The following is a 69,262-nucleotide window of genomic DNA, read 5'->3' as shown; positions in this document are numbered from 1 at the left end:
TCTCCTGAGAGGGAGTTTGAAAACGAACGGGCGTCTGTCCGATACGGCCAGTGAGACTGTCAGGGCAGATCACTCTGGGCCAGGGTGAGTGAGGGTTTGGGGACAGCCATTTCTAAAGAACTGCACCTGGGCCCTAACATACATTTGGTTGAGGTCAAAGGCTGAACAAGAGATCATCTCTTACCCACTTCCAGGACAGCTTCACCTGCCTTTGACCTTGTCATCTACCCCTACAAATTTTTTAAAAAGAGTTTATTGATTTTACCGAGAGGGGGTGGGAGAAGGAAGCAAGAAGTATCGACTTACAGTTGCTTCACTCTAGCTGTTCATTGATTGCTTCTTGTATGTGCCTTGACCGGGCAAGCCCAGGATTTTGAACCAGTGACATCTGTTCCAAGTTGATGATCTGACCACTGCGCCACCACAGGCTAGGCTAATCCTACAAATTCGTACAAATTATTCAGCAAACCAGTTGCCCCCCTCCCATCCCCAGCGTGTGCCGCTAGTGGCTGTTACAAGCTCCATATCTGTTTCCAGCTTTGTACAGTTCCTGGCTCTTGTCCCCAGAGCAGGTGACTTTAGGGAACAGATGGAGGTCAGTGGGTGTGGCTTCCCCTGATCTTACTCATCCTCTATTCTGATGAGAAGTTTAATTCTACATCTGAAGTTTCCTTCTCGCCAGTATTAGAGGGCTGGTCCTTCTCTCTGCTGCTTCCTCCTCCTCCTCTCTTGTTACCCTTCACCAGTTTTTTTCCCACTTGTTACCTCAGTCCATGAAATACACAGATTCTCTCTCCTGGTTAAACACATACCCTCTCATGAATGTTTCAGTTTTGAAATCAAGTTTTAGTCGTGAGAATAATGTGAAGAATTCCCCTTTGCCCAGATTGACCAACTGGGACCATTTTGCCCCATTTGCATATGCTTGTTGAACCATTTGAGAATAAATTACATTGAGCCCCTTAAATGCTCAAGTATGTATTTCCTAACAGCAGGGACCTTCTCTCTTTTTTCTTTTTCTTACTGACTTTATTGGGGTGACATTGGTCAATAAAATGATACAGGTTTCAGGTGTACAATTCTACAGAACATCGTCTGTGTGTTTTATTGTGTTTACCACCACAAGTCAGGTCTCCTTCCATCACCATTGATCCCCTTTCCCTCTGGCTCCTCACTCCCCTCCCTCTGTAATCTCTGGACCGTAGTCTGTGTCTGTGAGTTTTGTTTTTGTTTTTTTGCTTATTTTTTTTAATTTATTCATTTTAGAAAGAGAGAGGAGGGAGAGACAGAGAGAGAAAAGGGGGGAGGAGCAGGAAGCATCAACTCCCATATGTGCCTTGACCAGACAAGCCCAGGGTTTCGAACCGGCGACCTCAGCATTTCCAGGTCGACGCTTTATCCACTGCGCCACCACCGGTCAGGCTGTTTTTTTGCTTAAACCATTCATCTTTTTCACTCAGCCCCCCACCCCCTCTGACAGCTGCCAGCCTGTTCTCTGTAAGTCTGTTTCTATTTTATTAATTTTGTTCATTAGGTTCCACATATGAATGAAATCATATGGTATTTGTCTATCTCTGACTGGCTTTTTTTTTTTTTTTTTTTTTTTTTTTTTTATTTTTCTGAAGCTGGAAACAGGGAGAGACAGTCAGACAGACTCCCGCATGCGCCCGACCGGGATCCACCCGGCACGCCCACCAGGGGCGGTGCTCTGCCCCCCAGGGGGCGATGCTCTGCCCATCCTGGGCGTCGCCATATTGCGACCAGAGCCACTCTAGCGCCTGAGGCAGAGGCCACAGAGCCATGCCCAGCGCCCGGGCCATCTCTGCTCCAATGGAGCCTTGGCTGCGGGAGGGGAAGAGAGAGACAGAGAGGAAAGCGCGGTGGAGGGGTGGAGAAGCAAATGGGCGCTTCTCCTGTGTGCCCTGGCCGGGAATCGAACCCGGGTCCTCCGCACGCTAGGCCGACGCTCTACCGCTGAGCCAACCAGCCAGGGCTGACTGGCTATTTCACTGAGCATAATACTCTCCAGGTCCATCCATGCTGTCACAAAAGATAAGACTTCCTTCTTTTTACGGCCGAGTAGTATTCTTTTTTTTTTTTTTTTTTTAAGACTTTATTCCATTTTTAGAGAGGAGAGAGAGAGAGAGAGAGAGGAGGAGGAGCAGGAAGTATCAACTCCCATATGTGCCTTGACCAGGCAAGCCCAGGGTTTTGAACCGGCAACCTCAGCATTCCAGTTTGATGCTTTATTCTATTGCGCCACCACAGGTCAGGCCGAGTAGTATTCTGTTATATAAATGTATCACAGCTTTTTTATCTACTCATCTATTGATGCACATTTGGGCTGCTTCCAAATTTTTTTTTTTTTTTTTACAGAGGCAGAGATAGACAGGGACAGACAGACAGGAACGGAGAGAGATGAGAAGCATCAATCATTAGTTTCTCGTTGCACGTTGCGACTTCTTAGTTGATCGTTGATTGCTTTCTCATATGTGCCTTGACCGCGGGCCTTCAGCAGACCGAGTAACCCCCTGCTGGAGCCAGCGACCTTGGGTCCAAGCTGGTGAGCTTTATTTTTTTGCTCAAGCCAGATGAGCCCACGCTCAAGCTGGCGACCTCGGGGTCTCGAACCTGGGTCCTTCCACATCCCAGTCCGACGCTCTATCCACTGCGCCACCACCCAAATTTTGACCATTGTCAATAACCCTGCAGTGAACATAGGGGTGCATATAGTCTTTCGAGGTAAGTGTTTCAGGTTCAGGGACATTCTCTTACAACCGCAGTCCAGTGGTCTGAAGCAGGTAGTGTTGATATTATCTTAGAATGTAGAGTTCGTGTCATCAATGGTCCTAATGGCCCTTGGGGTGTTTCTCTTTACCCCAGCCTGGGATCAGGATCATGCGGGTGAACAGACAGTACAGTGTACAGAGGTGTGTTGTAGAATTGGGCACCTGAGACCTGGATGATCACATTAACCAGTGTCAGCCCAGGAAATTCCATTAAAACAGAATCCTGCATTGCCTTTAGTTCACTCTCCTTGGTCACCTTTACCCTGGAGCAGTTTCTTAGCTGTTTCTTGTTTCTCACAACACTGACAGTTTTAGAGTAAAACCCAGTGGTTTTGTGGAGCGCCCTGCCGTTTGGGTTGGTCTCATTTCTCCTGACTGGGTTTAGGTTAACACATGTTTGTCAGTAACACCACCGAAGTGATCAGTCCTGAGTGTGGCACACCAGGAGGTGTGCATTGGCCTTTGGCTCCCTCATTGATGATGTTACTTCAATTGTCAAGACTTTAAAGCAAAACAAGGCTCTGGGCAGTTGGCTCAGTGGTAGAGTATTGGCCTGGTGTGTAGAGGTCCCGGGTTTGATTCCTGGTCAGGACACATAGCAGAAGTGCCCATCTTCTCCACCCCTCCACCTCTCGCTTCTCTCTCTTTTTCTCTCTCTTCTCTTCTCCTGCAGCCATGGCTCTATTGGAGTGAGTTGTCCCTGGGCACTGAGGATGGCTCCATGGCCTCTGCCTCTGGTGCTAAGGAAGAGCTTGGTTGCTGAGCAATGGAACAACACCCCAGATGGGCAGAGCATCGCCCCCTAGTGGGCTTGCTGGGTAGATCCTGGTTGGGGTGCACGCGGGAGTCTGTCTCTGCCTCCTATCCTCTCACTGAATAAAAAAATAAAAAATAAAGCAAAACAGCCTGATCAGGCGGTTGCGCAGTGGATGGAGCGTCAGACTGGTATTCAGAGGACCCAGGTTCGAGACCCCGAGGTCGCCAGCTTGAGCGCGGGCTCATCTGGTTTGAGCAAAGAGCCTACCAGCTTGAACCCAAGGTCGCTGGGTCCAACAAAGGGTTACTCGGTCTGCTGAAGGCCCACGGTCAAGGCACATATGAGAAAGCAATCAATGAACAACTAAGGTGTTGCAACGCGCAATGAAAAACTGATGATTGATGCTTCTCATCTCTCTCCGTTCCTGTCTGTCCCTGTCTATCCCTCTCTCTGACTCACTCTCTGTCTCTGTAAAAAAAAAAAAAAAAAAAGGCAAAACAAAACATGCTCATTTTATTTATTGATTGGTTGATTTTAGCGAGAAGGAGGGCGAGGGACAGACTGCACCCCTGTACATCAGGATGTTCTAACCACTAAGCTGTCTGGCCACAGCGCTCCTTTTCTTTAACACACCCGTGCTCTTCCACGTTATGTGAGTGTGGCGGCACACGCACCTTGGGCTGGCGCAGACTTTGGTATTGATTCTTGGCCCTCTTGTTGCCACCTTCACCCTGTAACCCCATCAACACCCTAGTGCCTTGGTTGGCAAACCGTGGCTCACAAGCCACATGCGGCTCTTTGGCCCCTTGAGTGCGGCTCTTCCACAAAATACCACGTGCGGGCACTACCTCGATAAGGGATGTACCTACCTATATAGTTTAAGTCTAAAAAACTTGGCTCTCAGAAGAAATTTCCATCGTTGTACTGTTGATATTTGTCTCTGTTGACTAATGAGTTTGCCCACCACTGCCCTAGTGTGTACCCTTTTGTATTTTCCTGTGTCCTGGGTACTTATGACTTTGTATTTGCTGACAGTACAGCCCCTTCCTTAGACTCAGGCAAGAAGTCTGTGGCCCCTGAGCTTGAGGATTTCCCACTCTGTCCCTCCTCTCGCCATGTTCCTTACCTGGTAAGGAGTCCATGGGGCTAGGAGGACATGTTCATCCAGAGGCTCGCCTCCCCCACTCTCCTAAGTCCTGGAATTTCCTACCCAAATGGCTTTGGACCTGGTTCCACGGTCTGTGGGGGTCTCTCTCCCATCACTTTGAGGCAGCCCACCCTGGGCTTTGGACCTGGTTCCACAGTCTGTGGGGGTCTCTCTCTCCCATCACTTTGAGGCAGCCCACCCTGGGCTTTGGACCTGGTTCCACGGTCTGTGGGGGTCTCTCTCTCCCATCACTTTGAGGCAGCCCACCCTGGGCTTTGGACCTGGTTCCACGGTCTGTGGGGGTCTCTCTCTCCCATCACTTTGAGGCAGCCCACCCTGGGCTTTGGACCTGGTTCCACGGTCTGTGGGGGTCTCTCTCTCCCATCACTTTGAGGCAGCCCACCCTGGGCTTTGGACCTGGTTCCATGGTCTGTGGGGGTCTCTCTCTCCCATCACTTTGAGGCAGCCCACCCTGGGCTTTGGACCTGGTTCCACGGTCTGTGGGGGTCTCTCTCCCATCACTTTGAGGCAGCCCACCCTGGGCTTCAGGTGGCTGAGGAACAGTGCAGGTGCGGGGGAGGTGTGGCCTGGTGTGTGGGCCAGGGTGCCCATGGACATGCCACCGTCCGTAAGCCCCTTGAGCAGGACAGAGAGGGCACGGGGGTAGGCAGAGGGCTCAGCGGCTGGCTCTCCCTCTCTGTCAGCTTATGGCACTGAGCTGAGGCATTCCCAGAATGCTGCATTTGAAACTGGTCTTCCAGGTTGTTTTGAAAGTGGAGACCAGAGCATCTTATTCACCAGTGTACTAAGATGGACAGATAGGGACAGACAGGAAGGGGGAGAGATGAGAAGCATCAATTCTTCATTGTGGCTTCTTAGTTCATTGATTGCTTTCTCATATGTGTCTTGACTGGGGGGCTGCAGCAGACCAAGTAACCCCTTGCTCAAGCCAATGACCTTGGGCTTCAAGCCAGCGACCTTTGGACTCAAGCCAGTGACTGTGGTTCATGTCTATGATCCCATGCTCAAGCCAGCAACCCCGTGCTCAAGCTGGTGAGCCCGCACTCAAGCTGGTGACCTCGGGATTTCGAACTGGGTCCTCTGCGTCCCAGTCCAATGCTCTATCCACTGTGCCACCTTCTGGTCAGGCTGATCTGTAGACATTTAAAGTAATGAGACTTGCTCTGCGGACCTGTATTCTCTTTCCTTGGTCCCACAATTATTAAGGGACCACGTTCATATGTGTACGTGTACACAGTGTTCTTAAATGTATAGCTTGTCATTCTTTTATAAAAAATGAGCATCATACACGCACTCGTTAGCATAATTTCTTAGTTGTCCTCATCTCACAGAAGTCCCTCCTCGTCACCCACTGAAGGTCAAGCCCATCCTTGTGAGCGCCGGGTCGTGTTCTGAGTCCAGGTGTGCTGACCCTTCTCCGGTAGCCGTGCTCTGTATTTCTGCCACTATGAACAACGCTGCAGTCTGTGAGTCACTTAAATCGCTACCCACGACTCTCCCTGCGCCAGGGAGATAAACTTTATAAAGATTGCCAATAAAGACCTTGATTGAATATTTTTTTTAAAAAAAGAAGAATTAGAGAGGTAGCAATCCTGCATAACCTCTCTGGCCAGAAAGAGCTACAACCATTACATCCGGAGTATAATTTCTCAAGCTCTGTGCTCGCGCCAGCGTAGCCTCGCAGACGTTGTTCGCAGAAATGGACTTAGACAAATCCACTTCTGGGGCCTTTTGTCACCGGGGACTTTGAGCGGCCACCATGCTCAGAGGCTTTTCCTTTTCTTCCCGTCTTGGCCCATCCCCAGCTGACTGGTCCTGCCTTTTCTGTGTCCTGCTGTCCTCCTGTTTCCCACCTGTGGCCGCTGCTCTGGCTTCAGTGCCCTTGTTTTCCGGTAGGAGTTGGTTTCTACTTCGAATCGGGCCGTTCAGCGCCACGTGCGTTAGACCGCTTCCCCTTGCCGCTCCCTTTTCTTTAGAGACGTTTCCGGCGTTTTCCATGGTTACCCCGGTTCTTGGCTTCCCGATCCCCTTTCCTCCTGGCTCAGCTCTCTCCGTTGGAGCTGACATCGGAGCTGCGGCCCTGACGCTGCTCGGGTAGGACGCTGTCCGGTCTTCATCTTCCTCCCCCTCATCTCCTGCGTCTTACGCTGCGTCTTACGTTCCTGACTGCCCTTCATCCTGTTCCGCCTCCCAGGCGAGGTGATTGAAAAGTCTACATTCTACTTCCATTTTTCTTCTCTCTCCTCCCTTCCACTATTCCTTTCCTCTCCTCCTCTCCCTGCTCCTACCCCAGGGGCCCTTGGCCAAGCCAGGCCGGCTCATTTGCTCTGTCCACTGAGCAAGTGTGAGGCCTGGTTCTTTCCTGGCCGTTCCCCTGCCGTCCCGGGAGCCCTCTCTGCTCCTGCTGGTGGGACTGGTTGATGAGGCAGACTCGCTGTCTCCCATCTTCTACAGAGGTGCCCCTGACCCCGTGCCAATGCGCCTGTCAGATTCTCAGAGCAGAGCTCCAGGGAACAGACCTCTCCCACATACCCCCCCACCCCACCCCATGCTCCTGTGAGGACGGACAGGAAGTCCTGTCTCCAAGGCATCAGAGGGCAGGGTGTGGGGGGCAATGTATGACGTGGAGAGTCAGGGGCCCGTCCTGTTCCACCTCTGATGCAGGTCTTGGACCCTCTGGACACAGGCCTGCCCCTGGACCTTATTTCCCTAATCTGTGAATCGGTAGCTGGGCCTCTGGCATTCAGCCAGTAGAGTAACTTGAGAAGCCCCAGGGCTTCAGTAGGACAACTGTCCTCCATCAGGGGAGAGAGAACTCCCAGGTGCACGCTTGGAAAAGCCCGGTCCTGGAGGAGCCCCTGTGGGGGAAGGGCTGCTCATCAAACGGGTGCCGGGCGTCCATGGGCACGGGGCGCCTCCCCTACCTTCACCCTGACTACCTCCGAGTTCAATGACTATGATGCCCTGTTCTAGGTCAAGACTACCATCTTCTGAGCACTTAAGAGAGAGTTCTCTGCGTCCAGAGGTAAGAACACCATCGGAGTTGATTCCGGAGGAAGGGGGGACAGTGTCCCAGCGTCACCCAACATCACTTGTCAGCACGGGGAGGTCTATGTCGGTCATCCGTCTCTCACCAGGGGCTGCAAACTCAGCCACTGACCAGCCAGATAGGCAGCTGAAGTGTGTGCTGAGGCGGGCTGGTTCTTCCTCGGAAAACCCCGTGTGGGCCCCAAGCAGTCAGTGGGAGGATAACCTGAGGGTGGTCTCTGTGGACCATTCGTGGGAATGGTGTGATGGGCTGTACAAATGATCACAAAGCCTGATGAGTATGGAGTGTCTATTATGTACTCGGGGCTGGGGAGTTATAGAGATAATTAGTGTAAATTAAATGAAGATTTCAATTAAGATAAGTCTGCCCTTGCTTTCAAAGAGCTCACTCACTAGGAGGGAAGTGACAACAGGGGCTGTCACGGGTTGTGTGACTGCAGCAGCTTGCTGGGGCCCCGCACGTGTTCAGGTGCCATTTAGATCTCACCATAACCCTGCAAGGGGGGTGTCATGGGTCTCTCTGTGGCCAGTGAAGACCCTGTGGTTCAGGGAAGTGACGTGAGATGCCCACGACAATTAGCTCGGAAGGAGGGAGCCGGGCAGAATTGCACCCCGGAGCTCTGGGATGCGAGGGCTGTGTGTTTCCCATCACGCACCTTCCGTCCACGTGGACGGACGGACGCACAGGTGTCATGGACGGACGGACGCACAGGTGTCACGGACGGATGGACGCACAGGTGTCACGGACGGACGGACGCACAGGTGTCACGGACGGACGGACGCACAGGTGTCACGCACTCACGGCAGATGTGAACACAGAGTTTGGAAGCACAGAGGTGGTGGTGATGGCTCTTACCTGAAAGTTACAGAAAGGCTCCTCAGAGAAGGTGGCGTTTGAGGCAGACTCGGAAGAATGGGTAGGAATTCCCTGTTGGGCGAGATGGTGGTCGGGATTACGCAGAGGGAACAGTGTGAGTGGGCGTGGTACGCTCGCCATGTCAGGGGAGGCTGGGGAGACCCCGGTGTGCTGGGACCATGGCGTGTGCATCGCCAAGGGCTCTGGATGCCACCCTCAGTCGCTGGCGGTGGTGGAGATAGCCTGAAGGTGTCGGACACGATCGGATCTGCCTTCCAGAGAAATGCTTGGTGCCCGGGTTGGGAGGTGGATTAAGAGGGAAGGCTAAACTCTGGTCCGAAGTTAGGGGGCGCTATTTTGTCCCAGCCAAAGGCGAGGGTTCGGGGTGGGGCAGGGACGTGAGAGGGGGGTGTAGACTTAGGAGATGGATGAGAGTAAGAGCGAATCGGAGGGACAGGAGGAAAGCCTGGGAGGAAGAGGGCAGAGCCAGGGGCGGTGCTTAGCTTTCTCAGCCGAGGGCCCGCGTGGCCGGTGAGAACATCAACTAGCTCGTCTGCCTGGCTCCACGAAGACCGGTCTGCTCTGCTCTGTCCACTTGCGTGTTCCTGGCACTCAACAAACGTCTGCAGAGCACGAGTGTGTGGATGGCAGTTGGCAGATGAGCATGGTGTTTGTTCGGTGGGCCTGCTGCTGGGAGAGTGAATAGTCCCCCCTCCACCAGAGACCCTCTTGACCTCCCAGAGCCCAAGGCAGCGTGTCTCTGTGAGCAGGAGAGTGAATAGTCCCCCCTCCACCAGAGACCCTCTTGACCTCCCAGAGCCCAAGGCAGCGTGTCTCTGTGAGCAGGAGAGTGAATAGTCCCCCCTCCACCAGAGACCCTCTTGACCTCCCAGAGCCCAAGGCAGCGTGTCTCTGTGAGCAGGAGAGTGAATAGTCCCCCCTCCACCAGAGACCCTCTTGACCTCCCAGAGCCCAAGGCAGCATGTCTCTGCCAGCGGGAGAGTGAATAGTCCCCCCTCCACCAGAGACTCTCTTGACCACCCAGAGCCCAAGGCAGCGTGTCTCTGCGAGCAGGAGAGTGAATAGTCCCCCCTCCACCAGAGACTCTCTTGACCGCCCAGAGCCCAAGGCAGCGTCTCTGTGAGCAGGAGAGTGAATAGGCCCCCTCCACCAGAGACTCTTGACCACCCAGAGCCCAAGGCAGCGTGTCTCTGCCAGCGGGAGAGTGAATAGTCCCCCCTCCACCAGAGACCCTCTTGACCGCCCGGAGCCCAAGGCAGTGTGTCTCTGTGAGCAGGAGAGTGAATAGTCCCCCCTCCACCAGAGACCCTCTTGACCGCCCGGAGCCCAAGGCAGCGTCTCTGTGAGCAGGAGAGTGAATAGTACTCCCTCCACCAGAGACCCTCTTGACCACCCGGAGCCCAAGGCAGCGTCTCTGTGAGCAGGAGAGTGAATAGTCCCCCCTCCACCAGAGACTCTCTTGACCGCCCGGAGCCCAAGGCAGCATGTCTCTGTGAGCAGGAGAGTGAATAGTCCCCCCTCCACCAGAGACCCTCTTGACCTCCCAGAACCCAAGGCAGCGTGTCTCTGCCAGCGGGAGAGTGAATAGTCCCCCCTCCACCAGAGACTCTCTTGACCGCCCGGAGCCCAAGGCAGTGTGTCTCTGCGAGCAGGAGAGTGAATAGGCCCCCTCCACCAGAGACTCTTGACCACCCAGAGCCCAAGGCAGCGTGTCTCTGTGAGCGGGAGAGTGAATAGTCCCCCCTCCACCAGAGACTCTCTTGACCACCCAGAGCCCAAGGCAGCGTGTCTCTGTGAGCGGGAGAGTGAATAGTCCCCCCTCCACCAGAGACTCTCTTGACCGCCCAGAGCCGAAGGCAGCGTGTCTCTGTGAGCGGGAGAGTGAATAGTCCCCCCTCCACCAGAGACTCTTGACCACCCGGAGCCGAAGGCAGCGTGTCTCTGTGAGCGGGAGAGTGAATAGTCCCCCTCCACCAGAGACTCTTGACCTCCCGGAGCCCAAGGCAGCGTCTCTGTGAGCAGGAGAGTGAATAGTCCCCCCTCCACCAGAGACTCTCTTGACCGCCCAGAGCCCAAGGCAGCGTGTCTCTGTGAGCAGGAGAGTGAATAGTCCCCCCTCCACCAGAGACCCTCTTGACCGCCCAGAGCCCAAGGCAGCGTGTCTCTGTGAGCAGCACTCAGTGGTTACCATGTCATAGTCCACACCCGCGGTCTTTGGGGACCTGAGCCTTTGGTGACCTGAAGCATTGTGCCAAGTGTCAGAATGAATCACGTGTGGGAGCTAAAGAGAGGAAGCATTGTTGATTGTTGAGGGATGGAGGGGTGGGGAAGTCTTTGGGGGGAGGGACGTGAAGAGGTGAAGAGGAGGAGGAGGAGTAGGCTGTGAGCCCCCAATGGGGGGGGTCTACATGTGCTTTGGTGAGTGTGCAAATGACCTAATCTTTCCCGGGGGTGTGTCTGGGCTGCGTAGAACCACATCAAATTGTCTGGGATTCACATCATGCAGCTGGATTTCTTGGGGTCTTGAATTCTGACCTCTGAAGACTTGAAACAATATAGTTACTGAAATGAAGCGCCTTGTAAATTCGAGTCCTGTTATGTGTGAGGTGGGAACTTGGCCGTGTCCGCTGACCTCCCCGAGCCTCAGTGGTGGTCTCTGTAAAAAAGAAACTTGCCGAAGGCCGGAGAAGCTGTCTAGATCTTCCTTGGTGGTCTTCGGTTGGGAGAGTGGTCAAGATGTGTCTGCATTAGTCCGTGACTCACCAAAACGACTGTATACCCCGTCCTTCCCCCCAAGGGCCTCTCTTTCGATAAGAGGTGCTTAACAACGTTCGGGGCAGAAAATCAACATTCTCAGTCCCTGCGTGTCGTGCTCACGTTTGTTCCAGCCATCCGCCTCAGGTGGATTCCAGAAGAGGAAGGAGAGTCTTAGAACTCAATCATCTGTCACCCTTGGCCCAACGCTCGAATTCCAGCATGAGTCTCAGCTGCTTACGGAGCTGCACCTGGCCAAGATGGAGAAGCTGTTTAAGGCCAATGTGACTCGCGGTAAAGCTGCGCTGTGGGCTTAGCCTCTTGGCCTTTGCACAGGGTGGAACCCAGGAAGGGCGGCGCATATGGACGGTTCAGACTTGACCAACATTTTTTGCATCCAGTGTCTCCTTTAAAACGTTTTATTGGCCCTGGCTGGTTGGCTCAGTGGTAGAGCATCAGCCTAGTGTGTGGATATCTCGGGTTTGATTCTTGGCCAGGGCACACAGGAGAAGCAACTATCTGCTTCTCCACCCTTCCCCCTCTTGCTTCTCTCTCTCTTTCTTTCCCTCCCATAGCCATGGCTCGATTGGAGTGAGTTGGCCCTGGGTGCTAAGGACGGCTCTGTGGCCTCTGCCTCAGGTGCTAAGAAAAGCTTGGTTGCCGAGCAACAGAGCAATGGCCCCAGATGGGCAGAACGCCACCCATAGGGGGCTTGTTGGGTGGATCCCCTGTCAGAGCACATGTGGGAGTCTGTCTCTCTGCCTCCCTGCCTCTCACTTAATAAAAAAAAAAACACAAAAAAACGATAAAACGTTTTATTGTTATGTAAGTATTGTAACCACTTGGGGCTGAGAAAAATAATACCCCTAATCCAAGCACCCAAATGTAACCACTGGTCCGCCTTTTGGTATATTTTCTTCCAACAGTTTCATATGTTTGGTTTATTATCTATTACTGTGCAAAGGTAGGTCGTCCCACACACTTACTCACTGAACGGACCAGGAGTGGGTGGGAGGTCTTTTTTTTTTTGTATTTTTCTGAAGCTGGAAACGGGGAGAGACAGTCAGACAGACTCCCACATGCGCCCGACCGGGATCCACCCAGCACACCCACCAGGGGCGATGCTCTGCCCACCAGGGGGCGATGCTCTGCCCCTCAGGGCGTCGCTCTATTGTGACCAGAGCCACTTTAGCGCCTGGGGCAGAGGCCAAGGAGCCATCCCCAGCGCCCGGGCTCAATGGAGCCTCAGCTGCGGGAGGGGAAGAGAGAGACAGAGAGGAAGGACGGGGGGGGGGGGGGGGGGGTGTGGAGAAGCAGATGGGTGCTTCTCCTATGTGCCCTGGCCGGGAATCGAACCCGGGTTCCCCGCACGCCAGGCTGACGCTCTACCGCTGAGCCAACCGGCCAGGACCTGGAGGGAGGTCTTTTAATCCTGCCCTCTCCTCCGCTGCCCTCCCCTCCCTGCCCTCTCCAGCTTTCCCTCCAGCCTTTAAAAAGATGAGCCTCACCTCTCCCTCTCTGTTTGAATTTACATCTCTTTGTTTCCATTATTCACTTTTTTTTAATTTAAATTTTTTAGTTTTAGTCAGTTTTCTTTGTCTCCATGACTGGTCTGTCTTATCTGTGGAGAAATGGGAACTGAGCTTGTTGGGGACACCTGCCCCTCGCCCTGGCAGAGTGCTACCGCGGGGAGGGCGTGCAGCCAGAGTTCAGAGTTCGCGGGGTGGACGTGTGAACAAACAGGTGGTGCAACAGAGAACCCAGCCACTGTGACCTCTGTGGTTCCCCGGCCGCCAGCATGCAGGCGCCTGAGGCCGCTGTGCCAGTGACGGCTTGTGACACAGCGGACGCTGTTCCCCCCTCTCTCTCTCCAAGGCCTGGACAGGGAGGCCTTCACCAGGGCCATGAAGAAGAGCCTCAGCGACGTGTCCGACGAGATGCTGGAGGCACTGTTTCTGAAGGTGGACGTAGAGGGTAACGGCTCCGTCACCTGGGTGAGGAGGGCACCCCTGCGGCCACAGGGAGCTGAGGGGGGGCTGGGGGCACAGGCCTCAGCAGGTCAGGGGGGCACGTGGAGGATGGAGGGCAGGGGGCAGGCACAACCCCCCAGCCTCCCTCCCGCGGATTCTGGGGCACGTGTTGGATGGAGGGCACCCTCGGAGCCTTGGAGGGGCCCTCCCGAGACATTGGTGGGCTCACCACAGTTCAGTCCCCTCCTGGGATTCAGGAGAGCGTATGACTAACAGTGGTGGCCTCTGCATGGGCCAGACTGAGCGCACAGCAGTGAGCTGCTCACCAGCCTCCCGTCGGCTTAGGGGACTTTAGCTGGTGCCACAGCCTTCTCACGGCCCATACGGGCACTCAGGAGCAGGCCAGTCGGTGGCTGTTAAATCCAGAGTGTCAGGGTTTTAGAGCATATTAATAATAACGCCTTTGTTTGTTTTTTTCTGATTCTAAATGTTCTATAGGGAGCATATACTGTATAGCATTTATGAGTACAGATTCCAGCCTGACCTGTGGGAGTGCAGTGGATAGAGCGTCGACCTGGAATGCTGAGGTCGCTGGTTCGAAACCCTGGGCTTGCCTGGTCAAGGCACATACGAGAAGCAATTATGAGTTGATGCTTCCCACTCCTCCCCCTCTCCGCCTTTCTCTCTCTTTCAAGTCAATAAATAAAATCTTAAAAAAAAAAAAAAGAGGCCAAACCTATTTTTTTTTTTTTTTCTTTTCATTTTTCTGAAGCTGGAAACAGGGAGAGACAGTCAGACAGACTCCCGCATGCGCCCGACCGGGATCCACCCGGCACGCCCACCAGGGGCGAAGCTCTGCCCACCAGGGGGCGATGCTCTGCCCATCCTGGGCATCGCCATGTTGCGACCAGAGCCACTCCAGCGCCTGGGGCAGAGGCCACAGAGCCATCCCCAGCGCCCGGGCCATCTTTGCTCCAATGGAGCCTTGGCTGCGGGAGGGGACGAGAGAGACAGAGAGGAAAGCGCGGCGGAGGGGTGGAGAAGCAATTGGGCGCTTCTCCTGTGTGCCCTGGCCGGGAATCGAACCCGGGTCCTCCGCACGCTAGGCTGACGCTCTACCGCTGAGCCAACCGGCCAGGGCAAGAGGCCAAACCTATTTAAAAAAAAATGAATACAGAAAAGTACAAAAACATAGTCTGTCATATGTCACGATGAGGACAGTGACAGCTAGCATTTCCACCAGGCATTGTGCTATGCACTTTCTGTATTATTTTACTTAGACCTCACAGGAATGGGTGCTATTGTTGACCTCCCTTGACAGGTTGGGAAACTGAGGCACAGAGATGTTAAGCACCTTGCCCCGGTTCACAGAGCTAGTTAGCAGGAGAGATGGTCTCAGAACCAGGGAGTTCATTCACCTCAAGAACCCACACGTTAAGCATTCTGTGTATCTCCCCCTTGGTTTAGGGATACGTTCTGAGGGTTTTTTTGCTTTTATTTCCCTTAGTATTCTATAATAAACGTATTTGCAGCATTCTCTGCGATTGACACAGTGCTACACTGCTCACAAAAATTAGGAGATCAGGAACCGTGCAGATACTCCGGTACTCTCAGCCTTTTGTAGAGTACATTTTCACCAATGAAATAAAAGTTGGTTTTGCATCTCATTTGCATAATCGAACAACTTTCCTTGATTTGCCGTTTGCTTTTCTGATGTTCTTGTTTAATAAAAATAGTCAGCCCTGGCCGGTTGGCTCAGCGGTAGAGCGTCGGCCTAGCGTGCGGAGGACCCGGGTTCGATTCCGGCCAGGGCACACAGGAGAAGCGCCCATTTGCTTCTCCACCCCTCCGCCGCGCTTTCCCTCTCTGTCTCTCTCTTCCCCTCCCGCAGCCAAGGCTCCATTGGAGCAAAGATGGCCCGGGCGCTGGGGATGGCTCTGTGGCCTCTGCCCCAGGCGCTAGAGTGGCTCTGGTCGCAACATGGCGATGCCCAGGATGGGCAGAGCATCGCCCCCTGGTGGGCAGAGCGTCGCCCCTGGTGGGCGTGCCGGGTGGATCCCGGTCGGGCGCATGCGGGAGTCTGTCTAGCTGTCTCTCCATGTTTCCAGCTTCAGAAAAATGAAAAAAAAAAAATAGTCAAATGCTTCTTTTTTTTATATCGCTTCATCTTCATTTTGAAATATCCCCTAATTTTTGTGAGCAGTATATTTCTTAATAAATTTCTATTATTTTGGTCATAGCTCCACCTGGTGGCCAGTCTGTTTCGGCCATGGCCATATATTCCTGAGGTTGACCAGTAAGAGTTTAGAGTTGCCCAAGTGGCCTGGCCGATGGGTCCTCCGCTGCGGTTAACATGACAGATGATCTGGAGCAACTCCTCTCTCCTTACACGGGCACAGTTTTATTATCCATAAAATGGGGTGAATAAACAGACACAGATGAGACGCCCAGATGTGGACGTGAGGCGAAGACAGACCCAGCACAGCGATGTTCAACCTTCGTGCCGCGAGAATTAAAAAACAACAACAACCAGGCAGCACCTGTTTAGTCAGGGGCACTGGCTTCTTTTCCCTCAGACTGTCAAGTTAAAAAAGAGGACAACAGCCAGCACAACAATAGCCACCCAGTATGAGTGACTCAAAATGATACATATATACATATATATATCTTTTTTGGTCAGATTGGCAAAAAATACATTCTTTGGTGTGCCACGGAGTTTTAGTAACTAGCCTATGCGTACCGCGAGAGGAAGAAGGCTGAGAGTGGCCCAGCCAGCATTGCAGAAAGGCTCGAAGGAGGCAGGCTCGGCTGGGCTGCCTCCATAAACCCCTGCCAGTAGGCCAGGGGTCCCCAAACTTTTTACACAGGGGGCCAGTTCACTGTCCCTCAGACTGTTGGAGGGCCGGACTATAAAAAAAACTATGGACAAATCCCTATGCACACTGCACACATCTTATTTTAAAGTAAAAAAACAAAACGGGAACAAATACAATATTTAAAATAAAGAACAAGTAAATTTAAATCAACAAACTGACCAGTATTTCAATGGGAACTATGCTCCTCTCACTGACCACCAATGAAAGAAGTGCCCCTTCTGGAAGCACAGGGGGGGGGGCCGGATAAATGGCCTCAGGGGGCCGCATGCGGCCCGCGGGCCATAGTTTGGGGACCCCTGCAGTAGGCCCTTTGCCCAGTTCAGATCCAAGAACAGCTCAGTTGCTAGGCTGCCTCCCTTGGCCTCCTCAGGGGTGGGGTGGGTGGGGGGCCCCCCAAAGCCTGTTGGGAGGGGCTGGGAGAGACGGGGGAGAACCCTTGGGTTCCCCAAGTCCAGTGCTCAGACCTCGGGGCCAACACGCTCCCCGCCTTGCGTGTCTCCCGAGGCAGTCGAACTACGTGGACTACATGATGCGTGAGTTCCAGGGGCAGGAGCTGATGTGGAAGAACCAGTACCACCTGCGCTTCCTCCTGCCCATGAAGGTCATCCCCCTGTAAGGAGCCTCTCCCGGGCTGGAAGGGGGCGGTCCCTGCAGCTCTGCCCTTCCCCCATCCCTGAGCCGCCCCCTGTGGGGACCACCCAGGGTCTGGCCCGGGCCTGGGGCTTGGTGTCCCTACACTCCTTTTGGCCTCACAGTTGGGTAGGTGGGCATGAGCAGGAGGAGGTGATTTGTCTCCATTTTACAGATGAGGAAACGGAGGCCAGGCCTGCCCCAGAAGCTTGTTTGCTGTGCTCTGCTTGGGGTGTGTCCTTGTGTGCATGGGGCCGAGGCCCGATAACTCACGGCCTCCTTGCCCGCTTTCCTCTCGCTCCCATGTTCTGTGCCCCCTCCTCCCTGGAGCCCAGCGCGGCTGCTGGCATCAGTGATGTCACAGTTTGCGGCCACAAGCCCCACTCTGCTTGCCTTCCCTGCAGCCCTTTTTTCCAATGAAAGGTTTTCAAAAGCCTTTGTTCTTGGTCTCCTCCACCCGGTCCGGCTCTGAGGACGCTGACGGGCTGTTTCCCGGGATGGGCTTACCGCTCCGGGAGCCCCGTTTCACCCCGGCATTGCCGTGGCTGGGTCTCTCTTCCTTTTGGCCACTGTGGATCACGGTCGCCACCTGCCCGGAGGAGGGGCAGGGTCCCACGTCTCAGGGAACCTGCTCAAGGTTCTCGAGAGTGTGCCCGTGTGCCCTTGTGCACGCGTGCGTGTGAGCAGCGCCCCTCCTGCTGGCTTCCTCTCTCCCCCCACCCCGTGTCTTCATGCCGTGTGTGTTTCAGTTCTTCCCTCCCACAGGAATCACGGCTGCGAGATCGTGAAGGTGGAGTTTTTCATGAAGCGGTTCAAGAAGGTCGGGCACTTCCTGACGGTCACCAAGGATGGGGTCCTGCAGTTCTGGTCGGAGTCCTTCTCTCCGCTCAGCTCCTTTCGGGTGAGCGGGGTGGTCAGAGGGCCTCGACTTTCGAACCCTAGGCCCAGCCTGGGCTCCGTCTCGGAGCTCGTGGACTAGGCTGCCCACACTTGCAGCCCCAGCTCCTGGGGCCCAGGTTCGAGCTTCACTGTGGGACCCTGGGACTCCCATTTCTTCTTTGTCAGCAAGATTCCACCTGGCTGTTCGTCCCACGTGGATGTCCAACAGGCACCCTGAACCCAGGTGCCCAACCTGAACGTCAGTGTAGCGTTGCCTGCTCACCGGGCTTCTCCTGTGCCCCCACCTCAGGGAATGGCATCACCTCACCACCCACCAAGGTCCCCATGCTGGGCATCAGCCTCCTCCCCTGTCTTTGTTACCCCCACTCTGTCACCTGTGGATTCAAGCCCTTTGCCTGGACCAGGCGGGACGTCACTGGGGTCGTGACCCGGGCCACTGGAAGCTGACCGCCTGGCTCACACCCCCCAGGCACACCCTTCCAGCCCTGTGACCTTGGGCCACTGCTGCAGAGCTCCCTGTGTCTCATTCTCCTCATCTGTCAAGCGGGGCAGTAACAGTAGTACCCCCCTCATGGGGCAGTGGAGAGGATCGAATGACATAGAACATGCACGGAGCGTGGAGCAGGGCAGGGCACCCAGCAAACTCCTGATGAACGTGGCCTTCGTGCCGCCGGTTCCAAGCGCAGGGAGTGATCACACGCTCAGGCAGACTCACTGCGTACCTGTGTTGCCAGACCTGTCTCGAATCCCCCGGCGAATGACGTTAATGTCCGTGGGTATCGTGGACGCATCCATAGTTGTGTCCCGGAGATGGATCCCGGGGTCACAAACTGGGCACATTTAAATCTTTGATGAGCTTGTCAAACTGCTCTAAAAGGGGGCTGTAAAGAGCACAGTTCCCTATCAGCCCATTTTATAGATGCGGTTAGGGAGTTTATTCAAGCCTCCGTCCTTAGTAGTTGGTGGTCACGCTGGGCTCCGGGGCCTCGGATGGCCGGGGAGAGTTCACAGGGACTCCGTGCTCCTGGTGTGTGCTCCTGGGGAAGCCTCCCCAGCCCGGGTCTCCTCTGCTCTTCCTCTGGCTAGCTTAACCAGATCCAGCCGCTCCACAACCCGCAGATGTGGGTCATCGACATGGTGTGTCTCCACAACATGAACCTAGTTGCAGTGACCTCTACCGACCAGAAGATCCGTGAGTCCCTGGCAGCTGCCCCGGCCGCTCGCGGCCACTGGGAGTCATGCGTTTGTATTTGGAGAGATCTGTCGCTGAGCCAGTTCTGAGCATGGATCCAAACCCTCGCGGTGGGGGGGGGCATTGCTAGGTGGTGAACGGTGACTGCTCATTGTCACCAGAGACCCCCCCCCCGCCCCGCAAGGCCTGGGAGGTGCTTTGGGGGGTCTATGCGTGCCTCTCCTCTGTCTCTTCCCAGAGTTCTTTGACATCAGTAACCGTAAATGTATCCGGGCCTTCACCTTTGTTGACCTGGACAGCTGCGCCCTGGTCATGGACTATTGGTGAGTCTCATGGGAGGCTGTGGCCACCTCACTTGGTGGAGCTGGGACCCTCTCTGGATACGGCCCTGGAGAGATGACCTTCCTGTGCGCCTGTGTCCTCTTCCCCGCACGCTGTCCCTCTCCCAGGGTCACCTGTCACGGTCACTCCGACCTCAGAGCCATCGTCGGATCCTCTTCCTTTCCGTCGCCCACCAGGTCAGCCTGCTGCACCCCGGCAGGGCTTGTCCCGGGGTCAGGCGGACTGGAAGCGTCAGTCCACTGGGAGGGGCGACTTGACAAAGAGCAGCCGGAGGACCAGGCCCTCACTTATTTTGGCTTAAAAAAAAAAATACTGATTTCTTTTGGACCTGGTTCCTGGGTGGCCTGGATCTGGGCGTTGGGCCTACGTCCGTCCGTCCGTCAGCCCGAGAGAGCGAGAGCTGCCCTTGCTCCCCAGACAGACGAAGGCATTGGGGCGCACAGGGCGGGTGGAGACTGTGGCTGGGCGCGCCCAGCTGGCCCCACGGCCTCTTCTGTCTCCGTCTCTCCAGGTCGGACTATCGCAGAGCTGTGTTCTGCTTCGGGGACAGCAGGGGCAACGTCATCATCTTCACCTCCGACAACGTGGCCAATGGGCTGTTCAACCCCCGCATCCTCCCCAGGACCTCCAAGTGGGGTAGCTAGCTCGTTGAGGGACTGGGGGTGGGGGAGGCGGCTCAGCCCTGGGAGGCTCTCCCCTCTCCCTGCCTCCCGGCTCACAGCCCCTGGCTCCTCCGGAAGCCCAGGCCACAGCAGCACAGGCTCAGCTCAGAGCAGCCCGCAGGGGGTGGGGGAGGCGGCTCAGCCCTGGGATGATGCTCTCCCCTCTCCCTGCCTCCCGGCCGCACAGCCCCTGGCTCCTTCCGAAGCCCAGGCCACAGCAGCACAGGCTCAGCTCAGAGCAGCCCGCAGGGGGAGGGGGGCAGGGGGGGGGAGGCTGAGGAAACGGCACTCTCTGAAGGGAGGATGTTGTGAAGGTAATGGCCAAGGGAGGGGGGCTTTAGAACCCCCTCATCCCAGAAGAAAACAACCTGTGCCCACTGTGTGACCTGGAGAAAGCCACTCCCCTGCTCTGGGCCTTGGAATAATGGTGCTAACTGCCTCCAGCGAACCTGGAGCCACCTCACAGAATCAGCCCATTTAGACTGTAGCAGCCGGGGAGAGTGGGGCGCCCCGAACTTGTTCCAGCTCTGCTGTGAGCTGGTGGGGGGCTCTGGGCAGCGGGGTTCCCCTGCTGGGTCTGTTTTCTGGGTGCCCGGTTCCCCCCGCTGACCTCACCGGGACACAGCGAGGCTCCGGCAAGAGAGCGGATGGCAGAGGCTTTGGAGAGGCGTGGGGGACTGCAGACAGACTCCAGGTGTCCCCTGAGGCCCCGCTGGTCCAGGCGTCGGGGCAGCGTGGTGACACGGCTCGGGTTTCTCCCCACCCAGATCACTGGACCAGTGTGTCCATGCAGAAGCTCTTAAACGAGAAGTCCACTTTGTACAGAAGTTACCGACTGAAGGTGAGTGGTAGCTTTTCCTTGGCCTGTTACCATGGTAACTATTTGAGCACACACCCATCACAATAAATTCAGAGAGTGGATTTGCCCCCTGGGTCCGGTCTCAGGCCGTGGGGCTTGGTCTCGTCTCTAGGAATGGGGTAGAGGCAGTTGTGGGGTCCCACCAGCTCTCTGTGCCCCAGGCACGCCGTCTCTCTCATCGCCTTCACGGCTCAGCTCCGGTCCCCGCAGACACAACCTTCCCCCTGGGTGGCTGCAGTGGCTGCGAGCTGTTCCCCCACGCCCTCTGTCCACTCAGTGCTTTCTCCAGCCGCCAGAAGAATCGTGAGATGGGAGCCCAGTCACGTCCCTCCTTTGCTCAGGATCCCCCCGTGGCTGCTCTCTGAAACACGCTAAGCCCTTTCCCACCTCAGGGCCTTGTCACATGCTGTCCCTTCAGGAGGGCACGCCTCTCGGTTTCCACTCAGTGCCGCGCAGTCGGTGCCTTCGCTGTGATAGACACTTGGAGAGACGGTCATGCAGAACCTCGCTCAGGGCCGGATGACCCTCCGGCTCGCACCCCCCTTCCTGTCCCTGGAAGGATGGGCTCTGGATTGGGAGGCCATGCACTGGGTCAGACCACAGGGCTGGAGCTACAGAGTTTGGAGCCTGTCCGGCCAGGCCACCCCCTTATAACTGGTGGTGCAGCCCGCACTGCCCCAGACAGTGTTCTCTCGTATTTCACAGCCTGTCCTGACAAGCGTGTCAGGCTGCGGTGGGGCCAGGAGCACAGGGTCGTCCGAGGTGGGGCTCCTGCAGCCTCGAACGCGCCCTCCCTCCCCCTGAGGGCGGGACGACAGTGTCCACATGGCAGAGGGATGACCACACCCGCGGGCCACAGGGCCCTGGTTAGGGCTGCAGGCCCCATCACTTCGTCAGGGCTGCGGTCACTAGAAGGGCGCTGGACCCGGCGGTCTCTGGGCCTGGGCCTGTGCGGGCCGTCCTGGCTTGGCTGTCCCAGCCCTGTCCCTCTGTCCCCAGGCTCTTCACCGCAACTGGTGCCAGCAGATCAGGTTCATTCCCCACATTAACCTGGTGGCCTCCTGTTCAATCACTGCCAAGTCCTCCCTGGTGCTGACGGTCCTGCCGGCCAAAGCCTCCGAGAACCCCAGGTGAGGGGCCTTTCCCGGGCCACGGCGGTGGGGCCGGGAGGGGCCGGCGGAGGCGTCTGGCCTCCCTGTGGGAGGGGCCGCCCCTGCTGAGGCGAGGCCCACCTCCGGACAGCGGCCGTCCCCTGGTCAGCCAGCGCACTGTGTGTCCTCTGAGCCACGGCGGTGGGGCCGGCAGGGGCCGGCGGAGGCGTCTGGCCTCCCTGTGGGAAGGGGCCGCCCCTGCTGAGGTGAGGCCCACCTCCGGACAGCGGCCGTCCCCTGGTCAGCCAGCGCACTGCGTGTCCTCTGAGCCACGGCGGTGGGGCCGGCAGGGGCTGGCGGAGGCGTCTGGCCTCCCTGTGGGAAGGGGCCGCCCCTGCTGAGGCGAGGCCCACCTCCGGACAGCGGCCGTCCCCTGGTCAGCCAGCGCACTGCGTGTCCTCTGAGCCACGGCGGTGGGGCCGGCAGGGGCTGGCGGAGGCGTCTGGCCTCCCTGTGGGAAGGGGCCGCCCCTGCTGAGGCGAGGCCCACCTCCGGACAGCGGCCGTCCCCTGGTCAGCCAGCGCACTGCGTGTCCTCTGAGCCACGGTGGTGGGGCCGGCAGGGGCTGGTGGAGGCGTCTGGTCTCCCTGTGGGAAGGGGCCGCCCCTGCTGAGGCGAGGCCCACCTCCGGACAGCGGCCGTCCCCTGGTCAGCCAGCGCACTGCGTGTCCTCTGAGCCACGGTGGTGGGGCCGGCAGGGGCTGGTGGAGGCGTCTGGTCTCCCTGTGGGAAGGGGCCGCCCCTGCTGAGGCGAGGCCCACCTCCGGACAGCGGCCGTCCCCTGGTCAGCCAGCGCACTGCGTGTCCTCTGGGCAACGGCGGGCTGTGGCGGTTCGAGCCCGGCTCTGGAGTCTGGGTCTTGTTTTTTTCTTTAACTGAGACATAATTGACACGACGTTATATTTCAAGCGTACAACTTGATGATTCGATACCTATAAATATTGCAAAACGATCACCACCACATGTCTAATGAACATCCATCACCACAGAGAGTTACACATTCTTTTTCTCGTGAGGAGAACTTTCATGCAGTCTGCTCTGAAACACCATCCCAGCGCCGCCACCAGCAGCAAGATGGAAATAGGTCTCTTGTCTACCAGTCTGGGTGCAAATCTCAGCCTGGAAGCCCGCACGGGGTAAGCAGGCAGCGGAGAAACACTGCCGCTGAAGGAAGGAATCCGCTGCTGCCTCTGTGAGCCTCAGTCGCCTCGTCTGAGGGAGGGGGGTCACCCCACGCACTTGACTGACCTCAAGGGTCATTCTACTGAGCACAGGCTGCGGCATGTGCACGGGACTGGCAGCGCTTATTTTTTTGGAGGGAATTCTCATCTATTTCCTTTATTCTAGATTCTTCCCTCCCTCCCTCCCTCTCTCCCTCTCTCCCTCACTCTCTCCCTCCCTCTCTCCCTCCCTCCCTCTCTCCCTCCCTCCCTCCCTTTCTCCCTCCCTCTCTCCCTTTCTCCCTCCCTTTCTCCCTGCCTCCCTCCCTTCCTCCCTTCCACCTTCCTTCCTTCCTTCCTCCCTTCCACCTTCCTTCCTTCCTTCCTTCCTTCCTTCCTTCCTTCCTTCCTTCCTTCCTTCCTCCCTCCCTCCCTCCCTCCCTCCCTTCCTCCCTTCCTTCTAACTTCCTTCCTTCCTTCCTTCCTTCCTTCCTTCCTTCCTTCCTTCCTCCCTCCCTTCCTTCCTTCCTTCCTTCCTTCCAAATCTGCTGTTTTACAGACAAGTATAGGTACATACATTGTCCTTGGAACAAATTTAAACATTATATATAAAGCTGGAGTCCTGGAAGCCCGCTCCCCTTATCTGACTCCCCCATCTGACCCCACTGTGGCAAGTGCCTGCTCTAGGGCTGCAGTGCCTTCACTCCCCCGGGGGCTCTTTCAGCTGCCCCCCCCTGCAGTGCCCTCGTTGCCCCAGGTCTCCATACCCTGGAGCCTGTGGGTCTGACCTTTCCTTCTTAGGGCTGAGGCCGTCTTGCCTTGGGGGCACAGCAGGAGATTTGAGGCTTGGGTTGGGGCCACAGCTGGGTGAGAGGTGCAGTGGGGAGACTGAGGGCCAGCTAGGTCCCACCTCTGTCTGTCCCTTCCTGTCCTGCCTGCTTTCCAAAGGGGAATTGGAGCTTGGGGTGGCAGGGTTCATTCAGGGGTAGCTCCTCATTTTCCAGATTGAAAATTTGAGGCTTACGGTGGAGAGGTGACCCGTTTGGAGCGGACCTTTGAGCTGGGGTTGTGTCCCAGGCCTCGTCACACGTCCGGTGTCTTGTTAACCAGAGTATTCCATGCACATTCCCTCCCGAGTCCTGGAGCTGACTGAGGTTGGAGGAGGGGCCTCGGAGAATGTCCGATGCGGTGGGGAAGCTTCGGTCTTTGCCTCGGTACTTGCGGTGGGGCAGGGTGGTGGGATTTTGCTGGGAGCTGGTGTGCTGAGGTTATCTCTCTGCCTTGGTGCTAGCATTGTCTTGTGTCTCTGATGCCTTTCATTCAGTTTCTCATTTTATTGGGTATCAGCAGCAGGGGGGCTATGAGGGGGATCATCTCACTGTGGCCCTGAGGCCCTCTGTGGTCTGGCTCTGCTGCCTTCCTGATCACACCCCTTCTACCATTTTCACTCCAGCCCCCCTGGCCCACCTATGGTTTAGGAATGCTCCTGCCCCAGGGCCTTTGCATCACTCCTCTCTACTTGGTATACTCTTATTTATTTTATAGTATTTATTTTTTAAACTTTTTTTTTATTATGAAAACTTCCAAACACACAAAAGTAGAGACAGTAGTATAACACTTACACATCACTAGTATAAGTTAATCTTTATTTAGAATCAGCTATAAACAGGGTTCTCGAGTGCTTTTGAGCAGAGGAATGGTGTGGTCTGATGTGTAGGAGCATCCTTCTAGCAGTTTTGTTGCAAGTAGAGCACACGTGGGCAGGAGTGGAGGTGGGGACATCGGTTAGGACACCATTGTAATAATTCAGGATACATAGGATGGTGGCCTGCAGGCAACCAGTCAGATGGAGATGGAGGGATTTGGGATATGTTCTGGGGGGGTGGTTGGAGAATAGAATAACACACCCGCTTCCTTCCTGTCTGGATGCAGTACACATAATGTCCAGCAGGTGGCACCACTGACTGCTTGCTCGTTTCCCATTCCTGGTGATGGCCTCTTAGGCCGAGACCTTTGCAGCTGGGACCTGGCATTGCCAACCCAAACTCTGCCTCTGGAGTGGGCCTCAGCCTCCCAGGCAGTGTGGGCACGAGGTGTGACTTCCCAGCAGCCGGCCGAGGTGGTCGGAGCCAGGGGCGGGGGGGAGGGACCCGGGCCCAGTATGTGGACTGACCTGCAGCGTCTCCCCCTCTTCTCTCACCTCCGCCCCCACCACCCAGCTGGAGCCACTGTGATCTCACATCCACAGCGGCCTTGCTCGCTGTGTCCCCTCTGACTTCTCAGGCCCTTCCCTATGCTGCAGCCGCCGGCAGACCCGTCTCCTTCAGCTGTCCTGCCAAAGCCACCTGCTTGCTCCTCTGCGGGACTTGCCACAATCTGGCCAGGGCTTGAGTTGAGTTTGAAGGTCGAGTTCAAATAGAAGGAGCTGGCAGGGCAGGCTGTGGGGATAAGCGGGAACAGCATGTGCAAAGGCACTGAGTTTCTAGGGCAGTTGGGTCTGTGAGGACCACTGGGCCGAACCTGCCTGGGTCACCCTGGCCCTTCCGGGACCCCTGCATCTCCTGGGTCACCCTGGCCCTTCCAGGACCCCTGCATCTCCTCCTTTCCTGGGCTGAGCCTCCGGCCTCTTCCTGCCATGCCTGCCCTGGTTCTGAACCTGACTTCCTACCTTATCAGCCATATGACCTCGGGCAAATGCCCTAACTTCTTTCCGCGACCTCATTGTGGCACAGGGCTGATGATGCTCTTCAGGGTTATGTGAGGGGTCCGGCACGGAACAAGGGCACAGCACCCAGGAGCGTGCTTCCCTTTCTCCTGGCCCTGGGGCCCCGGTTGTGGAGACCCTGGCCCAGCCTAGTTGAGGTGAAGAGGGCACGCGTGTTTATAGCCGTAAGTGTCGGCTCCAGCGGAGGGCTGCTTCCTCCAGCGGTGAGAGGTGGATGCCTCCTCCATGCAGGCAGGAGGGGTTTCTCTTCCAGGAGCTGCTGGTTTGGGGCCAAGACCCGCAGCCCTGCCCCAGCTGCAGGGCGTGCTCCGGGCAGGGTTTAGGGGCTGCTCCTCTCCTGGGTGGAGAGGAAGTGATTCCCCCGCCCCCCCCCAGCCCTGTCTCTGTGCCCTCCCCACCCTGGGCTCGGAGACTCCCCTGAGGCCGTCCGCAGCCCACAGCCTTTCTTCTTCGGTCTTGTAGGTTTTCGGTGCTGAATTTTAAAAAAGGAATCCTTTGCTTTGATTACTGCCCAGACAAGAACTTCCTGGGTAGGTCACACAGAACGTGTTGGCCTGGCGGAACCGGGCTGAGGGCTGTGGGCACCGTCAGAGCCGAGGAGGAGCCCCACAACCTCTGGCCACTCCAGCCCCTGCTCATGGTCACCTGGGGTGGCGTGTTGACACAGGCTGTTCTCGGTGTGGTGGTACAGGGGCTGGGGTGGGAGGAGCACCCATCTGCCCAGCCGGGCCGGGACCTGCCGCCTGGCCCCAGGAGACAGTTTCAGCGTAGGCCCCCAGTGGCTGACACCCACCCATATTTTTTACCCCAGTCACTGGTGGCTATGATGCCCTCATCCGCCTGTGGAACCCCTTCTTCTCCAAAAAGCCCGTGTGGCTGATGACGGGACATCAGACCGCGGTGACGCACATCCTGGTGAATAGCAAGAACAGCAACATCCTCCTCAGCATCTCCAAGGACAAGGTGCTGTCCTCGTGGGCATGGGCCTCCGCCCCCGACTGGTCCCTGCTCTGTGGCAGAGACACTGGCCTGGCCTGAGGCCCAGGGCAACAGTGTGACTCCCCTGCCTGTGGTCTCACACCTGGCCCAGGGCCTAGAGGGAGGTTACCCAGGTAGTGTCACCTTGAGGGGCCTGAGCCAGCAGGCCACCAGCACGGGCTTCCCAGGGGCCCAGCCTGGCTGTAGCCCTGGGCAATGCCTTTCTTCTTTTCTGAAGAATCTCAGTCTTCTCATCCATAGAATGGGTTGTCAAGTGGCTTAGAGGAGAACGGGGTGGGTGGGGGGGAGAGCGGTGTCATGTCTGGCCCCAGAGGGTGTACACGGTGTATGAGCCCGTCCCTCCCCCCATGCTCCTCCCAGGCCCACACCTGCACCTCCAGGGCTCCTAGGGGCCCCTTCTCGACTGCTCTGGCTGCTAGGGACTGACCGGAACTTTCTCCAGCGCCCAGGGCTTCCTAACTCAGGGTTCCTGCCACTTCGTTCCCATTGGCTCAGGGTACTGGCCTGTCTGCTGGGCTGCTTGGACATCTGGCCAGTGTGGGAGGCGGCCATGGTTCCAGGTGCCTCCTTCAGGGGACAGTTTGTGTCCTCTGGGACTCAGATGATTGGGAACCGGCACCCTTAGGCTCACCCAGGCTGCCATCCCCAACACATCCTCACACTTGCTGTTGTCTGGGGCTCTCCCAGCAGTCCTGGGAGCTGGAGTCCTCGGGCCACTGCTGGGGAATCCCGGACGGGGTTGTCAAAATCCTCACGGTCAGCCAGGGGCAGACCCAGGGTGCAGACGCCAAGTTCGTGTCTCTCCAGCTCACTGTCCGTGCCTACCAGCCACGAGTGTTCTGGAGGGGCTTACTGAGGCCTCTCTCGGGACAGGGGGATCCTCTGGGGACAGGCTGGCCTCCTGGGCAGTGGCCACCTGGCTTGGCTTGGAGGCTGGAGTGGGAGCAGCGGGACCCTGCAGGGGCCCGTGCCGCCTCTCTGGGTGTTGGCCGCTCGAGCAGGGTGGAGGTCCTGGGGGGAGAGGCTGGGGTGAGAGGGGGAGGGCCAGGCCAGGCTTTCCTCACACGAGCCCACGAACACCATCTCTGTCACAGGGTCACGGCCCAGCAGACACAGAGCAGGGGGCGGGCCCTGCTCACACCCCAAGGCCTCCGCTGCGCCCCACGCTCAGCCCCCTGCCCGTTTCCTACCGTCCCCAGAACATCCGCGTGTGGGACACGCAGGACTACGTCTGCCTCCAGTCCTTCTCCGGGAAGCACTTCGCCCTGGGAAACTGCCCCATCACCAGCGCCTACCTCTGGAAGAACGAGGACACCCTCATCTGCTGCACCTACTCAGTGAGCACCGAGCTGACGGGCGGCGGCACGGTGGCCGGGTCTGAGGTCCCAGAGGGTTCCCAGGGGAGAGTCCCAGGCCGCCCAGCCCCAGGCTGCCCTTCCTGCTGCCTGCCGTGAGGACGCCGTGCTGGACTCGGTGGCCTGGCCCTGAGGCTCCCGTCTCCTGGGATTTCCTGGAAGACTATTTCTGGGCCCCCAGCCTGTCACCCTCTCCGGTGCTGCTCTTTCCCTGAAAGCCCACGGTGTCCCCCCTCCCCAGGCTGGGTTAGGAGCCCCCCCCTCCAAGCTGCTTTGGACCTGTGCCACCCCCACCCCGATCACAGTCCCATTGCTCTGTCCTGTCACTCTTACACGGCTTCCTGGATACATCGTGAACTCCAAGAAGGCAGGGCCACCGCGGAGCAGCCCCTCGAAAGGACAGAACGGGGAGAGGCCCGATGTGCCCTGGGGGACAGGACAGACGGGCAGAGGCACAGGGCTGACCGTGCAGGGCTGGGGGTGGGGGTGGGGGGAGTGGACTCAAACTAGGTGGGAGCCGAGGGGTCGCAATGACACCCAGCAGCCACTAGATGGCAGGGCTCAGTCTAGAAAGGGAGACGGGTGTCCTCTGTGGTTGAGAGTGGGGTCACTCCACTGAGGCCTCGTACCCTCCGTTGGCCAGGTCACCCTGGCAGGGGACACATATGTCGCCCTTGTGCCCTTGGCTGGCTGTCCCCTAGATGGCAGGTTTTTTGACTGGCTGCCAGCATTTGTTAAATTAAATAGACATTTGGATTTCACTTCAGGTCATCAAACATTATCAACCCCCAGCTCTTTGTTAGGAACAGAGAATAAATTAATTAGACACTGTCCCTTCTCTTGAGGAACCTTGAGGGTAGAAGGAGAACATAATGTTGGTAGAAAATGCCATCTGTTATGATGGACATGTCCATACTATGAGGTGGGTTCATGGAGCACAGGAAGAAAAAAATATCCTTAGCCTAGCCTGGGGCAGGGTGGTCAGAGAAGGCTTCCTGGTGGAGCGGAGACCGGATTGAGGCTGTACGCTTCTCAGAAGTTATAAGAGGGCCCTTGGACTTCGGGGTCCTAGGAACACTAGGGTTTGGGAGCCCCGATTTCAGGGGGTGGGAGGCATCAGCAGGCACGCTAAGGGGCCAAGGGGCCTTGCGAGGCTCGGGCCTGTGTGCCGTCAGAAGGCCTCGATGTCTCAGTCGACTGGAAGCTTCTCCCTGGGGCCAGTCGCTGAGGGCAGAGCCCTCTAGACTGCCCAGCCCTCTGCCCCTCTCCTTGTTTCAGATTGGGATCCTGAAAGGGTACCTGGAGACCGAGGGACGTGGGAAGTCCGGGGAGAAGGCCACGACGTACAGCGCGCCTCTGTGCGCTGTCCTCTACAGCAAGACTTTCAAGCAGGTGAGCGTGCCGGAGCTCGGCTCCGTCCTGGCGGGAGTGCCGGGTGACACGGGGCAGGACCAGACCTCCCGGAGCGTCCAGATCCAAGGGGGCAGTCAGCGTAGGTGGCGGGGTGGCGTGGAACTCTCGTCGCTGTCGTGGTGAGAGGGGTCCTGGGGTCCGGACAAGAAGCAGCCCCACACGGGCTGGTCCAGGACGGGCTTGGCGCTCCGCCACGTGGTCAGCGGATCGCCCGAGTCCTCGGAGCCTCCGTACACCTGGCTGCTGCCTCAGGTCCGTTCTGGGCGGGCAGCCTTCCTCACGCAAGTGTGAGATGGGTTCCCAGGGCGGGGCAAGCTTCCTGGGCACCATTTTCTGGGGAATCCTTAGTCCAGCTTTTTCCACTGTGGGAAGGGAGGGTGACCCAGGCTGTGGCCAGCACCCAGGTCCTGAGTGGAGACATCTGGGCTGGGTAGGCAACTGGGCACGTGGTTTCTGAGGTGTAGAGACAGAAAGGACCCTCAAGTCCTCTGCCTAATGCTCCTTGGACCCCTTTTCTGGCCTGGGTTCTGGGCAGGGCTGGCCGTGTCTGCTGCAGAGATGGCCACTGGCCACATGAAGCCATCGCTCGCCTCAGCACTGCCCTCTGGCCCAGGCTCCTGGCCCCGCCGTCCCGCATACTGTGGGCTCTTCCGTGCCTTCAAACAGTGTCAGACCCCGGCCCCAGCTTTCTAGACGTTCTCAGCAGGCGGCTCGGTCTGGAATAGCGCCACCGCCCCTGTTGCATTGGGACGCTTGTCGCAGCGAAATGTTGCACTGAGCGGGGTGACCGTCTTTTGCTCTCAACACTGCCCTTCTTGCCTGACCGGGCGGTGGCGCAGTGGATAGAGCGTCGCACTGGGATGTGGAGGACCCAGGTTTGAGACCCCGAGGTCGCCAGTTTGAGCGCGGGCTCATCTGGCTTGAGCAAAAAGCTCACCAGCTTGAGCCCAAGGTTGCTGGCTCGAGCAAGGGGTTACTCGGTCTGCTGAAGGCCCGCGGTCAAGGCACATATGAGAAAGCAATCAATGAACAACTAAGGTGTTGCAATGAAAAACTGATGATTGATGCTTCTCATCTCTCTCCGTTCCTGTCTGTCTGTCCCTATCTATCCCTCTTTCTGACTCTCTGTCCCTGTAAAAAAAAACAACAAAAAACCAAAAACCAAAACCAAAACAAAAAAACACTGCCCTTCTTGGTGGGCAGTTAGTATACTTCCTTTGTGCCCTCCCCACCCCAATAATAGTGGTGCTTCAGCTAGAGTTTTTCTGATTGGGAGATTATTTTCTCTGGGCAGATTCTGATTAAAGGGGATTTCACCAAATCGTCTCTTCCTAAACGAGCTGGGCCAGGTGGCTCTGCCCTGCGCTTCCAAGTAGAGGAAGGCCTGTTTTTCCACAGAGTGGGTGATCGGCAGCAGGGTCCCCCAAACAGGCGTCTTCTCAGCGCACGGAGGGTGTGCGGGGCTGGCCCCAGCCACGACAGGCGGAGACCGCCCCTGGGGCTGGGGGCACCTTCCTCTGTGGGAGCCCCAGACCACGTGCTTCCCCGTAGGTGGTGAGCGGCTGTCTGAGCGGCGTGGTGAGCGCGTGGGAGATCACGACAGGCAAGAGGATGATGGAGTTCTCAGTGACGAGTGACAGTCAGGTGGAGCTGACCGCCATGGCCCTGGATGAGTCCGAGCGGTGCGTGCTCACGGGCTTGCGTGACGGCACCGTAAAGATGTGGAACTATAGCACGGGAGAGTCCCTGCTGACCTTCCCCAACCCGGACAAGCTGGAGGTCAGCCTGGCCCATCAGCAGGGGCTGGGGGCTGGGGTTTGGAGGGGCCTCTTGAGAAGCCAAGCACAGCCCCTGTGACTCTGGGGCCCCCTGTTCGTTACGTGTGCCTCCCTGAGAAGCTGTGCCCATGGGTCGTGTGGCTTCACGCCTCCCCGAGCCTGTGTCCTCACAGGAAAAGTGAAGCCAGGTCACAGCACCTGCCCTTAAAGGTCAGCGGCTCTTGCTCTTAGTTCGTTAGCATTTCTCGCCCCACAGATGGGAGCTGGGGATGGTTGTCCTGGCAGTGGTATCAAGTGGCTCAGAGCGTCCATTCTTTTTATTTATTTTATTATTTTATATTTTTATTTATTTATTCATTTTAGCGAGGAAAGAGAGAGAGAGGGAGAGAGAGAGAGTGAGAAGGCAGGATGAGCAGAAAGCATCAACTCCCATATGTGTCTTGACCAGGCAGGTCCAGGGTTTTGAACTGGCGACCTCAGTGTTTCCAGGTCGATGCTTTATCCACTGCGCCACCACAGGTCAGGCTCAGAGCCTTCATTCTTAACCCTGATTCGACAGGGTCATAGGGACAGCTTGTGGGTGTGGCGCAGTGCCGAGCCAGCAGGCCCACTCTGGGACTCGAGCCCACCCCTGACCCTGTGGCTCCTTCCTTTAACGACTGACAGGGAGCCGCCTGGTCAAGAAGCCGGGGTTTTAGAGTACTGATCCCGATTCTGTCGCTCAAGTCCTTTGACCTCAGCCAAGTCACTTGCTGTGTTCCAGTTATCCCCTATAGAGTGGACATGGGTTCCTATCCTGTCCGAAAGCACCCTGAAAAACACACGGGGTGGTGCCACCTCGCGAGTGCCCTCAGCACGGGCTGAGTTCTGGCTTCTTGCCTGGCACGATCAGGGAGGTGTCCAGGGCCCCGAGCTGTTTTCTCGGAGGCGCCCCAGGGTCCCGTTTTCTTCCGTCCTCCACAGATTAGCGGGATTGTCCACATGAACAAGGCGTTCTATGTGACCGGGTGGAACAAGAGAATCACTTGTTACACGTGAGTAGCCAGGAGGGGGCACGTGGGCAGGTGGCTGTTCTCTCTGCTTCAGACGGGTTCCTCCATGCCTGGCTTTGCAGGTGGTTGGAACAGCGGGCAGGACATTGGCGGTGGGCACTGTCCACTGCTTCATCTGCTCATCCGTATCCATCAGTCCCTAAGGAGAACAGGCTCTAGGCTTTGTGGGTGGTGCTGGGCCCGGGTATCAGTGAGAACGAAGGGTCCTCCACCCTCCTGTACCTTCTGGGGGACGCAGAGGCTAATCCAATCACCTCACTCACAGTCATGCGTTATGTTGAGCAGAGGTTTCTAGGGGAGAAGGCAGAAAGCTGAGGCAGCCTCAGAGGTGCTCAGCGAAGCTCCTCTAAGGATTTCAAGGGTGTGGTGGGGTCCGAGGAAGGAGCAGACAGGGAGGGAATGTAGGGGCAAGGCCCCTTCCTCCTCAGGGGCCTCTCTAGGGCCACGGTTTCCCCTTTAAACTTGAATCCTTACTCAGGTGCCCGAATGGCACCGATCTGTCAGACGGGTTCAGGTCAAGCCCCAGGACAAGGTCTTCATAGTCGGCGCACCGCCCGTGCTTAGCCAGTGAGGTCAGTGGGGCAGGACCTCGGCCTTGCTCCGGTCCCCGCGCGTCCTCCGGGTCAGCATCCCTGCAGCGGGGCCCTTGGGCTGCACTCTCAGGCCCCCTCTGCCTCTGGCCGTGTGTGTAGGTCCCACAAGACCAAGCCCGTGCTCCTGTGTGACCAGTGGCAGACCTTCCACACGGAGGACATCCTCAGCATGGCCGCGTACCAGCACCAGTTCCTCGGGACCTCCTCCTACAACGGGGACATCCTCCTCTGGAACGTCAGTATGGTCAAGCCCATCCTCAGGTTCAACGTCTCCGAGAGCCCCTTGCCCTTGCTGCCTAAGAAGGTACAGTCAGTAGGAACTGGCTCCTCTGCTCTCTCTCTCTCTCTGTCTCTCTCTCTCTGCCTGAATCATGGAGGGCTGGGGGAGGGGGTGAGGAGGGAGCAGCCCGGGAAGCAGAGGGGACGGCGGTGACCCATCCTGGAGGAGGTGGGGAGCTAGGTCTGTGGATAGGTGGTAGTTTCTATAATTACCCTCATTTGGCAGATGAGGAAACTGAGGCACAGAGAGGTTAGGCATCTTGCCGAAGGTCACACAGCCAAGAAGAGATCGATCAAACAAACCTAGGCAGTCTGGCTCCAGAAACTGAGGGTGCTAGGCCGGTTCTTTCCAGCAGATTACTCTGTTTGGAAGATGGTTCACATCTTGCCCATCGGTCCTACGCATCCCTGCTCCGGGTTCGCTGGGCTCACGGCAGGGACTTAGGAAACTCGTACAGTCTCTGAATTACTGTATCTTTTCAGATTAAAGCTGGAAGGGCCTTTGAGGTCACCTCCTCCAGCAGGTTTTGGAACCTGTTGGGGAGGGAGGCTTGAGGGTGTTGCAGGGACTTCTCCCAGAGAAGCGCAGCTTTGAATCTGTTTTACACTTCACTGCGTCCCCTAAGATTAAAAACAGCCTTGAAAATATTTGGAAACAGCTGTCCATTTTAGAGATGGGGAGACTGAGTCCCTCATGGGAGCAGTCTCCTGCCTGTGGGTGCTCAGGGCACTAGCGGTTGGCCCAGCGACAGGGCCAGAGGCTCCGGTTCGATGCCTCTGAGGATACTCAGTTTCCGGGAAGCGTGCCCTGCCACCTGGAGGGTCCTGCGCTGTTGGTATTGGGCTGGAGAGACCCTGCGTTTCCCTCTGGGACGCTGCCACGCCCCGGGGGCGGCTCTCTCCCTGGCACAGGTGCAAGGAGAGGACAGAAGCTTGATCGAGTTCCACACGCCCAACAAGCCCTGTGTGGAGGCAAAGAAGTGGGCACACAGGACGTCCACACGACCTCTGGGCCCCCGCACCAAGAACGCGGCCAATGCCACCCTGAGGCGGAACCTGGTGTCGGCGCCCCCGGTGATGAGACACCCCAGAAATAAGGAGTCAGGGGAGCTCGTGCCCCTGCAGGTGGGAGCAGGAGCTGGACCAGGCGGCCCCCTTGACTCCTTAGCCGCCTGAGTTCGCCCCGCCCTGTGTGTGTGTGTGTGTGTGTGTGTATGTGTGTGCGTGTGTATGTGTGTGTATGTATGTGTGTATGTGTGTTTATGTGTGTATGTGTGTGTGTGTGTGTGTGTTTCCTTATTTGGAGGCGCTTTTCCCAGAGTGCCTTTACACCCGTTAACTCACTTGTCTTGAGTGTCCTGCGCTGGCAGGGCACCTCCCTGACTAGGCTGGTGGTATCTGACCCACCCAGGGCATGGTCCCTCCCCAGGGCATGGCCAATACCAGAGTCCATGTCTGCCCGCACGGGGGCAGGGCCTGGAGGCTGGACGCCGGGCTGCTGTCTGTCTCCCCGCCCAGGTTGCCCAGCAGGGATGAGCCAGCCACAGGGCTCACCTGGCTGCCCAAGGAGCCTTACTTCCCTGGAGACCAGACTCCCCGGCTCCAGGCAAACCACTTCCCTCCTCCTCGGAGCTCTGGCGCCTGCCCCAGGATGCACCCTTCTGGCTTCACTGCTGGTCCTATCTGGGGGTGGGGGGAGCAGGGAGAAAGAGCAGGGCAACTGCTGTCTCCCTCCTTGCGGGTGCGGTTTGGCCTCAGCCCCACAGTGAGAGCAGTAGTCTCCCGTGCAGGGCTTGGAAGCCAGCCAGACTGTCTCAAACATTGACGCCTGGCTCCCATCCCTGAGCACTGAGGCTTGAATGAGAACCCCCCCTGCCCCAAACGCACAGTGCCTGTCGGGCACGGCGGAGTCTAGAACTGGATCCCGCCTGGCTTGCTTGGGACCCAGTCCTGCTGTCAGGGGCAGACCCCGGACACCACTCTGAGGCACTCCCACCATCTCTACGTGCTGGGGTTGTACCACTGTATTCAGATCTCCTGAAGCAACGGCTGTACACACCCCTTTACCCTCACCTTTAGCCAGGGTGTCTCGTCCCCCAGGGCACACGCAGGCCTCTGCCCTTAGAACTTCCGCTCGTATCTGGCCCTGGCTCTGTTAGACACCCAGCCGTACCTTGCACAGGGTGGCGTAGCTACCGAGCGGGTCTGGGTGGCCGCTCTTTCAGCGTCCGCCTCTGGGCTCCGTTCCCCATCGGCCTGGCCCCTCTGATGATGACCTGGGTGGCCCATTTTGATTTCCAGAAACACCTCAGTGTGAGCAGCCTCAAGCTGTTAAAAAAGCACTATGCCAAACAGTCCCTCCTCCACGAGGACGAGAGGAAGAGCGGGGAGCTGCAGAAGCAGAAGCTGCTGCAGGACCAGGCATCGGTGGAGAAGGTGGGCGGTGCGCAGGCGCAGGTCGGCGCGAGCGGGAGGGGGGGCGGGGTGCAGGAAGGAGGGGCGGGGCGCGGGTGGGGGTGGATAGCGGGGCAGTGGGGCGGGGCGCGGACAGCGGGCCGGGGTCGGGACACGAACCTGGGGATCTGGGACCCAGCCTGGTTCTCCCCAGGGCCTGGAGAGACGTCGTGGAGATGATGGTGCTGCTCAGGGTTCTTAGGGCTGCTGTGTCTGGGGGAAGCCCCCGGGTACAGGGGGTTGTCCAGGGATCTGCGCAGCGGCCCCTCCTGGTTGCGGGGGAGGAAGAGGTGGCATCGTTTCCAGAACCCACTGTTGAGTGCCTCCCTGTGCTCTGAGACGGTGTTGTCTACGACATGGGAGGGGGATCGGGTCATCTCTGTTCCCACTTCCGTCTGTCACTTTTCCCTTTCTGGCCCTGAACACCTCTGGCTGTGTGGTCACCTCCCGAGAGGGTGCCCCCAAGGCCCCTTCCAGCTTTCACCTGCAAAGACAGAGTAATTTAGAGACTAATTCGCATCAGTAGTTTCGATTCAGCTTATCCTTGGACGTTTTCGTATTCTTTCTAATCACTGAATAGTGTGCCCTGTATTGTGAACGGATCCCAAACTATAAAGCCAGTGTTTCATTGCGAGACAGGTGGGTCAGTTCCGGTTTTTAACTTTTGAGGCCCAGCAGCGTTTGGGGCACCCCTGTGGCAAGGATGGATTCCTGGAAGCAGAACTGCCCAGCAGACCCCAGCCCTTTCGACCCCTGAATCCAACTGAGGTGGATGACTCAAAGCCCCACCTCCCTGGGGTCGGGGCGCAGACTGTTGTTACTCAGGGAGCATTTACCACATGACAGGCACTGGGTGTGTGTGTGTGTGTGTGTCCCAGGGCAGCCGTGAAGACAAAAACTCCGTGCTCTAATGGGGCTGACAGCCTAGTTAAGGGAGTGAAATAAAGGCGAGCTCATGGTGAGCCCGTCCGGTGGGGAGCGAGGAAACTGGGCAGAGGGGTAGGGGAGACGGGCAGGGGAGGTGGACAGGACACTGCTGTTTTCATGGGGGGTCAGGGATGGCTTCACAGAGGCGGTGGACACTAGCCTTTAATTTCTGCTAGTCTGGTAGGTACAAAATCACATTTTGGGCAGGCTATTTCTTTATTTGTGATGTCGAGCTTTTTGTGTATTGGTCATGTGTTTGTATTTCTTCAGTGAAATAAATGTCTATATTCATATCCTTTTTTTTTTTTTTTTTTTTTGTATTTTTCTGAAGCTAGAAACGGGGAGAGACAGTCAGACAGACTCCTGCATGCGCCGGACCGGGATCCACCCAGCATGCCCACCAGGGGGCGACGCTGTGCTCACCAGGGGGCGTTGCTCTGTTGCGACCAGAGCCACTCTAGCGCCTGGGGCAGAGACCAAGGAGCCATCCCCAGCGCCCGGGCTATCTTTGCTCCAATGGAGCCTTGGCTGCCGGAGGGGAAGAGAGAGACAGAGAGGAAGGAGAGGGGGAGGGGTGGAGAAGCAGATGGGCGCCTCTCCTGTGTGCCCTGGCCGGGAATTGAACCCGGGACTTCTGCACGCCAGGCTGACGCTCTACCACTGAGCCAACTGGCCAGGGCTATGTTCATATCCTTTTAAAATTCTTTCTTTGTATTAACTTTTTGGAGCCCTTTATATGCTCTGGGAACGAATCCTTTGCCTGTCTGGATATTATATATACAGTGTGTCCGTAAAGTCATGGTGTACTTTTGACCGGTCACAGAAAAGCAACAAAAGACGATAGAAATGTGAAATCTGTACCAAATAAAAGGAAAACTCCCAGTTTCATACCTTTTCGTGCAGTTCGATGTGGCTCACGCACAGATTTTTTTAGGGCTCCTTGGGTAGCTATCCCGTATAGCCTCTATGGACTCGTCACTGACTGATGGCCTACCAGAACGGGGTTTCTCCACCAAACTGCCAGTTTCCTTCAACTGCTTATCCCACTGAGTAATGTTAATCCTATGTGGTGGCGCTTCATTATAAATGCGCCGATATTCACGTTGCACTTTGGTCATGGATTCGAATTTAGTGAGCCACAGAACACACTGAACTTTCCTCTGTACTGTTCACATCTCGACTGGCATGGCCGTGGGCGGCTCCGCTGTATATACGGTGTTCCGTCATCATCTGCGCATGTGCACATGCTGCCACATCATCCTACAGAAACTGGGAGGGTTTTCCTTTTATTTGGTGCAGATTTCACATTTCTGTCGTCTTTTGTTGCTTTCCTGTGACCAGTCAAAAGTGCACCATGACTTTACGGACACACTGTATTATTTTCACCGCACCTGCCTTTGTGGCACCCCACTGAGGTTTTAATTTTTATCTAGCCATCTTTGTCATGTTCCTGTGTGACAAGGGAGGAAAGGATTGCTTATCCCAGGGTCACAGAAAAATTCGTTATGTTTTCTTTTAGGCATTTATGACTTTATAATATATTTGTGGCCAGCTTGTGTCTCATCAGAGTAAGTTTCTGTGTGGTGTGGTGTGTGAGTCTGGTTGATCTTTTTATCTTTTTTTCCTAAATCGGTAGCCAAGTTGTTCAAATACCACTTATTGAAGAGTTTTATCTTTTTTCCACTATCTTGGAATTCTATCATTCTTATGCCTGATAGTCTTCTGTCATCTATTTCTAGATCCTCTCTGCTGTTCCATTGGTACATTTGTCTATTCTTGCATATATATTCCATAATTTTATTTTTTTATTTATGTTTTATTTTTTTATTTATTATTATTTTTTTTATATTCCATAATTTTAAAAGCTGTGATAAAAGTCTTTCTAAACAACGGCAACTAGAAAAAAGCTGGAAGGAATGCATTCACACCTTAATGGTGGTTGTTCCTGGTTATTGGGATCCTGTGGGTGATTTAACTTTTTTTCTCCTCTGCCTGTGCTGTCCACATTTTGTACGGTGCATGGGCGCATCGCGAAAACGGGGAAATGCTCGCCGTTGTCTTTGGTTTAGGGGTTCCTGGTTCTGTGACCTGGCACCTGGGCCAATGGCGAGAATAAAGGAGATTCTTGTTGTTGTTGTTGGGGACATGCTTTGAGAACACATAGGCCACCACTCTGCCCAAGTTGCTCTGTCCCCGGGCTGTGCTCCCTCTGCCTCGCACGTGGGGGGTGCCCAGTCAGCAGCCCTCTTCACGGGCTCGTCATGCGGAGTCACTCCCCGTGGGGGCCCCCATACGAGCCACAGCAGTGACATGTCAGGGGAAAGAGCGCAGGGGGCAGTTAGCAAAGGCTGCGATCCGAACAAGACATGCATGCAGAAGAATTCAGTTAAAATGCTTTTTGGGCGATTGGCTGGAAAATAGATGCGGTGAGAGATGGAGCGGGATGAACTCGTCCTCCGAGTCGCTCTGAGTTGAGTTACAGGTCTGAGCAGATCTTGTCTGAGCCTTTGGACAAATCAGACTTGTGTATCTTGACGCTGGTCAGGTACCGCGGGCCAGGCACCAACGTAGCTGCTGGGGATAAAGTCCCGCACGTGTATGCACGCACACACACACACAGACACACACACACACAGACACACACACACACACACAGACACACACAGACACACACGCACACACGCACAGACACACACGCACACAGACACACACACACACACGCACAGACACACACAGACACACACACACACACAGACACACACGCACACACACGCACAGACACACACACAGACACACACAGACACACACACACACACGCACAGACACACACGCACACAGACACACACACACGCACAGACACACACAGACACACACAGACACACACACACAGACACACACACACACACGCACAGACACACACGCACACAGACACACACAGACACACACACACACACGCACAGACACACACGCACACAGACACACACAGACACACACACACAGACACACACGCACAGACACACACGCACACAGACACACAGACACACACAGACACACACACACACAGACACACACAGACACACACACACACGCACAGACACACACGCACACAGACACACACACACACACACACGCACAGACACACACGCACACAGACACACACACACAGACACACACGCACACAGACACACACAGACACACACACACACACACAGACACACCCTGCCCTCAAGATGCTCATAGTTCAGCAAAATGTTCCTGGTCACCAGCTCGGCAGGAAGGGTGGTATCTGATCGCCATTCTCACTGGGCATCTGAGGAAACTGGGGGCCAGGTTGAGGTGGGGACCATGAGGCACCGTGTGGCAGTGCCCGCTGAGCTGGCCCACCTCTCTCGCACAGCTGCTCTTCCTGCAGAGCAGGCCACGCCTGCCGCACACGGCCGCCCTGCTAAGCAGCTGCATCGACGGCTACATCTATGCCTGGTCTGTCCACGGGAATGGGGGCCTGCTGGGGAAGTTCCCCGGGGACTTTGGAGACAGCAAGGACATGGTCGTGGGCGCCATGGCCACTGACGTCAATGACTGGATCCTTGTCACAGGGGACAGCAAAGGCTACATCAAGGTGAGGAGGAACAGGCATTGGCACAGAGGGGCTGGCATCAGCCACACTCGAGCCAGCTCTCTGCCACAGATGACCTGGGCACAGCCCCTACTCCCTGTGGGTACGGTTTCATTTGTGGAACAGTGGGGAGTAGTGTGGCTTAACTCAGAAGTCCTCTCCAGCTCCGATGTGCCCATGGACGAGGGAGGGTTCGGGTCAAAGGGCCCCTCCAGGAGGCCTTTCCCAGCGACGCCCGGCCTCCGCCATGGTCTCCCTCTGAGCCCCTGAGCCCCAGCGTGCACCTCGCCTGCAATCAGTTGTCTCAGGAACTGACTGCGTGCTTTGTGGGGAGACACAAGGCAAGAGTGTGTCTGAGCTGCGTGCTAGCTGAGGGGTCTGACCTAGAGGGTCACTTGGGCCCCTTTGGGCCCTGCGCATCGGGGCATCTCAGAGACATGGGCGAGGCCTGCCCCACCCCAGGGAAGAGAAGTGGTCTGGGCGGGGTCTGCAGAGTGAGCTGGCGCTGAGGGAAGTGGTCCTGGCCACTCACTCCCGCTTCGTGCCTAGATCTGGGACATCAAGGACTACTGCACAGCTACGGATGGCCGGTCCTCTCAACCCAGTGGACCAAACAAGTTCCAACTCGTGATTCCTAAACTGACCGAAGTCAGCCCCCCACACCACATCCCCTTGGAGGAGACGGAGGTAGGAAGAGGACTGGGTGATTGCTCAGAAAAGTGCCTCTGAGCTCCACTAAAGGGCTGGGCGTGGTTCTCGTACTGAGATCCTGAGTCTGTCATGGTTCCTGTTCAGGGTTGTCCGGCTGATGTGGAAAAGTGTTGTTACCCAGAAGTTACCATTAACCAGTAAAGCACAAGGATGCATACATCAAGTACAACCATATGCATACACACGCACATGCACACGCACACGCACACCCTTTCCACGGGCTTTGATGGTTGCAGTAAGGGCCCTGGAGTCGTGCAGTATTCTTTTAAAAAATGATAAAAAATGTTTGTGTACTTTCTTGAGCAGGCAGCACATTTACATTGTTCAAAGATCACTATTTCCCTGCCTGACTTGTGGGGGCACAGTGGATAAAGCATTGACCTGGAACGCTGAGGTCGCTGGTTTGAAACCCTGGACTTGCCTGGTCAAGGCACATGTGGGAGTTGATGCTTCCTGCTCCTCCCTTCCCCTTCTTTCTCTCTCTGTCTCTCTCTGTCTCTCTCTCTCTCTGTCTCTCTCTCTCTGAAAGGAATAAATAAAATCTAAAAAAAAGAAGCTATTTCTCTGATGGCCATTTATAATATGTACACTTTTCTGTATGTGTAGTACACACCAGTGAAAAATTACAAAACCAGGTAATGTAAAAAAGCTTAAAATGAGGAGTCTAGTCCAACTGCTGTTCCCCCCAAAACAGTTCTTGTTCCCTGAAGTGACCACTTTGGTTGATTTTTGCTGATTCTTCCAGTATCTGTTTATGCCAACACATATAAATAAAGTCGTTCCTCCTTATTTTTACATAAAGGTAGCATGTCCTACACACTGGTGTTCACCTAACTTTTCTTAGATAATGTAGCTTGGGGATCAATAGGCATTGATCAATATATTATCTTTTATAGCTGTATAGTTAAGGCATAGGATATATTACTGATAGCAATTTCTTCAAAGGGGAATTAAAATTGTTTTCAATCTTTTTTCTTAAACAAAAGTGAGTAAGGAGATGGCTTGGTCAGAGAGTTCTATGCATGTGTAATGTTGAACATCTTGCCATTTTAGGTGTCTGTGGATTTCTGCACAAATATATTGTGTCCAGTCTAATTTTAGTAAGAAGAAAATTCCACTGTATTAAAATCTGTTGGAAACTGGTCACTCAAGGATTCAGTATATGAGGCATTTATAATGTTAATATAATCATCACAACAACAGTAATGATGGTCATTTATTTACTGCTTTTTTAAAAAAAAAAATTTTATTCATTTTAGAGAGGAGAGAGAGTTAGAATGAGAGAGAGAGAGAGAGAGAGAGAGAGGAAAGGGGGAGGAACAGGAAGCATCAACTCCCATATATGCCTTGACCAGGTAAGCCCAGGGTTTTGAACCGGTGACCTCAGTGTTCCAGGTCAGCGCTTTATCCACTGCGCCACCACAGGTCAGGCTATTTACTGCTTTTTTTTTTTTTTTTTTTAAGAGAGAGAGACAGAGACAGATGAGAAGCATCAACTCATAGTTGTGCCATCTTAGTTGTTCACTGATTGCTTTCTCATACATGCCTTGACTGGGGGCTCCAGCTAAACCAGTGACCCCTTGCTCAAGCCAGTGACCTTGGCTCAAGCCAGAGACCTTTGGGCTCAAGCGAGCGAACCTGGGGTCATGTCTATGATCCCATACTCAAGCTGGTGAGTCCACACGCAGGCTGGCGACCTTGGGGTTTTGAACCTGGGTCCTCAGCATCCCAGGTCAACATTCTATCTGCTGCACCACCACTGGTCAGGCTCATTTATGATGCTTTTTAAATCACAATTTTTTTTTTTTTTTACAGAGACAGAGTCAGATAGAAGGATAGACAGGGACAGACAGACAGGAACGGAGAGAGACAAGAAGCATCAATCATTAGTTTTTCGTTGTGCGTTGTAACACCTTAATTGTTCATTGATTGCTTTCTCATACGTGTCTTGACTGCAGGCCTTCAGCAGACCGAGTGACCCCTTGCTTGAGCCAGTGACCGTGGGCTCAAGCTGGTGAGCTTTTGCTCAAACCAAATGAACCCTCGCTCAAACTTGGGGTCTTGAACCTGGGTCTTCCGCATCCCAGTCTGATGCTCTATCCACTGCGCCACCGCCTGGTCAGGCTAAATCACAATATTTTTTGTGGTCAAGTTGATTTTTCCTTCCCATTGTAATATTTCCATTGTCTATTACTTCCTTATTCACAGGTAAGATAAATATTTACTCGTATTTTCTTTTAGATGTTTTATGGTTTCACTAAAAAGAATTCTTTGATCCTTCTATTGTAAGACATATGCCAATAATTTAAGTTTCTTTTCATAGTTTAGCTCTGTAATACCACAACCTTCCTACTACTTTTATCATCTACCAAAGTTTTTTATTTCCTCCCAAACTTTTATTTGGGTTGGTTTTCAAAGTCTTTATTGTCTTCCATTGTTCTGTGTAAAGTTTTTTATTATGGTGACTTAACAAACTTGAATATGATAAAAGAGGCCCTCCTGTCATTAACCTTGTTTTATTTAAAAATGGTCTTGAATATTTTCACTCATTTCCCAGTGAAGAAGAGTTTATTCTCTCATAGTATAACACGATATCTCACGACCTTACTCACACTATTCTACTCCTAATGCCCAAGTGAACAACTTCAGAGGAAGGACCTAGGTTCTCGTCTCAGACCGATCACTTACCAGGTCTGTGGCTTCGGGCTGGTTACTGAACGTTTCTGACTCACTTCTCTCCTTTGTGAATCGGTGAGACTTGTACGCATCCTCGAAGGTGGTTGAGTTCAAATGGAATATGGAATAATCTGTAGAAAGGCCATTGGTAAAATACAACAGCAATATGCAAATGCTCTTGATGATTTTACTGAAGGGGTCAGTGAGGGCCGGAGAAGTGATGGAACCTGCCTGAGGTCACTGCAGAGTGAATGCGTCTGGAACTAGAATGCTGGTCCCCGCCCGAGGGTCCTTCCAGAGGGCTCTGCTGCCTCTAGTCCCGGTGCCCTCTGTCTGGGGGCCTGCTGATCATCTTGCTCTAAGTAATTCTCCTGTACTGTCCCCTGTAGGTTGTGGCCGGCCAGACCATTTCCCTGGCTCCCCCTCAGCTCCTGATTTCCTGGAAGGGCCATTTGGATAGTGTGGCAGACATCCGGTATGTGGACAGCTTCCAGCTGGTGATCAGCGCTGGCCAGGACTGGAACGTCAAGGCTTGGACGTGCTCTGGTGACGCCATTGGTAGGGGGCTTGCTGAAGCTCAGCCGTGGCCCACAGCCCTTTCTGGGCCCTGTCTCTGATAGAACCTAAGTTGCCGTTAACCTTATACCCTGTGAAGTGATGGTTTCAGGCCACAGCAGGTGTCTTTGTTCAAACAGTATTCCAGGATGTGAATCGGTTCAGTTGTTCATTCAGCAGTCTGTCCATTCACCCATCAACCCTCTGTCCACCCACCCACCCAACATTATTATTTGCCTTTGTATATATATATATATTTTTGCAAATCATATGTCTGGCTAGGTATATTCCTTTCCCTTCTTAAAAATAAGCTTAATTCTTGCGTTATAACATGCGTAAAGAAGAGAGCCCAAACTGAAAGGGTTCAACCTGGTGAATTTTCATAAAGTAAAGATATAACCACATAGCCACCGTCACGTCAAGAAACAGATTGTTACCAGTGCCTGAGGCTCCCCTCGCCCCCACACATGACCGTCTCTACTTGCCCCTCTCCGACAGTAACCCCTGTCCTGTTTTCCAAACCCAGGGATCGGGTTTGTCTGGTTCTGAACTTTGTATTAATGGAATCATGAGACAGGTCATCCTCTGTCTGGCTGCTTCTTCTCAGCGTCATTGTTTGAGCCGTTCAGCCGTTTGTTGAGCGCTTGATGGTAGCTGCAGACGTGCTCTGTGGCTGGAACCTTCTGGATTATAATCTGTCGTGTCATATGAGGTTGTTAAAAAGTTCATTAAAAATTCATCTGGTTTCTCACCTCGTCTCCGGAAGACTCGTCCTTTCTCACAGAGTTGATCTGCGAGTGATCAATCAATTCTTTAAGCTTTTATTTCTTTCTGAAAACATCTTTATTTTGCCTCAAAAATGCTACCGTTTTCTTGGACGTCGACACCGCGGCAGGCAGTTAATGTCCTCTCGGTACTCAGCAGAGACCGTTGCCGGTCCTCAGGCTTCCGTTTCCTCTTTTTGAAAAGTTGGAAAGTGGTGAGTTGGTGCTGTGAAGGGAGTTTTCCTTTTTCCCTTCCTGCTGCCTTTGGCGTTTGGGCGGTTTGGCGGCGAGGTGCCCACGTGCGGTTTCGTTCGTTCTCGTCCCGCGTGGAGCTCACTGATCTCATTCAGTCTGGACTGACGTCTTTTATTCGCTTAAAGAAATTCTCAGACATTACCACTTCATTATTGCTTTTGACAGTTCTCGCTCTCCTGTCATTGTGCGGTTCCCACAGTACGCGTGCTAGAACAGTGGTTTTTCGACCGTTTTACACGTGGGGACCGGTGAAAATGGGAGGATTATTTCGGGGACCTCTAGGACAGGAATCGCCCTGAGTGTAAGTGAATTCGTCGACAGCATCAGGGTGGTTAACTCTTTCACGGACTGGCACAAAATTTCTGGCGGACTGGTCCGTGGACTGGTGGTCGAAAAGCACTGTGTTAGAACATCTGACGTTGTCACGTGTTTCTCGGGCTCCAGTCTGTTCTTTCCAGTTTTTCTTCAATCTCTCCCTTTCAGTTTGGATATTTTTCACTGACCCACCTTCCAGTTCATTAATTCTGTCTTCTTCTATATGCAGCCTGCTATTAAATCTATCCAATCAGTTTTTGTAGTTTTTAGTTCTAGAATACCCCCTTGCTCCTTTTCTATAGATTCTGATGCACTGTTGAAATTCTCCCTTTCCCTCCTTCCACTGTGTTATAGTTTATTTTATTTAACATTATTTACAAGTTAGGGAGATGAGAAACATCAAGTCTTTGTTATGGTTCCTTAGTTGTTCATTGATTGCTTTCTCATATGTGCCTTGACGGGGGGGGGGGGGGGGCTACAGCAGACCGAGTGACCCCTTGCTCAAGCCAGTTACCTTGAGCTCAAGCTGGTGAGCCTTGCTCAAACCAGATGAGCCTGCACTCAAGCTGGAGACCTCGAGGTCTCGAACCTGGGTCCTCCACAACCCAGTCCGATGCTCTATCCACTGCGTCACCTCCTGGTCAGGCTACAGTAAATATTTTAAAGCATTCATATGCCAACTCCAACGACGATTTATCCATGGGTTTGATTCTAACGCCTATTTCTATTCTTTTGATTATCGGTTATATTTTATTTTCTTTGCACATTCGATGCATAAAAGAACCTAAAAAAACCCCAAACAAATAATAATAACATAAAAGACTAAGCAAAACAAGAAAACCTCAAAATAAAACTTTTCTGGGCTGTATTAAAGGACCGTAGGGAATGAGGCTGATAAGGTTCTCCCCCCCCCCCCCCCCCCCCATCACGTCTGCTCTTCCCCAGGCATGGGGCTGCTCATCTCATCGCTAAGCTGGGCTGGGAATGGTCGGGGCTGGATCGCTGTGTAGACAGGGGTTACGTTTGTCTTCACTTGTCCCGAGGGTGGAGCCTCTTGTGGTTGTTACCGGCTTCCTCCTCTGGGGGGCACTCTGTCCCCCAGTGATCTCACTCTGCCTTTCTAGCCCGACCCCCAGAGCCTCACCTGCTCCAGCGGGAAGCAGATGTCCCACGGGGAGAAAGGCTCCGCCTTTAGCACTCTGTGCTTAATCCGCCAGGCTGGCTAGAGGGGCTGTCAGGAGCTCAGCCGGTTTCCGTTCTTCCCCGTAGTTTCCTTCTGCCTCAGCTGAGCCCAATCTCCGCTCAGCCGGTGCCGGGACTCCAGAAAATGCCCCTGGAAAAGAAAGCAGCTTCTCACTGCAGTTCTTCTTGGAAAGACTCTCCCCTTTCTGTCATTTTAGCTCATTTACTTTTCTTCGCTTCTAAAGCTCTCCCCTAGGGTTTTTAAAAACATACTATTTTGTAACATATCTATTTTGGGGTTTTTTTTCGTAATTTTTAAAAAAAGTTTACAGCCGGAGCATGGCCTGCTACTGGCTATATATCCCCTGCCCAGAAGTAAGACTCACGTTTCTCTGTTCTCACCGCCTACATGCTGGCTGCTCCAGCCTTGTTCCTGCCCAGCCCCACCCTGACCTGGTGTCTGAGGGACACCTGATCATTTCCTACCGTGGCAGATGACACACGAGCCCCGTGGAGGACCACTCAGCCCTTGTCGTATACAACCTTTCCATTCCATCCTACACGTGGGGCTGGGTGCTTTAGGCCGGAGCTCCAAGCATGTCCTCGGGCTAGTGTCTGACCCCTCCAGATAGTTTTCGCATAGCCGGCGTCGTGCCTGACATGCTGGGCATCACGCAGTGTGGCCGGGGTGAGGGGGTGGCCAGCGGACTCTTGAGGGTGGAGGGGGAGGGGCAGGGGGTTCAGCCGAGGCGGGTAGACCAGTCATTGTGCCTGAGCTGGGACTGCTTAAATCACAGGGACGTTTGGCCTGAGTGTTTGGAAAGGGCTGCAGGATGGCCAGATGGTCAGCCATCGCAAACTGGATAAAATCTTAAAGAAAAAAGACGACTCCGCAGATGCCTCCAAGAAGGCCTATTCAGAGCTGCAGTGAGTTCCCTGGTCCCTTCTGGCCCGAGCAGCGGGATGCGGGGAGCCTCCCCGGGTCCCAGGCCACCTCACTTGGGTTGGGCGGTGCTGGTCACATTCAGGCTCGGGACTTGTAGGTAACTTGGCTCCGTAGGTGGGAGCTGAGGTCTAAGAGCCTGAGATGTTGTTCTAGCCCAGCTGAAAGACTGAGTACAAACCGAAGGGAAATGTGAGAACCCAAGTCCTTAGATGAGACCCTGCCTCAGAGCCAGGTTCAGATTTGCCAGTGCTGGCTTCCCCGAAGGGTCCATTTCTGTGTGGCCAGAGGACCCCTGGCAGGAGGATACCCAGGACTCGGAGCCTGAACAGACACTGGCTCTTCCTCTGAGTCCTGGGGAAGGCAGGTGGCTTGCTGCTTGGTCTTTCTTCTGCAGGTTCCTCCCCCACCCATTCTCTACCCTTATTCCTGACCGGATCTCAGATTTCGGGTTATTCAAACAGTTAGTTATTGAGGTCCTGCTGTTTGCCAAGCCCTGTGCTAGGTCCTAGATATCCGACACAATTCAGATACAAGCCCTGCTCCTGAGAGCTCGCAGTCCACTTGGGAAGAGGGGCATGCCAGCTCATGGCTGCTATTCTATGTGCTAAGTGATGGGACTACTAAGAACAGGGATGGCAGAGGACAGTCACCTGATTGGGTGGATCAAGTAAGGAAGGCTTCCTAGGAGAAGAGATGTTGGAGTGGGTTTTTTTTTTATTTTTTATTTTTATTTATTTTTTACAGAGAGAGTGAGTCAGAGAGAGGGATAGACAGGGACAGACACACAGGAACAGAGAGAGATGAGAAGCATCAATCATTAGTTTTTCATTGCACGTTGCAACACCTTAGTTTAGTTGTTCATTGATTGCTTTCTCATATGTGCCTTGACCGTGGGCCTTCAGCAGACTGAGTAACCCCTTGCTGGAGCCAGCGACCTTGGGTTCAAGCTAGTGGGCTTTTTGCTCAAACCAGATGAGCCTGAGCTCAAGCTGGAGACCTCGGGGTCTTGAACCTGGGTCCTCTGCATCCCAGTCTGATGCTCTATCCACTGTGCCACCGCCTGGTCAGGCATGGAGTGGGGTTTTGATGTGTAAGTAGGAGTTTGTCAAGGCACCCATAGAATTCCTAGGCTTCTGTCAAAGCATACATTTTATTTTATTTAAAAAAAAATTTTTTTTAAGGCATACATTGTATAGTTCTATTGGGGGGATGTCAAACAAGGCAGAAGCAGGGTTCCCCTGGGAGGGAGAAGATGTTCATGTATTCTACAAGGGGAGGTCCAGGTAAGATCAGGATGGGGTGTCCGGTCTCCATGGGGATGAGCAGAGGGTCGTAGGAAGGGTCGCAGGGCTTATTGGGGGCCAGTTTAATCTGGGCTTTGCTAACATCAGTGAGGCACCCTGGGTCGTCTGGCTTCATGGGAGGACTACTGACGGTCGAAGAGGATCATGTCCAGGAGGCAGAAGCCCTCTTGGGGTTCCTGGGAGGGCCTCCCTGCCTTGTGGTGCGGTGAGCACCTTATAAAGGACAGCCCCCTTACGTTAGGGAGGAGCGGGATTTTGCCGAGGTCCTGATGTACCAGCGGCGGGAGCAGGTGGCCCTCATGGACCTCCTACATGGGAAGGCGGACACGGAGGCAGAAGCGTGGGCCAAGCTGCAGAAGACAGCCCAGATGTCCCCGTGGGCTGGCGCGCGCTCCCTGGAAGCTATCGAGAACAGCTGGCGCCAATGGGAGTCCAGGGACAAGCAAGTGAGGGCGGCCGGGACACAGGGGGGTTGACGGGCCCCCAGATCTTCGCCCTGAGCCTTCACTCTTGCCCACGATTCCTGCAGGTGAGCAAAGTCCTGGGAGCGGCGTACAAGCCCAAAGAGCGGGCGCGGAGTCCCCTGTTCCTGTCCACCAACGTGCACTACAGCTCGATGAAGCACCAGGTGTGGCGGGGGGGGGCTGCTCCCCAAGATGATGGAGCTGGAGGCTCCATCAGTGCTGCCCTTGTGCCCACAGGGCCCTCCGAGGTGGGGATGGGCTGAGGGGAACATGGATCCTGTAACAGGATTCTGAGCCAGGCAGTTCCAGATGAGGCTGGTCTGCCCACGTGGTTTGCCAAGGCCACAGACACAGGTTTTGACCTTGAGGACAAGCCTCACTGGACCTATGAGGGCGGTCCTCCGTGGGCCTGGCACCTGCCCATGGCCTTCAGAGCTGTTCCCTGAGTCTGGCTATTGGTTTGTTGGTGTGTTTCCTGCTTGTGTCTCCCACTGTGGCAGCTCCTGGGCAGATACAGGTGTCATGACATGTGTCGCATGCCTGGAGCAGTCAGCGAGACAGGGAGGGGATGGGAGGGAGGCTCCCCTTGGGGAGAGAAAGGCGGAGGGGCTTGGGAAAGAGCCACTTGGAACCCCATCCTGCCTCTTGCTGGGCTCCTCCCCCTCGCCTGCCTTAGGGGCACTACAGGAGGGAACTAATAAGTGAGGTGGCTCCTCTGTCCCCGGCTGGGCAGAGGCCATGTGCCTCCTTGCTCTCTCTTGGAGGTGGGGTTCAAGACACACCTTGGTGAGAGTGAGTGGGAGGCAGGAGAGCACATCTGGGAGCTCCTTGCACCTGAGCCCCACTTGGGTCCAGCTTGAGACCTCATTCTGAGGTGGGGACAGTCCAGGGCCAAGCTCACAGGGTTGTTGCTGTCACAAGAGAAGAGCTGGACCACAAGCCTCAGGCACGGTGGGCTGCCGGCCCAGCGGGCTCTCGTCCTCCATGACAGCCAGAGATGCCTTGGGCACAGGGAGACCCCGGGGCCCACCTGTCTTGTGAGCCTGCCCTTGGTCCCGGGGGCCGGCCTGCCTCCCACGGCCCTGCTCCGCTCCCCACAGATCTCGCCTCAGATCTACCAGGGCCTGTGCTTCAACCAGCTGGCACCGACCCAGCAGCCTGACTTCGTGATGAACAGAGTCCTAGACCAGCAGGGCCACCTTATCCACCTGGGGACCGACAACAGCTCGAAGGACCTGCCTTCTGGCAGGGAGATGGCTGGCGTGACCCCCACCCCCACCACCCCTTTCTCCACACTCTCCGTGCTGGCCTCCGGCTCTGAGTTCCTGGCCGGCGGGCCCGCCTCCTCCGGGCTGCAGGCCGCCCTGCCCCTGCAGCGGCCTTAGCCCGAGGCCACGCCCGTCTGCCCACCCAGTCCTGTCCCAGATGTCCAGGCACATCCTACATAGGTCGGCGACGCCCACGCCTGGCTCCTCCTCCCTGAAGCGGGTCCCCAGGCGTCTTGTCTGAAGGGTGCTCTGCTGTGCTCTGTGAAGAAGGGCTTTCATGTCAAGGGCTGAGATGGTCCAGCCTTCTCTGCTGTCCTCCTGCATGTCGACCAGGCCCGTGGGGTGCATCTGTCCCTGGCTTGCCCCGGCCAGGCCCAGAGGATATGACACTTCCCCTGGCTGTCTGCGCTCTGCCTGTCGGGAAGCTGACCTTCTTTACCAGAGTCCTAGGAAAGAAAATAAATGTTCACAGATGTTGGAAACCACGGGCCATGGGTTGGTCTGGGGCCCATGCCCCCTTAGGCATGGGCTGTGTCTCTGACTAGGTCGTGTTTCCCTGGCGAGGCCCCGGGTGGGTGCAGGGAAGGGAGTCCCTCCTGCAGCACATCTGTCCCATGATAGGCAGAAGCCCAGAGCAGGGGCTCCCCATGCCCCATGGGGGTGTGATGGTGGGGTCAGGCTGCTGGGCTGAGCTATGGACAGGGCAGAGGGATCTATCATGCCCCAGGCGCCCCTCGCAGAGGGACGCCAAATGGTCTCCAAGACAGACAAGAAGAGCATAGTAGAAGCGTAGTTGGGGGGAGGGGGGCGCCAGTTATGTTCGCTAGGCCACTGGCTATGCAACTTGGTTCAGCCTCCCAGCAGCCACCGGAGGTGGTCGGGGCTGTCTGTCTCCTGTCCCTGCTGTGTGTCTGTCCTCCGTCACTGCAGGGAAGCCTGTATTTACAAACTCTCTGGCCCTGGTGCAGGGGAGGCCCAGAAGCATGGTGGAGGGCACCCCGCCCTGACTACCACTGCTTGGCTTGGGATTCCCCCTCTGGCCCAGAGGCACCTGTCCAGGCAGCTCCACATCCTGTTCTGGGGCACGTGGGGACTCTGAACACACAGCCCAAGAGCCAGAGTGGCCGCTGGCACTGCACCACGGTGCCCCCCAGTGCCACACTGGGCGGGGACTTGCCAGAGCAGCGGAGGCGGTGGCAGCTGGCAGCGTGCTACTCGGAGGCCACTCCCACTCTGTGTCCTGAGGCCCCGCCCACTCAGCGCTAGCTCAGCCCCAGGAGTGCGGGTGTGGCCTCCATCTCTCTCTGCTCCCCTCGCTTCTCCCTTTCACACTTCCCAGCCTGCAAGCATGGGCTTCCCTCTACTCTCCAGCAGGGACATCCTGTGACACAGTGCCTTCTCCCTTCCCGGGCCACTGAACTCTCTCTGCTGAGGAGAACAAAACCCTCCAAGTCTTGTTTCTTAGATGATGGGATCGGGGACACCCAGGAGCCAGGATTATTGAGGTCCAAGTACATTTCCATGCTTTAAACCCCAATATCATCCGCATATCCATGTCCTAGGGTTCCTGCAACAAAGTACCACACGCCGATGACTTGAAACAATAGAGAGGTATTGTCTCACGGTCTGGAGGCCAGACGCGGGGTGTGGGCAGGGCCACGCCTCCTCTGAAACCCAGAGGCGAAGGGAAGAGGGGAGAGGAGATGTAGCAATTACCAGGCTCGGAAGGTTTTCTGAAAGGCCGCTCCGCACAGCCCGGGCTTGGAGGGAAATTCGGGGTCCCCTTTAGGCTCCGAGACCGAGACCGTGACCATGACATGGTCAGGACATGCCACCCTCTGAGGGGGCTCCCTCCTGACTCGGGCTCAGCAAGCCCTTCCACAGTGGACCCAGCCGCGTTGCAACAAACTTTTTCTGCATTCTCCCACATGTTTCGGTTTGGGCCCATGGCAGACACGTGAAGTAACTGTAGGGTCTGAATCCCACCTCCGACCCTGACTGTAGCCCACCACAGAGATTTGTCACTGGCCACTGAGCCTGAGGTCATAGGCGGCCCCTCCTGGGATGCTGGGTAGTTAACCCCAGAGCATCAGGGTCAGAAGGAGCTGAGCTCCCTGATGGGGCAACGGAGGCCAAGTTCACACAGGAGCTGGGTGTGAGGAAGCCGAAGAGGAGGCCCTGACGCTCTGGTCACTCACAGTCCCCTCCTTCTTGTCCCGAGACCCAGGTGCCCGCGGCGCCTCACCCCTCTCCTCTTTGTTCTCTGCCTTTCGCACCCATGGCCTTAAAAAATGACTTATCTAGCTCTTTTTTGATTCTAAAAGCACAGAGAATAGAAAATTAGGAAAATACAGAAAGGCATAAAAGCCAATAAAAACCATTTGGGTGACAGTGACCTGAAAAATGACCACTCTTGAGATTTCATATTGGCTTCGTGTGCATGGGGACGGGGAGCCAGACTTGCCCCGAGGAAATAATGTACTTCCCTCACTTGGCAACGTGAGGGGTTCGTGCCCATGATCACGCCGGGGTCTTGGGAGCCTCGGTCTGCCCCCGGCTGGGAAGAGGTGAGGACTAGCATCTCTTGGGTGCATATGGGGAAACTGAGGCTAAAAGAGTGACCCCCTGCAGGTCACACAGTGAGGTAGCACCGGGCAGGGGCGGAGCTCTGTCTTGTCACTAGTCCAGGGGTCTCGAGGCTCAGAGAAGCTGAGGCCCTGCCTGCCTGCCTGCCCCCGCCGGACCCAGCCTGGGGCTCAGGGGCTGTCAGATTAGTGCAAACCACGGAGCTCCTCCTGGAAGGTTTATCAGAGGCGTCACAGGCGTGACTTGGCACTCTGCACCTCCGGCTCCGTCTCGGTCATCACAGATCGCTGGCTCCCACCCTGGCTGGCTGCCCACTCCGCCAATCCAGCCCAGTGGGTGGGCCGAACTGCGGGCAGGCGGCCAGCCTTGTGCATTGTGGACCGGGAACGGGGTTGGGTGGTTGGGGCAGCGAGGCCTCCGGGTAACCTTTGTTCTCCTGCAGGACGCTGCCCCAGAAGAGCCCTTCCTGGGCTGGAGCAGGGCCCCGTCCCCTGCCGGCTGTTAGGTTCTGGTGGGCCTTGAGTGGGACTGGATTCTTCTGGGGGCCTGTCCCCTCCTCACGTGCACTGTGAGCTGTAGTGCCCAATCCAGGGCCTATTGACCTTGGAGGACAGGGCCGGTGGGGCGTGGAGGAGAGAGGGGACCTGTGGTGACTAAGGGGAGCCCGGTAACCCAGGACGGGCTGAGCCACATGTAGTGAGTGTTCCCTCTGGAGAATAAGGCTCCCCGTGGATCGAGCGCCCAGTGCCTCTGCCCTTCCCGTGAGGGCTGTGTGATGGTCTCAGTGGTCCTGTGGTGGGGGTGGGCGACCAGCCTGCTCCCCAGGACACGGTTGGGACAGAACTGGAATCCTGCTCTCCACTCACAGTTCCCCAGCTGGTTCACCCAAACTTAGGGTGACTATGGGGGTGGGCAAGTACCACACACGCGTGTCAAAGAAACGGAGCTCCAACTACAGGAAACGACAATGAGGGTCAAGAGCCCGTTGACCACGTCCCCAGCGCTGGAAAAATATCCAGGGCTAAAGCTGACAAGGAAGGTGCAGCGTTCCTTCCCGTGAAGAAAGCAATGACATCTGATGGCAAACTGGAGGACGCGGAGGGAGGATGCCGTGTTCCAGAAAGAGAAGGGCTGACTGGCCAGGAAATTGATCCCCCATGCACGAACCCATAAGGCCAGCCCAAGCCCAGCTGTTAAAAAATGCAACTTGATGAGCGGATTCTAAAGTTCCCCTGACAGGGAAAGTGTCGGAGAAACGGAGAAACAAAGAGGAGGGTAGACGCTCTACAGCACGCATTGCAACACTAGAGAAGCCCGCAGAGTCTGCGTGGGTGCAGGAAGGGGCAGGGGCTCGAGGAAGTGGAAGAGGGACCACGAGATGTGCGCTGACTCTGTGTCCGAGCTACAGAGGAAAGATGGGCTCTTCGATTATGGTACCATGTTGTGGCTCCTGGGTACTAATTGAGCAAAAATTAAACTAGATCCCTACCTCACACCATACATAAAAACAAAGTCTGGATGCATTCAAGTTTTTCTTTCTTAATACTGATCTTTTTTTTATTTATTTATTTATTTTTATTTTATTTTTTATTTTTTATTTTTTGTATTTTTCTGAAGCTGGAAACGGGGAGAGACAGTCAGACAGATTCCTGCATGCACCAGACCGGGATCCACCCGGCACGCCCACCAGGGGCGACGCTCTGCCCACCAGGGAGCGATGCTCTGCCCCTCTGGGGCGTCGCTCTGCCACGACCAGAGCCACTCTAGCGCCTGGGGCAGAGGCCAAGGAGCCATCCCCAGTGCCCGGGCCATCTTTGCTCCGATGGAGCCTTGGCTGCAGGAGGGGAAGAGAGAGACAGAGAGGAAGGGGGGGGGTGGAGAAGCAAATGGGCGCTTCTCCTGTGTGCCCTGGCCGGGAATCAAACCCGGGTCCCCCGCACGCCAGGCCGACGCTCTACCGCTGAGCCAACCGGCCAGGGCCTGATCTTTTAAAAAAAAAAAATTTTATTTATTTTATCGATATCTGTTCCTGTACATGCCCTGACCGGGGATTGAACTGGCAACCTCTGTGATTCAGGACGATTCTTATAACCAACCTATCTGGCTAGAGGGCATTGAAGTTTTTCTACATCCAAATCTTGTGTGTGCACGAAAGAGCATGTCTATCTACTTATCCCTCTATATAGCATATGTGGTAAAATCGGTACCAGAAAATCCAGGAATGTATTGTGATAATTTTGGAACTGTGCAGCGTCTTCCCGCAATGTATTCCAGTTATCAGCCATAAAGGCAAAGACTGATTTAGCTAAATAAAACCCCCCCACCCCATCCAACCTTTTGAACAAAAGCACTTTAAACAAAGTTAAAAGACAAACGGCAGAAGGAAACCTGCAGAACAGCTGGAGGAGTGAGACTGGGAGGGGCATTGGGGGAGGAAGCAGGCTGTCTGCACCTTCACGTTTCATCAAACCTCGGCATGGTGCGGCTTTCTAACGACAAGAATGGTTCTTATCGAAATTGCAGGAATGGTGCCAGATTGAGCGTGTGTGGCTCCCAGGTCTATGGGTCGCTGTGGGGAGAGCGGGGAACGGCAGGAATATGAGGTGACCTCTTGAAGCCCACCCAGACTGGATACCACTGGAGGGCAGGCCCTGAGGAGGGCTCCAGGGGCTGGGGGGGAGCCTGGCAGGTGGCCAGAGGGCTGGATTCTGCACCAGAGCAGGCCCTGTCCAGCGTGCCCTCCCAGGAAACAAACATACTTCCGATTAATCCGCCCTTCTAATGCCCAGCTGGGCTGGTGCCAGCCCCTCCACCTGCCTGCCCCTGCCCATGGGAGCTCTCTCCCTTGCAGGTCCAGTCTGTGCCCTGTCCGGCGGGGCCAGCCTGCCCCACTCTGGAGCCCTGCTTAGAGGCAACGCCCCCTCCTCCCGGAGGACTGGGCCTCCTATCACCTGCCTGGGGCCATTTCAGGGATTCTATATATAATCTGGCTATTAATTTTTTATCAGCTATAAGATTGGCAAACATTTCCTACCATTCTGCGGGTTGCCTTTTTACTTTTTGATAGCTTTTGCTGCACAAAAAAGGAAAATAAATGTTTATACCGGGCAAAACTGAGGTCCACAGAAGGTGTGTGTCCGGCCTAATGCCACACAGTAAATTATTTGCATGATGTTGCAATATTCCAAGGCGGCCAGAAGTGAGATTTCCCATTTCCGACCTCATCTGGTCTAACAGCCACAATCCTGTCCCCACTGTACAGATGGGGACACTGAGGCCCTAAGAGGGCTGGGTCATGCCCAAAGTAACACTTGGGTCAGGGGCAGAGCTTGATTTGAAGCAAGGGAGGTGGGTCACATCCAGGTGTGAGACAGCCTGGGTTTGAATGCTGGTGCTGCTGCCGTTTGCTGGCCGTGACCTCTGGATAGTCACTTTGTTGCTGGGAGGCCTTCATGGTCCCCTCTCTATGAAATAGGGCCTCAGAGGGCTGGAGTGAGGGTGGCTGGGCACCCAGTACATGATCAAAGATTGCTCACCGTGGTGTCAGACATCAAAGGCTAGCCCCCTCCCCCGCTCACTCTTTGGAGCCAAAGCCACACAGACTTGGGCTGGGGCATGAAGAATAAACTTTACTTTCTCTCAGGGTAGGGGATCTGGCTGCTCTTTAGGGGGGGTCACAGAGCCGTGCACACGCACGCGGTAGAGGCAGGTGAAGCGTGGGTTCCCCCAGTTGCTCGAGATCTTCACCTTGACGGCCCCAAAAGTCCGGGTGGGCTGGTTCTGAAAGAGAGTCACCAACACAGGGCCGTTCACCCTTAGGCCCCCACTGTGCCTGTCCAGAAGGGCGTTTGGGAGATGAATGGACCCATTTCATAGGAAGGGGAAACTGAGGCTCAGAGAGGGGAACAAACAGGTCCAAGACCACACAGCAAGTCGATGTGCCAGGGCTGGGATGGAAGGCACTGAGGCCAGAAGGACAGACACACTGTGATTAGAAAAGGGTCCCAGCTTTGGGGCTCTGGCATATATGTGCTGTGTGACCCTGAGTAAACTACTGCCCCTCTCTGGGCTTTAGATCCCCCTCTGTAAACTGGAGTGGCAGTATCTGCTTCCCATCGTTGCTGTGGGCATGAGACAAGATGCCTGGAACACAGTGGATGCACGAGACTGGACGGTCCCTACCTACCAGGGAATTACAGAGGGGGAAACTGAGGCCCAGCGAGGAAGGGAATGGCCCAGACCACACAGAATTTGCGGTTGGGTCAGGACTTGGGCCAGTGTCGGCTGCCAAGCCCAGACGCTCACCAAGTCTCAGGGCCATTCCGGCAGCTACCCTTCCTGTCCTGCTTCTGTCTCCGCCCCTCCAGGCCTCAGTTTCCCCAACTATGGTTGGACCCGGTGGAAAGATACTAAGTGTGACAGTAAGCCAGCCTTCCTAGCCCCATGGGCCCCTCCTGCTCAACATTTGCTGCCATTGAGAAGGCTTCTGGGTGGACGAGGGGATAGGGAGATGCCGGGGGCTGCATGGGTCTCCTCAGGGTCTCCCTCGGCCCGGGCAGCAGGTCCCTCTCTCTGAGGCTCAGTTTCCTTCTCTGGCAAGGGGGTCAGGGACAGTTGTGCACCTCCTGGGACTGTTGGGAGGTGAGGTGAGGCTCCCTGGGGTAAGTCAGCATGCAGTGTGCGTACAGTAGGTGCGCAGTGGGCAGATTTCTCCAGTCGGTCCCCTGGGGTAAGCCTGGCATGCAGTGTGCGTACAGTAGGTGCACAGTGGGCAGATTTCTCCAGTCGGCCCCCTGGGGTAAGCCCGCACGGAGTGTGCGTACAGTAGGTGCACAGTGGGGCAGATTTCTCCAGTCGGTCCCCTGGGGTAAGCCCGGCCCGCAGTGTGCGTACAGTAGGTGCACAGTGGGCAGATTTCTCCAGTCGGCCCCCTGGGGTAAGCCCGCACGGAGTGTGCGTACAGTAGGTGCACAGTGGGGCAGATTTCTCCAGTCGGCCCCCTGGGGTAAGCCCGGCCCGCAGTGTGCGTACAGTAGGTGCACAGTGGGCAGATTTCTCCAGTCGGCCCCCTGGGGTAAGCCCGCACGGAGTGTGCGTACAGTAGGTGCACAGTGGGCAGATTTCTCCAGTCGGTCCCCTGGGGTAAGCCTAGCATGCAGTGTGCGTACAGTAGGTGCACAGTGGGCAGATTTCTCCAGTCGGTCCCCTGGGGTAAGCCCGCAGTGTGCGTACAGTAGGTGCGCAGTGGGCAGATTTCTCCAGTCGGTCCCCTGGGGTAAGCCCGGCCCGCAGTGTGCGTACAGTAGGTGCACAGTGGGCAGATTTCTCCAGTCGGTCCCCTGGGGTAAGCCTGCATTGAGTGTGCGTACAGTAGGTGCACAGTGGGCAGATTTCTCCAGTCGGTCCCCTGGGGTAAGCCTGCATTGAGTGTGCGTACAGTAGGTGCGCAGTGGGGCAGATTTCTCCAGTCGGTCCCCTGGGGTAAGCCTGCATTGAGTGTGCGTACAGTAGGTGCACAGTGGGCAGATTTCTCCAGTCGGTCCCCTGGGGTAAGCCCGGCCCGCAGTGTGCGTACAGTAGGTGCACAGTGGGCAGATTTCTCCAGTCGGTCCCCTGGGGTAAGCCTGCATTGAGTGTGCGTACAGTAGGTGCGCAGTGGGCAGATTTCTCCAGTCGGCCCCCTGGGGTAAGCCTGCATTGAGTGTGCGTACAGTAGGTGCGCAGTGGGCAGATTTCTCCAGTCGGTCCCCTGGGGTAAGCCCGGCCCGCAGTGTGCGTACAGTAGGTGCGCAGTGGGCAGATTTCTCCAGTCGGTCCCCTGGGGTAAGCCCGCAGTGTGCGTACAGTAGGTGCACAGTGGGCAGATTTCTCCAGTCGGTCCCCTGGGGTAAGCCTGCATTGAGTGTGCGTACAGTAGGTGCGCAGTGGGCAGATTTCTCCAGTCGGCCCCCTGGGGTAAGCCTGCATTGAGTGTGCGTACAGTAGGTGCGCAGTGGGCAGATTTCTCCAGTCGGTCCCCTGGGGTAAGCCCGCAGTGTGCGTACAGTAGGTGCGCAGTGGGCAGATTTCTCCAGTCGGCCCCCTGGGGTAAGCCAGCACGGAGTGTGCGTACAGTAGGTGCACAGTGGGCAGATTTCTCCAGTCGGCCCCCTGGGGTAAGCCAGCACGGAGTGTGCGTACAGTAGGTGCACAGTGGGCAGATTTCTCCAGTCGGTCCCCTGGGGTAAGCCAGCACGGAGTGTGCGTACAGTAGGTGCACAGTGGGCAGATTTCTCCAGTCGGCCCCCTGGGGTAAGCCCGCAGTGTGCGTACAGTAGGTGCACAGTGGGCAGATTTGTCCAGTCGGTCCCCTGGGGTAAGCCCGCAGTGTGCGTACAGTAGGTGCACAGTGGGGCAGATCTGTCCAGTAGATACCTGCAGCTGGAACGTCTGAATGACGTTTTCTGGCTGAAACTGAAACGCCCCCAGAAACACTTCTTCCCTGGGGGAGCCTTCCATGCCCTGTGGACTCAGAACCAGGAAGAAAGTGTCAGGTACAGGCAGGACTTTCAGAGAGTGCTGCCACCCTCCAGCGGAGACTTGCATACCTCCCAGGATGGGGAGCTCCCTACCTATCTGGGAACCATTCTGCTGCAGTACAGAGTAATGGAAAGAAAAGAGCACTGGACTGGGAGTTAGAAGGCTGAGGGTCTGCTTCTAACTCTGCTTTTAACTGACTTGGAGGATTTTGGTGTTAACCTTACTTTCCTCTGGACCTCAGTGTCCTTATCAGTGACATGGGGCTCAGCAGTCTCTGAGGACTAAATGGTTCTGAAAGCTTGGATTGAAATAGAGTAGCTGTTTCTCCCCATCCTTGAAGGCTGCAGTCTGACTCCAACCCTGGCCATGCCCAGCCTGAACGAAGCCTCTCCAGCCCCTCTCGCCTGCTTGAGAGGCGTAGTTTGCCACAGTGCCTGGAATGCCACCACCCTGGGGCTGTCCCTATGGGTAAACACTGCTCCCTGCCAGGGCATGCTCACGTAGATGACAAAGTCCTTGGGGGCTGTGTCCAGGCTGCCTGACAGTGAGATGGTCTTGGGGATATGCTGCAGGGTCAGGTTGGAGAGGTAGACCTTCTGGGCCAGTCGGATGGTCACCTGGCCACGGTCACCCGAGAAGGCCCAGCAGTTGCCGGGCGTCACGTTGGGCTGGAAGAGGCAGGTGCAATGGGGGTTATGCTAGGTGGGCGGTGAGGACGGATTCCTCACTCCACCCTTGCTCCCCTAGACCTCCGCTGACCTCCTTGAATGAGCCAGATTCTGACTGTCTACAAAGCTTGGCTTGAGTGCCACCAACTCCAGGAAGCCCCCCAGATTGCAGGCAGCAAGTGTTATTTGTCTTCCCCTCAGCCCAGCTCAGTGAGGATGGGTGTCTGCTCAGGGCCCTGAGGGTTCTCTGACCCTCAGTCTTTAGGACTGGGGGGGCCCTTCTAGTGCTAAAGCAGGCTGTCCCCTACCCCTGTGCCTGTCTCCTGCTACTGCCCAGCCCCCCAGTGGCCCCTGCTGCTTGTCCTTACCTCCTGAACTTGCCCCTGCCTTCTCCCCCAACCTTATCAACCGCCGCCTTGCTCTGCCCCCCGCCCGTGCCCCATCTCTGTCTCCTGCATCGCCCCCTGACCCTGCCGCAGGCCCTGTTCCCTTCGCTCTCACCCCCAACCTCAGCAGCGCCCCCCAGGCCCCTGACCACCACCTGCCTCGAGGATCACGTCCGGGGGCTGTGCGTAGTTCCACAGCCGGATCCAGTTCCAGTAGGAGCGAGCCTTGTCGTGCGCGTACGTGGCCGATGTTTGCTCAAAGTCGATGGAGGCCCCTGTGTGGGAGGTGGGGGTGTGTGGGGGGTCTCAGCCGAGCAGTCCTGGCTTCTGCCTGGTGGGGGGAGCCTCACTGATCGGGCACTGACTCTGTGCCCAGTGCACTTGAGAGGAGTCTCTGGCCCTCTCTGGACCTCAGTGGTCTTCTCTGGGAAATGGGAACTATCATAGTAACAGCAGCAAAGCTCCTGATAGATAGCATCTACCTCATAAGGTTGTCGTAAGGGGCAGGTGAGTTAACACCCCAAAATGTCTGACCAGCAGTGCCTGGCGCCGAGTCAGCACTCACGTCGCCATGACTGCGGCTCTTCTCACACCCATGTCCCAGGGGAGGGACCTCTGGCCCCGGGAGGCGAGCTGAGGCCCTCCGACCCCACACCCCCTTGGGCCTGAGGGTGCCTGGGTCAGCCGGTGGCTCCCCGGGCAGCGGGTCCGCCTTGCCGGCCACACCGCACTTCCTCCCGCGTGCCCTCCCGCTCCTGCTGTGTTCTCAGGGGGGTCACCCTTCACGTTGGTCCCCCCTTTTTCTGGAGAGCGTTTCCCTCCTCACCAGGTTTCAACCCAAGTGTCCCCCCGCCCCCGCCCAGGTTCCCTCTATCCCAGCCACCTGCTCTACTTTTCTGAAGCACCAACTCCTGTCGTTGGGCCTTTGTTGGTTTTTATTGGTTTATCCCCCCTCCCACCGCAACCAGGGCAGGGCCAGCTCTGCTGACCTCCCAGCAGCAGGGGACGCACCAGACCAGAAATGAAATCTGCCCCCTGAAGAGTTTCTGTGGAAACTTGAGGGCGGCGGTGTGGGGAAGGGGATCACTTACCTATCGACTTCAGGGCGAAGTCCGGCTTTTCAATGTAGTCTCCTTGTATCATCTTCATTATTTTCTGGGCCATTTTTTGCTGAAGAGGCAGAAAACACAAGCCGTGCACTGGTCTGTTCCTACAGGTGACCAGCAATTGCACAACACTGCCCCTAACAGCTTACCCCTGCCTGTGGACAACGCATGTGGACCACGCAGTCACTCTTCTGGGAGGGAGCCCAGGCCACACAGAGCCGCCCCTCCCCGACCCACTGCGGTTACTCAGTGCTCTCAGACCCACTGTGACGAGGTGTCAGATGAGGGAATGATGGAGTCTCGGTGAAGCTAAGGGCAGGGGAGCCTGGCATCAGACAGACCTTTTCTGCTGTGGCACCTGGGCTAGTTACTGCCTGTCTGAGCCTCGATTTTCTCATCTGTAAGATGGGATGACAATCATGTCTACCTCCCAGTGTTGTGAAGATTAGACTTAGGGTCACTATGTGCCAGGACTCCCCAGTATCACATTCATTCACTCTGATTTCTACACAGCAACCCTAGGAGGTCTCTGTTATTGTTATCCCCATTTTATAGACGAGGCACAAAAGGATAACTTGTCCAAGATCACACAGCTGGCAAGAGGAACAGCCAGGCAGTTTGGTTCTGGAGTGCAGGTTCTTAGCCACTACACTCTCCTGCCAGATAAACTCGGTGCTCAGTAGATGCAGGATGGTATTTTGATTGGACTCTTCACAGATTTAGCAGATCAGATTTTCCAAAAATGGCTGCAAGGAGGTCTCCCATTCCACGCTCTTCTTCAAGGCAACTTTGATGCTCTTCCCATTGAGAGGTGGGACTTAAGTTCCCTCCCCATCAGCCTGTGATTATGGCAGAAGTGATGCTGTGTGACTTCGTAGGTATTTTAAGAGATAATAGCTAAGAATTTTCCAAAATTATTGAAAAACATCAATCCATAGATCTGATGATACTCAGCACCCTCCAAGTACGTTAGCTATAGAACACTGAGGATTAAAAAAACAATATCCTACAAACTCCCATGGATGAAAAAACAGACCACACTCAAAGGACCAATAATAAAAGTGCCTTTAGGTTTCTCAACAGTAAACACAACAGTGAACTTCCTTCAAAATTCTCAGAGGAAAGTCTATTTCCTATCTATAATTCTATACCCAGCCAAACTGTCAATCAAGCGTAAGGGCAGGATAAAGACATTTTCAAACATGCACATTCTTAAAAAAATAAATATACCTCTTATTTCTCTCTTTTTCAGGAAGTAATTGGGCAATGTGCTCCCCCTGAACTTGGGCTATAGGAAGCAGGACATCATTCAGAGAAGTCGGGTGTTTGGGGGCAGGATGGCCCGCATCTCACCTCATCTGACATGGCTTCCATCTCCTGGAGCTTGGCGATGAGCCGGCTTATGTTGCCTCGGAGATCCTGGATTTCCCCAGTGTGATGGCGCACCTTCTCCTGATACATCCTGACCGGGAAGGAGCGAGAACATGGACTGACTGGTTGGTGATGCTATCGTCACCCTCAGTTTCCACCCTTACCCGTCAGGCCGCTAAGAACTAGCTTCACGTTTCCCCATTCCCCTGCCCCCCCCCCCCCCCGGACGTGTCCAGGTTCTTATCTCTGAAACCTGACTCATGCTCTTTCTCCCGCTTGGAATAGTCTTGAGCCCTGTTCATTCTTTCCAAATATTCCTGAATGTTTTATCGGCAATTAAGGATGCTACCACCTTGTGGTATCTTGTTGGTTAAAATTCTTCTCAGTTGTCTTTTGTGAGCACTAACTAGGGGCCAGGATTTATATTTTCTTTAATACCCATAACTATCCAGAGCAAGGTGGGTGTTACGCCTCGTTTCATAAATAAGGAGGCAAAGGCCCAGAGAGGTAGAGTATTTTGCCAAAGTTTAGCCGAGGTAGGAAGTATGGGAGCAGGGATTTAAACCCAGGTTGGTCTGACTTCAGAGTCCACACTGTTAGTTCTTATATCCCAGGTCCTGGCTCTAGCTCTGGTTCTTCACTGTTACTAGAACTATTCAGCAGATTCTCCTTACCTCAAGCTCTGCAGTGGACTGTTTATGCTGTCATCCTGGTGGGGTGTGGAGGAAGCAAGGGGTCTCCATCAGCTGGTCTAATCTGGGCCCAATAGAGCTTCATTCATGCATTCTCCACAGCCATAAATCTGTTCACTCATCTACTTTCTTATTTACTCTTCCATCTGTCCATTCATCTACCATCTGTTCAAAATCCAACTTACCTTCCCTTTAGCCCATCCATCCATCCATCCATCCACATCCACATTCATCTACCTTTCCACTCTCTCACCATCCCATCCATCTACCCTCTTCCATCCATCTACTCCATTTATTGAACCGTCTTCATCCATCTACACTGCCATCCGTCAACCTTACCTTACCTAGTGACCCTCTCATCAATCCATTTATCCCATCCATCCATCCATTTATCATCCTAACTACCTATCCTCCCATTCAACCATCCATCCATTTACCCACCCATATATTCCGTCTGCCTTACTATCTCTCCATTTTTTCAACCATCCATTTTTCCATTCGTTTATCCATTTATTCCTCCCCCCAATATTTTCCTCAACCCTTACATCCATCATTTTCACCTTCCCATCCATATTTCTCCATTCACACTCCCAATGGCCATCCTGTCATCCAACGCTGGTAGTGGCAACTCTGTGCTTGGCCCTGAGACAGACATGGCTGGAAAGAATAAGACCTGGCTCTGCCTTCAAGGGAAATAGTCATGATGACAGAAAATTGTGAGAGGCGAGAGGGCAATGTGACCACCTCTGCCTTGGGGTGTTTCTGGAGGAGGTGACATATTAGCTGGATTTTGGAGATGAAAGAACTCATAAGGAGAGAATGAAAGAAGGAGGGACAGGCCCATCAGGTGCCCTGTCTCTCTAGTCCTTCTGAGACTCTTTGCTGTCCTCAGACAGGGAGTTCTGGCCACTGCTTCCCTCCTCCTTTGTCCCCAGGAACCGCATGGCAAATGGTCTCCTCTTATTGGAGCAGAACAAACTGCCTTGAGTAGAGAAATGTGTTCCCTGTCCTCACCATCCCACTTTATGTGGGGGGGCCTTGATAAAGAAGAGACGGGTGATCTCTGGGAGTGACAGACAGTGGAGGCATCCAGGAGGAGAGAATATGACACCTGGTCTTTGAAATTCAGACGGGCTCCAGGTCAGTGGCATGGCAAAGGCAGAGACTTGGAGCTAGGATGAGCCAGGAACTGATTAGGGTCCAGGTGTGGGGAGGGTGAGAGGAGCTTATAGAGTTGACATTGACTGGGGAGAGGCCAGTCGGCGGTGGGGCTGCAGAGGGTACACACTCACCTGCCAGACTTCCACTTTGGATGGTAAGTGCATGGAACACATCCAGAATCCTGCGGGGCCGGAGGAGTGAGAACGAGCCATTTAAGATGAAAGGTTACAAGCTTAAGGTCTGGAGTTAGGGCATCGGGGTTCAAATCCCAACTTTGCTTCTTACTAACATTGTGCAACTTTGGGAGAAGTTACTTAACATCTCTATACCTCAGTTTCTTCATCTGTAAGATGGGATACTAGTAACATCCACTTTATGACTGAATAAAGTCATACATGCAAGGCGTCTCACATAAATTAAATAGCCCATGTCTCCTCTTCTCTCCCCCCTTACCTGACCCTACTGGGGATAATTGGAAAGGAGGAGAAAAAGGGGGTGTTCTTCCCTACATTTTGTGAGGCCTGTGTTGCCTGAAATCTTACTGTTGAAGCCATTAATAAAATCCTTCAAAACCGATTTGTTGTTCAAATGAAAACAACCAACTAGAAATAGAAAGGAATGTCTTTGATCTGATAAAGGCCATTGATAAAAGCCCACGGTTAACATTATCGAAGACTGGATGCTTTCTTCCTCAGATCAGAAACAAGATGGGGATGTCTGCTCTTGCCATTGCTATTTAACATTGTCCAGGGGGGGTCCAGCCAGGTCCACTAGACAAGAAAAAGGAAGTAAAGGCAGATGACATGATCTTGCATGTAGAATCCTAAAGTCTTCAAGACTGTATGTCTTGCCCAGTAGCAGAAGTAAGAAATGAGTTCAGCAAGGTTGCAGAATACAAGAGCAGTATACAAAAATCATTTCTACTTCTAAAGACTCACAATGAACAACTGGAAAATAAAACGAAGAAAACAATTTCACTTCCAATACATTTCACAGAATAAAATACTTAGGAATAAGTTTAACAAAAGCAGTGCAAAGTTTACACTCTGAAAGCTATAAAATATTGTTGAAAGAAGTTAAAGACATAGAGATATCCATCAATAATAGAAATCCAGCCATGTTCATGAATTGGAAGACTTGGTATGATTAACACCTTAATAATAGTGAGAAGTACTTTCCACTGATTCCTCTATCAAACTCCCAATGACATTTTTTTTTATTGTTACAGAAATGGAAAAGTTGATTCTAAAATTCATATTGAAACATAAGGGACTCACAAGAGCCAAAACAATCTTGAAAAGAATACTTCTAGCGGCCCTGGCCGGTTGGCTCAGTGGTAGAGCGTCGGCCTGGCGTGCAGGAGTCCCGGGTTCGATTCCCAGCCAGGGCACACAGGAGAAGCACCCATCTACTTCTCCACCCCTCCCCCTCTCCTTCCTCTCTGTCTCTCTCTTCCCCTCCTGCAACCAAGGCTCCATTGGAGCAAAGATGGCCCGGGCGCTGGGGATGGCTCTGTGGCCTCTGCCTCAGGCGCTAGAATGGCTCTGGATGCAACAGAGCGACGCCCCAGAGGGGCAGAACATCGCCCCCTGGTGGGCATGCCGGGTGGATCCCGGTTGGGCGCATGCGGGAGTCTGTCTGCCTCCCCGTTTCCAGCTTCGGAAAAATGAAAAAAAAAAAAAAGAATACTTCTAGCTTTCAAAACTTACTACAAAGCTATAGCAATTAACCCAGGGTAGTACTGGCAAAGAGATAGATAAAGAGGTCAACGGAATAGAACGGAGAGTCCAGAAATAAATCCTCCCGTTTACGGTCAAATAATTTTCAATCAGGGTGCCAAGGCAACTCAGTGGGGGTAAACATACTTTCCAATAAATGATGTTGAAACAACTGGACATTTATATTCAGAAGGATGAAGTTGGAGTCTTACCTCACACCATAAGCAAAAATTAACTCAAAAATGGATCGTGGATCTCAATGTAAGGGTTAAGAGTATAAACATCTTAGAAGAAAATATGAGAGTAAATCTTCAGAGCGTTGGATTAGGCAATGTTTTCTTAGCTGTCGCACCAAAAACACAAATGACAAAGGAAAACAGATAAATCGACTTCATCAAAATTAAAAAATTTTGTGCTTCAAGGGAGGGACACTATCAAGAAAGTGAAAAGAAGCCTGGTTGGATATAGCTCAGTGTGTTAGAGCATTGTCCAGATACACGAAGGTTACAGGTTTGATCCCCCTTCGCGGCACATATGGAAATCAACAAATCCGTAAATAAATGAGAAAATGAATCTCTCCCTCTCCCTCTCCCTTCTTCTCTCTCTAAAATCAATAAATAAAAAATTTAAAAAGAAAGTAAAAAGACAACCAATAGAATGAGAGAAAATATTTGCAAATCATATATCCGGTAAGGGTCTTCAGACTACGTAAGAAACTCTTACAACTTAATATTAAAAAGTCCAATAGCTCAATTTAAAAATGGGCAAAGGCCCTGGCCAGATAGCTCAGTTGGTTGGAGCATCGTCCCAAAGTACAGAGGTTGCTGGCTCGATCCCTGGTCCGGGTACATACAGGAACAGATTGATGTTCCTGTCTCTCTCTCTCTCTTCCTTCCTCTCTCCCTAAAATCAATAAATAAACATTTAAAAAAATGGGCAAAGATCTGAATAGACATTTCTCCAACAAAGATATACTGATGCTCACTCACTAATCATTAGAGAAATGAAATAAAAACCACAGTGAGACACCACTGTTCATCCACGCGGATGGCTAAACTAAGGCAAACAATAACAAGTGATGGCGAGGATGTGGAGAAATTGAAACCCTCACATGCCACTGCTGGGAACATAAACGGCACAGTCACCGCGGAAAGCAGTTCGGCAATTCCTTGGATAAACACAGGGTTACCATATGACCCGACAATTCTACGCTTAGATATATACCCAGGAGAACTGAAGACCCGTGTTCACACAAAAACTTTACAGGGACACTCATAGCAGCATTATTAATAATAGCCAAAGATATGGAACCACCGTAATATCTGTCAGGGGACCAGCTAAATGTGGCACATCCTTTCATTCAGCCTTAAAGAGAAGTGACAGGCTCCTATATGCTACAACGTGGGTGAACTCTGGAAACAACCGTAAGTTAAAGAAGCCACAAAGACCACATAGTGAATGACTCCATTTATATAGGAAATGTCCAGAATTGGCATATCCATGAAGACAGAAAATAGATTCGTGGTGTGTGGGTCTGGGGCATGGGTGACTGGGGAGCTGCTTTTGGGGTAGGGGGACACTGGAATTTGATAGTGCTGAGGAAGGCACAACCTTGTGAATGTAACAAAAACGACTGAGTGGAACACTTTGGTGGGAGCAGTGATGGGGTGGGAGCTAGGACCGGGGAGCTATGACGTGGGTGGGAGCAGTGACGTGGGTGGGAGCAGTGACGTGGGTGGGAGCAGTGACGGGGGTGGGAGCTATGACGTGGGTGGGAGCAGTGACGTGGGTGGGAGCAGTGACGGGGGTGGGAGCAGTGACGTGGGTGGGAGCAGTGACGTGGGTGGGAGCAGTGACGGGGGTGGGAGCAGCGACGGGGGTGGGAGCAGCGACGGGGGTGGGAGCAGTGACGGGGGTGGGAGCTAGGACGGGGGTGGGAGCTAGGACGGGGGTGGGAGCAGTGACGGGGGTGGGAGCAGTGACATGGGTGGGAGCAGTGACGGGGGTAGGAGCTAGGACGGGGGTGGGAGCAGTGACGGGGGTGGGAGCAGTGACGTGGGTGGGAGCAGTGACGGGGGTGGGAGCAGTGATGGGGGTGGGAGCTAGGACGGGGGTGGGAGCAGTGACGGGGGTGGGAGCTAGGACGGGGGTGGGAGCAGTGACGGGGGTGGGAGCAGTGATGTGGGTGGGAGCAGTGACGGGGGTGGGAGCTAGGACGGGGGTGGGAGCAGTGACGGGGGTGGGAGCAGTGATGGGGGTGGGAGCAGTGATGGGGGTGGGAGCTAGGAC

The 69,262-nt window shown here is 54.9% G+C and overlaps 2 protein-coding genes across 2 annotated transcripts in view; one reads left to right on the top strand and one right to left on the bottom strand.

Annotated features, from left to right (window-relative positions):
• Positions 1-8,757: 8,757 nt before the first annotated feature.
• On the top strand, positions 8,758-50,987 carry EFCAB8 (EF-hand calcium binding domain 8). Its single transcript, XM_066237580.1, has 29 exons — positions 8,758-8,847; positions 11,615-11,700; positions 13,279-13,387; positions 16,748-16,851; positions 17,635-17,770; positions 18,856-18,961; positions 19,200-19,284; positions 19,815-19,939; positions 20,733-20,806; positions 21,824-21,954; positions 26,323-26,390; positions 26,672-26,823; positions 28,059-28,196; positions 29,493-29,606; positions 31,179-31,406; positions 32,369-32,439; positions 33,150-33,359; positions 33,511-33,525; positions 34,262-34,429; positions 34,916-34,960; positions 35,648-35,765; positions 40,108-40,329; positions 40,876-41,013; positions 44,103-44,271; positions 47,413-47,472; positions 47,582-47,711; positions 49,276-49,480; positions 49,564-49,662; positions 50,599-50,987. Exons 1-29 carry the CDS (start codon positions 8,758-8,760, stop codon positions 50,881-50,883), a joined length of 3,681 nt encoding a protein of 1,226 aa, XP_066093677.1. The 3' UTR covers positions 50,884-50,987.
• A 6,004-nt stretch (positions 50,988-56,991) lies between these two features.
• Positions 56,992-69,262, bottom strand: part of SUN5 (Sad1 and UNC84 domain containing 5) — a 17,804-nt gene continuing 5,533 nt past the window's right edge. The window contains exons 6-13 of the mRNA XM_066237579.1: positions 65,387-65,436; positions 64,077-64,111; positions 63,385-63,493; positions 62,017-62,095; positions 61,085-61,200; positions 60,372-60,539; positions 59,767-59,853; positions 56,992-57,132 (exon numbers count right to left, since the gene is read on the bottom strand). Of these exons, the coding sequence (XP_066093676.1) occupies positions 56,992-57,132; positions 59,767-59,853; positions 60,372-60,539; positions 61,085-61,200; positions 62,017-62,095; positions 63,385-63,493; positions 64,077-64,111; positions 65,387-65,436 (785 nt within the window). The remainder of the gene's footprint in view (positions 57,133-59,766; positions 59,854-60,371; positions 60,540-61,084; positions 61,201-62,016; positions 62,096-63,384; positions 63,494-64,076; positions 64,112-65,386; positions 65,437-69,262) is intronic.

The sequence above is a fragment of the Saccopteryx bilineata genome, chromosome 6 (assembly GCF_036850765.1).
Source record: "Saccopteryx bilineata isolate mSacBil1 chromosome 6, mSacBil1_pri_phased_curated, whole genome shotgun sequence".
Taxonomy (NCBI): domain Eukaryota; kingdom Metazoa; phylum Chordata; class Mammalia; order Chiroptera; family Emballonuridae; genus Saccopteryx; species Saccopteryx bilineata.
This window is presented reverse-complemented; position numbering and strand designations above follow the sequence as displayed.

Coding starts and splice junctions, on each gene's coding strand:
- EFCAB8 (XM_066237580.1), top strand. CDS start 8,758: ATGTCAGGGGAGGCTGGGGAGACCCCGGTGTGCTGGGACCATGGCGTG. Junction 13,388..16,747: donor GTAACGGCTCCGTCACCTGG/GTGAGGAGGGCA, acceptor CTCCCGAGGCAG/TCGAACTACGTGGACTACAT. Junction 28,197..29,492: donor TCATCTGCTGCACCTACTCA/GTGAGCACCGAG, acceptor TCCTTGTTTCAG/ATTGGGATCCTGAAAGGGTA.